General features: G+C 40.2%; 1 protein-coding gene across 1 annotated transcript; it reads left to right on the top strand.

The window, feature by feature from the left end:
* Window positions 1-30,869: 30,869 nt before the first annotated feature.
* On the top strand, window positions 30,870-32,330 carry LOC148033359 (uncharacterized). Its single transcript, XM_087681272.1, has 3 exons — window positions 30,870-31,209; window positions 31,329-31,798; window positions 31,931-32,330. The coding sequence occupies exons 1-3, from the start codon at window positions 31,017-31,019 to the stop codon at window positions 31,991-31,993; spliced, it is 726 nt and encodes a 241-aa protein (XP_087537398.1). The 5' UTR covers window positions 30,870-31,016; the 3' UTR covers window positions 31,994-32,330.
* The last annotated feature ends 39,759 nt before the right edge of the window (window positions 32,331-72,089 follow it).

Genomic DNA, 72,089 nt, shown 5'->3' with positions numbered 1-72,089 from the left:
TCTCAGATTGTAGGAGCTATACTTGATCATTTTCAAAAAATTTTACACATCTAGGAAGCTTACTTCATGGGCTATCAAAGCCCTATGGAAATCGTCTAGATCGTGGACAGCACAACGCAGGCAGAGGATGCGAACAGCCACGGCACAGTTTGGGGCAACGACGTCGAATTTGTGCAATGCCAGGGCTGTAGATCACCAATGTGGTTGTTTGTTGTGCCATGAGGGAGCGCACTGAGTGAAGGAAGATATGTCTAGAAGAAAGTTCCTGAAGATATGCTCTACAGAGAGAGATATGAAGGCTCCATGGAGGGTATGTCCTGCAGGTCACAGTTGAAGACTATGGCAGTGACTGGGAATTTTCACAATGCTGAGCTTCAGATAGCCAAATGTCCTGGATTGATGTGATATAGGAAGCTTTGTGAGTTGGGAATACTTTTCCAGAAGGAAGCTCCAAGAGATTTGACCTGTGGAGTGAGATATAAGCAGCTCAATCTGACAGGGTGCTGCTGGCTATGGCTGCCATGGAAGCTTCAATGAGGGTAGAGTTGGGAGATGAAGTCATGGGATGGAACTAAGCTGACCAGAGATTATCATGAGCTGAGAGAGAGCAGAGGAGAGCTAAGCCGAGCTGAGCCATGCCCGACTGTGCTCTGATACCATGTGAGAAATGTGGGATCTAGAGCATGGCAGTGAGTTATGGTAGATGAAAGGAGAAGTGTGGACTCATGATGAAGAAGATAAAGACACTGTTTGTTACACAAGTGAATTAGGTTCCAAGATTGAGACTTGGACTCATAAACACAATCTTGTGTATGTGGACAATGACATTGACACTTCACTGAAAAGAAAAGAGTACTATCATTGCATTAAGAAAAGGAAGCAAGTACAATGCTCTATAGGAAAGTAGGAAACTGCAGTAGGCACCATTGTGCATATGGGATAGGTTAGCCTGCATGTCCTTGGCCCTGAAGCTCCATACAAAGAGGCTGTTTAGTGAGTGTGATTGCTGAATCTCAACATGAAATAGGGGCAAGTAAAAAGAAAAAGTGTCAAGTTCAAAGGGACAAACATGATTGTAAGGTTAACTTTCAATTTGGGTGAACGTAGGATGCATTCACATGGAAGAATAACAATATAAGGAAAAGGATTAAAGGGCCTAGGAAAGACCTTGGGGACAAGGTAGAATAGGATGGTTGGGTGGGGAAGGGACCTCAACAGGGAATAAATAAAAATGATATCATTGAAAGATCATATAGTGGGGTGTTTATGAATATATGCAAACAAGACATGCAAGGATGCCTCCCCATACTTAAAACCTTAATGAATTGGTTTGTCTAATCAACATGGGCCTAAGACTTTGACCATGACCTAAATCCTTTAGTGCAATACATGTTGTTTCTTTTCTCCAATTTTGACGACTGTCTCCATTGTTGCTCTTGCCCAATGCGTACAGGAGTAGTGACTACTTCGAATGAACCGAGCCTCTTTTTCCTCATGCATGTGCAGTAGACGGCCTTCTTTTTGAGAGATGGGCTGCCCAACTGGTTTGGACCAACCAACCATTACATTTTCAGATTTCCACTTCTTTAATTTTTGCATTCATGTTTTCTTTATCTTCTGCATCAATTGTTGCAATTAATTCCTTAACTGCTTCAAGTTGAATTCCTTGTGAAGTCAGCTTCTCTTCATCTTGCAACAAAAACTCGAAGAACTTGCAAAAAAGCATGCACTGTTTCTTCATCACCAACATATTGTCTTTTCCTTTTTATTACATTAATAATTACATCATGGAATTAAAATTTGGCAATTCCAAGAATTTTGCCTAAGGTGAATTCAATTTTGCTTCCTAGAATTCGTTCTTCTAGGACTCATTTGAGATCGGTGCAGATTCTATGTTAGACTACAATTTGTAGCATGGCTACTTGCCTTTCTTCTTTTCTTCGGTCTTCTTTGTTTGTGGCACATCTTCCATCTCTTGATCTGGGGTTATATTTTTAGCAAGTTTTGGTTGTTTAGGTGTTCTTCTAGTTGCCCGTTTTGGAGGGCCAGAAGAGGAAGGCCCTGGTTCATCTTCTCTTCTTCTCTTTTCTTCAATCAAGACTTCTTTATGATTGACATCACCCAAATGTGCAAAGGCAGAAAAATAATCTACCGGTTCTTTTCAACCAGTTATTCCTCAAATATACAGACTGGCATTAGCCAAATCTTCTTTGGCTGCTTTATCACGTTCCATTTGATCTAGTGCTTACATCCATACTTTAGATTGCACATTAGCTTTACATGCTTTCAAACTTGATTTAATTGGCTCAATTTGCAACCCATAGGTAGCTGCATCAATTGTTGCATAGGCATTCTTTACAGCTAAATCTTCTAATCTTTTCTTCATTCCACCATTGCCAAAATTTGGCTCCAGTGGAAGACCAATTTCAGCCGCATGAATTTTCCCGTCTTTCCAAAAGGCGAGCTTCTGTGCTTCAACCTCATGGAAGGCAGAACACTCCCTCTTGTCATGTTGTTGGCTATCATACCAAATACAACACCTCTTAAAGCCTTCTCTCATGGGTCTTTGAGTTGATGCTCGTCCTCGCTCTTCGACTTTGACATCCAGCTTCTCTACTTTGAAACTAATTTCTGTAAGATTCAGATGAAGGTCACACATGCTTTTAATGAGTTCATCCATTACATCATTTTTAGAAGGAACAGAAGAAGAAAGAGTTGGTTGATTAGTCAAAGGAATAGGGAATTTTGAAGGTGGAACAAGCTCCATCAATGGAGTTGTTGAAGTTGAAGTAGATCCCAATCTTAGTCGCATCTGCTCTCTTCGAGCAATCATGTTAACTGCATCAGTAACATCTGTCCATGTAGTCTTGACTCCTGATTTGGAGGTAGCATCTTATAGGCGATCAGCAAGCTTCTCTTGCATAATGGGATCTGCAGCCTTAAGGAATAATTCAATCTTCTGACCTTCCATACTTTGTTGGTCTTCAGCATCAAGTTGTCCAAATTTACTTTCAAACTCATGGTATAGAGCTGTTGCAGCTAAAGCTTTGTTGGGTTTTTCAACCCATTCAGTGAAACTTTTCTTCATCATTAGGCCAGAGTCTTCTAAGAAGAATTCTTTGCGTAGGGCTTTTTTGAATGCAGCCCAATCCGTATCTTGTTGAAAAAGACCATGGATTCTTTCTTGAAGACCATGCTTGGCTAGTCTGGAAAAATAACGGCTCTATGCATGTTGTGGTACACTAAAGAATAGCATTTTTTCAACATATAAGCGAATAAAAACAGAGATATTTTGACCATTAAATTGTTTTAAATTACGTCCAACTTCCTCTAGGGCCTTGATAGCTGTGGAATCAATATTCTCTTTGTCTTGCCTTTGTTGTTGTTGTTGTAACATTTGGATTTGTTGTTGCTGAGTCTGTTGCACTATGCGCACCAATTGTTGTAGAGTATCTCCTGAAGAATCCCCCATCTTAGAGTTCTCTTACATCGGCCTTCACATCGGGTTCACCAATGTCGCAGCGCGTAGGGTTGAAGATCACCACAGGGGTTTGGCAAGAGAAGAATGTATGGGGGTTCAAGAGCTTTGACTTCGAAGATGGTAGAGATAAGAGAAGGGTTGAAGGTTTCAAGCCAAGTTCTTGAAGATAAGAGACAACAGAGTGTAGGTAGATTCAAGGAGAGGAGTAGACAGAAGAGAAGGGGTTCGAAGAGATTGAAGATGTAGAAGAATACTCCCAAAAAGAATTAGAAAATATAGAAGAATACTAACAAAGATGAAGCCTGTCAGTTTCTTTCAGCATTATGAGAAAATATAACTCTAATAGACAAAAATGTGTACAAAATAATACCTTCCTCTATGCTACTCAGATCGCCAATCTGATGCTTCCAATGGCTCCAAAAGGGGGGTTAAATACCTGGACATCTACCTGGCCAGAATCCTTCGAGATCACTCCTTCTTCATCTCCCACTTTCGGAGTGTTGTTTACTACCTGAAAACAGCGATCACACGTCGCGCGATTTCGCTAATCTCTTTTTTTTACACAAAATCCTCTCAAATTGGCTGAAATCTACATGCTTTCTTTTACATATCCTCCTAATCTAGAAGTTATCTATAGTTTTATGGATTTTTTACAAGAGACAATATCTAGAATATCAAAAATTGACTAAAAACTTGTCTAAAAAAATCTAATATTTTGAACCATGGACACTAATACTAATGCCTAAAGTGGCATTGGCTCTCTAAATCTAAAAGGAAGCCACACTCTAGATTTTTTTTACACAGTGTGCGCGTAGCGGCACGACACCGGTCATCATCAATGGTTGGATAAAAATTTTTATTATTCTTTTATTTTTCTCTCCTTTCTTTCCTTCTCTCCTCCGTTTTTTTTCTTTTATTTACCCTTTCCCGATTCCACCTTTTCTCAAGGAGCAGAGGGCAACATGACAAGGACCAAAGTCCCTTTCTCTCATGACCTATTTTTCTTTTCTTCTCTTTTTTCTCTTTTTTTCCCCCCTTTTTTGCAAGTAAATGAAAGAACACCACAGATCAGAACCAACCTCTCCACATTAGTTGGATTGAATAGGAGGGTAATTGAACAAAGGCAATAGGTGGAGACAAGGGGCTAAAAGAAGGATGCCACTTTGTCAGGGTAAGAATGATAACTATTAACAATGGCATGAAAAATAGTAAGTGTTGAGAAATAAGGCAGAGCCTAAGCCTTATCCTATGGTAGTATTAAGTGTGTGTGAGGCTATGTAAAGTGTCCTAAAGGTCAAAGTGTCTATCACTTTGTAAGATACTTGGAAAACTGGATGGTTGAGAATGAGAAGAATGAAGAAGGAGAGAATGAAGAAAGCTTGAGCCTCCATATCCATGTCTCAACCACCTTCCATTGTGCATGCCCATTGAATCTATCATCAACTTTTAGTTGGTATCAAAGCTGGAGCATGGGAGTGAAAAATTGGAGCGAGGAGCACACCGATTTGAGGTCTACATCCACTTGAATGCTTACTATCCTCCATTAAAATCAGGCACAAATTCCTATCTAAATCACCTACAATAAGTTTATGGATTGGAAGTGGCGAATTGGGTGAGAGTGATGGCAAACATAGAAGAGACAATGAAAAGTCAAAATCTATGGTTGATCACCAAAAGTTGTTGTCTTAGTTACATGTGCTCTTGCAAGATCACCGAGATTGGAGGAGTTGGATCAATCATAGTGCTGGCACCAAGATTATTATTATTATCACCCTTGACCTTATTTGGATCATCATGTATGTGGTTTAATACTAGGAGCTGGTAGTAGCCATCTAGACAAAGTACTTGAAGGCAGCAAAAGTGAGCTTGAACAGAAGGCACATAAGCAGGAACATGTTGTTGTTATACAGCTAGGAGACAGTGAGGAGAGAACACATTATGTTTTTCTACAAAATTGGGTACTACTCGTTCAGGCTTGGAAGGGTGACAGATACATCCACAAACTAGAGGATGTTATGAATGAGCTCTACAACAAAAAAGGGGAGAATAATTTTTCCAAGGAGACTGATGGCACTCCTAGCTCCTCCTTGTAGCTCTCCTAGATATACGGGGCATCTTATGCAAAACATGGTTGAGGAGTAGGAGCTCCTTGAGGGAGTAATGTCATAGGAGTTGGAGCAGCCAGAAGAAAGAGATTGCACAATATCAAAGACTCGGAGACATCCACAAGCTTCTAATAAGACTTCTTTTGTGCATCATCACAGTGTGAGCATTTGATGACCGAGCACCACCAGTGCCCAACCCAGAAATACCAGACATGACTAGAGGGCCTGCAACAGCAGAGGTTGTTTTTGGTCAAGACGAATGCCACAAGGACATGCTGCGGGGTGATGCAGGAAATCGGCACCATGAATGGTTGTCTATAGCTTCTTTTTTATTTAAAATTATAAGGCTTAATAGCCTTATTAGTAAGGCTTAAAACCCTTTCAACTAAGTTGTGTTCACATTAGAATTTGGAAAACTAGTTATCTTGAGGAGCTACTTTCATACTGGAGAGTCCATGAACTAGTTATTCTCTGAACTAGTTCACAATTAGAGATTTTCACACTGTTGTAGCTGTTTTGGAGGCTTAGAAGGTTGGTTTCATGCCATTTTTGGGTGCCATTTTGGAGGCCAAAATTTTTCCCAAAAAAATTGAATTTTTTTTGTAGCTTCAACCTAACTGGGACTTCATTATTTGCACAAAAAAATGGAGAAAAATAGCAAGGACATTGGTTGATTTCAAGCCCGCATTTTGATGTTTTTTGGGTCATATGAGCACTGTTTGAGCTCCGTTTGGATGTTCTTGCTAGAGAGCCAATGTATGATGTATGCACATTGTATGAATGTATGTGATAATATTTGAGCTCATGTGCAGCAACCATTCTCTTGGAAGGGAATCTACATGTATTTTTGACCTATTTTTTGTGCTTTTTTGTCTCAGGTTGAAAATTTGAGGCAGTGGACTAGTTCATGTTGCTGAGTGCTTGATTGGGGCAGTACATATTGCTGGTTTTTTTGAAATTGCAGCTATCAAAATGTCAAACATAGCTCAAATTACTCAGATTGTTAGAGATAGACTGACCAAGGACAACTATAGTATTTGGTCATACAGGATGGAGAACTTTCTTAGAGGGAGAGGTCTTTGGGACCTCATTATAGGTGGTGATGATGCATGTCTAGAGCTTTCTGAGGAGTCCACAAAATAGCAAAAGAAGGCATACAATGATTGGACAAGAAAGAACATGAAAGTTTTGCATTGGATTTCTATATGCATATCAGAGACATTGATTCCTCATATCAAGAAGGCAAATACTTGTAATTAAGAATTGGATATTATTGAGAAAATGTATGGGACATGTACGGAGGTAAGGAAGATACAACTTAAGAAAATATTGCATGGAGCATGGAGAGGAAACCATGCCATTAGTGACTATGTTGCAAAGATCAAACAAGTTGCAAAAGATCTACATCTATAAATGCACTATTGGATGATGATGACTTGTTGGTTTCAGTCACCCTTAATGGACTTGGCCCAACATATAAATTATTGGATACCTCTATTTCATTTAGAGGAGGCTCTATGCCTGACTTTGAAGAATTGATTGCTTTGCTACTCACAAAAGAAATAATGTTGGGTTTGAATACATTAGCATTAGCACGAATGCAAGTGGAGATAGTGTCTTCTATCATCAGAGAGGGCGTGGCAGCCCATCTAGAGCTAGAGGCTCATCTTATGGCCGTGGTGGTGATAGCTTTTGCACGTGGTCAAGGTATCTTTGGTTTTTCATGCCTAGAGATAGGAGGAGAGCTTATTCTAGAGGTAGAGGACGGGTCCACTCCTCCACATAGAGATGGTGCATGTAATTATTGTGGCCAATATGGACATTTTGAAAGAGAATGTTATCACAAGAAAAATGCTATGCCTAGGGGTCAAGGAAGGACCCAATATAACCACTATACAGGTGGCTATGGCGGTGTAGGTTATGGACCTAGAGGTGGCTCTTCTAGAGGCCATTTATTTGCCATGGAACATGTACTAGGGAGCATGATACACCCTCCTAGTGAAGATGATTGATTTTTGGACTCAAGGGCTACAAACCACATGAGTCATCATGTTGAGTGGTTTGACACAAAGCAACAAATGTAGAGTGAGGAATATGTGGCTACTAGGGATGATGCTTTGCATAAAATTACTCATTTTGGTAGTGTGCCTTGTCACTAGAGATGGACTTGAAAATAAGCTTGGGAATGTACTTTATGTACCTACAATCACTAAGAACTTAGCATCAGTTGGTCAAATGGTAGACCAAGGATTGCAGGTGAGATTCAATAGATATGGATGTTTCATTGGGGAATTTCAAAATGGAGGGCCTGGCAAATTGATTGCCAAAGGGAAGAAGAAAGGCAAGTTATTTGCCTTGGATGCAGGTACTCCCGTCATTCAGAATTCTATGTATGTTGAAAGTGGCATGGTCAAGATAAGGATGTTGAATTATGGCACAGGAGAATGGGACATGTAAACCTACAAAGATTAAAACAAATGCAAATTAGACACGTGGTTTCGTGGTTTGCCTCATTTTGGTTATGTTAATTATGATAATGTATGTGAGGCTTGTCAGTTTGGCAAACAAACTAGATTACCTTTTGCAAAGAGGGGGAGAATCAATAGTTGTCCTTTGGAAATAGTGCATTCTAATATTTGGGGTCCATGTCAAAATGTCTCCTTGAGTGGGAGATGCAGGTTTTATATCACTTTTATTGATGATTTTAGTAGAATGACTTGGGTGTATTTCATGCAACATAAAAGTGAAGCACTTGAAACATTTTGGAGTTTAAAGCTATGCCTAAAAATAGTTTGGTTGTCACATAAAGTGCTTGAGGTTTGATAATGGAGGAGAGTACATCTCACATGAGTTTTCATATTTTTTGAGAGATCATGGAATCAAAAGACAGGTGACATGCAGGTACACACCTTAGTAGAATGGTGTGGTAGAAAGGAAGAACTATATCATTGTAGAGATTGCTAGGGCAATGATGAACCAAATGAATATCCCATTGACATATTGAGCAAAGGCAGTGCATACTGCACTACATATCATGAACATGACACCTACAGCATTGACTCATCATGTATCACCATATGAAAATATGTATGGCAGGACACCCATTGTTGCTAGTAGTGGTAGCTATAGTCCATGGAGTGGCAGGTTGAGGAGCTCACAAAAGAGTGAGAAATTGCAAAAGGCAAGAGGCCTATGGCTGAAATTTCAGAGGATGAATCTATGGCTAATGAGTATGGCATTCCTCATGTAAAAATACCAGGTACTAGAAGTGCTGGAAAATATATGCCACCACATGCAAGAGCAGTTGAGACACCATGTAGTAGTGCACCTCAGTTGAGGAGATAAGAAAGGGTTAGATATCCGGTTGATAGATTGACATATAATGGTTTCATGAAGATTCATTACGCTTGCATATTTTCTTATGTATAACATGTGGAAACAACTTGCTTTGAGGAAGCAGTGGAAAGCAAAGAATGGAGACAAGCTATGGATGAGGAGATGGATGCATTGAAGAAAAACAAGACTTGGAATTTAGTGCAGTTACCTCATGGAAAAGAATCAATTGGTTGTAAATGGGTGTACAAAGTCAAGTGAAAATTAGATGGTTCTCTAGAAAGGTATAAAGCAAGGCTGGTTGCAAATGGCTATGCACAAACATATGGATTGGATTATGAGGAGACATTCAGTCCAAATGCAAAGATGACTACAATGAGATTAGTGATTGCTTTGGCTTCTACATATGGCTAGAAATTGTATCAAATAGATGTGAAAAATGCATTCTTGAATGGGAATGCAGAAGAGGAAGTGTCCGTGGATGATCCTAAAGGGTATGTGAATCCTAAATACCCACATTATGTATGCAAGTTGAACAATGCATTGTATGAACTAAAGCAAGCACCAAGAGCTTGTTGTGAGAGGATTAGCATATTCTTGTGCAGCATGGGATTTCAACATAGTATGGTTGATTACTCACTCTATGTGAGACATACAAAGGATGGCATGGTTGTGGTTGTCATCTATGTTGATGACCTCATTATTATAGGTACACTTGAGAAGGAGATTGCTGAAGTTAAGCATGGTATTTATAAAGATTTTGACATAAAGGATCTTGGTTTGTTGAGATACTTTTTGGGCATTGAGGTCATTGATACACCTCATGGTATTTGGTTGGTACAAAGACAATATTCTTTGGAGATGTTGGAGAAGTATGGCATGACAAGATGTAAGCCAGTGGATACTCCTTTGGATCAAAAGCTTAAAATGATTGATGATGGACATTATGTGTGGAAGATGTCACTATGTTTAGAAAGATGGTTGGTAGTCTTATTTACTTAACCATTACAAGACTAGATTTGAGTTATGTTGTTGGATTGATGAGCCAATTTATGCAAAGACCATATAAATCACATTTGGATGCAGTGAGGAGAGTTCTAAGGTATGTGAAGAAAATAGTTGTATATGGCTTATTCTATAAGAAGGGAATAAAGCCTACCTTGTTTGGGTATACTAGTGCAGACTAGGTAGGTAATCTTATGGATAGGAGATCTACCAATGGTTATGCATTTTCATTTGGATCAGCCATGGTAAGTTGGAGTAGCAAAAATCAACCTACATTTGCTTTATCAAAAAGTACAAAAGCTAAGTATCAAGAGATTGCATTGGCAACATGTGAGCAAACATGACTGAGATTGGTTTTATGTGACATGGGGATTGAAATTGATGGTGGAGTCATTATGTATTGTGACAACATTAGTAGTATTATATTGGCAAAGAACCCAATCTACTATGCTAGGACAAAACACATAGAAGTGCACTATCACTTCATTAGAGAGAAGGTCATTGATGGAGAGGTTGACTTGGTCCATGTCAAAACAAATGACCAAGTTCCTAATATCTTTACCAAAGCATTAGGTAAAGGTAATTTTGAGTATTTCAAGAGTGCACTTGGAGTATTACTTTTGCAAGCTCATTCTAAGCTTGAGGAGGAGTGTTGAGAAATAAGGCATAACCTAAGCCTTATTTTATGGTTGTATTAAGTGTGTGAGAGGCAGTGTAAAGTTTTCTAAAGGTTAAAGTATCTATCACTTTGTAAGATACTTAGAAAAGTGGAAAGTTGAGAATGAGAAGAATGAAGAAAGCTTAAGCCTCCATATCCATGTCTCAACCACCTTCTGTCATGCATCCCCATTGAATCTATCATACACTTGCAATAAGGAGCGATGCCCAAGAGGGAGAGGGACTATCATCTTGATTTGTCAAGATCCCCAGGGAGGATAATACTTCTTCAAGATGCAACCATTAATTAGGAAGGGATCATCAAAGACATCAATGGCTTGCACTTGGACAAAGGCATTAGATTTAACAACAAGAACCTTGTAGGGGTCCATCCAATGTGCTTGATGAAGCTTCCTTGAATTATACGCAAGAATTAGGCCACATTCCTTGAATTCTTGTGCTTGATGAAGCTGTCATGGTAAGCCTTTCATTGAGCGTGTGTGGCTTCCATACATTATAAGGCCATCCATCATACTTCGTCCAAACATTCCAAGTGTAGGAGGCAATGCTACAAGGACTCATTATCTCCCAAGCTCTCAATGATAGCCACTCACAAAGGAGGTAGTTCTAACTTGACAAGGAAGACAAATTTTGTGCCATACACTAGTTGGAAAGGTGTCTTTCTTATAGTAGCCTTATGAGAGATTCTATATGCCCAAAGGTTCTCTATAAGTCAACCGTCCTGCCAATCATGGCGATGTGCAACAATTGTCCTTATCAATATCAAGAAAATGATGTGATTCGTAACTTTGACTTGGCCATTGTCTTTGGGGTATTAGGTTTTGGAATGCGGCCATCATCACTCTTTGAAAGGTAGCAAGGGAATTACAAAGCCCAATGACATCACTTTGTAAGCATAGGTTCCCCATTCTATTGTGAAGGTTGTTTGGATTGATCCTCTTCTACTATCTGGACTTGGTTATATCCATTGAATCCATCCAAGAGAGAGTAGAGCTCATGTCCAGTCACTGTGTCTAATAGTTGCTCTATGACAAGGATAGAGAAATTATCATTCTTTGTCTTGGAGTTCAACTTGCAAAATTCTAACTAGTATTACCAAGCATTGACCATTAGATAGATTGAGTCCGAATACTACTCTACCATCTATTTATCAAATGGTGATACCCCTAGCCAATTAAACTAACCTTCCCACCACCAATGGATTTATGCAATTAGATGGTACTGTTGAAAAACTTGTTAGGATATACAAAATGATTGACCTAGGAATTGCCAAAGAGTAATTAGTCATATTTGTCTCCCATTAGAAGACCATGTGGGAGGAGCAAGGACACATTTTCTGCAAGAGTATGATCATCCAACATGAAATACTAAAAATGCATCCCAAAAAGAGCAGCAAAGCAATGCAACTCATGCCCAATTGGGTGCTAGTCATGAAAACCTAGAAGTTCATCCAAAGTGATCTAGTTCCAATAGAAGCAATAATGCTTCAAAACCTAGTATAACCATCTCCTCAATATTATTTTATAATGGAATTCAACTTATGAGTAATGTGAAGCAACACCATGTTGTCAAAACCCTAAATCATGACCCCACTCATTGTAGTAGCATTTCACTTAGGGAAATTTTAATCACTCACAACCTGAACCACGCCTTGAAACTAGAGGAACACCCCCTCATAGACAATATCATTCTTGAAGATAGATTACATGTTGTAAGCTAACTCAAGGGCCCATCCCTATTGGCCAATATTGTCACCTATCTTTGCAAGCTACCTTACATGCCCTTTCACTTGGATTCACTATAGTACAACCCCAACTTCTATGAGTGGTGGCTCCCTAAAAATGCAATGATCCCAAGCTATACATAAGTAAACACGTTTTTCCTTGTACATATGCAATAATACCTCGCTTCTCTTAATAGACATACTTGAAGATTCCACACCCCCAAATTCCAACTAGGAAATTTTTCCACTACTATCATGTGGGGAGGGGGGAAGAGTGAAAATTTTTAAAATGAAAAAATTGTTGAAAATAACCAAATGACCATTGAAAATTTTGAATGGAAGCATTTAAGACTAGCCAAACTTGACCTTGCTAAGTGTTTTGAGTGCTAAGTTGTTTTTCACTTTTAATGTCAAATGTTACCAATTAGGAAAAAAATCCTTCACCTTGCATTGCCTTCACGTGTGCAAATGATAGAGTAATCATCGACTAAATGCTCAAAAGATAAAAGGAGGGTGGATTAGTTATCCACCCAAGGCATAGTGGTATTAGGGAAGCCAAGAACTATGATTAAATCGTATTCGTCATAAAGTGACAATGACCTTTTGACCTACAACCCAAAATTCATAGTGTAGGGGATCTAAAGTATTGACTAATAAGTGGTCTAGATAAGGCAATATATAGCATCCCAAGGACCAAGGACTAGATTAAGGAATGTAGGCTAGAAATTTTTGTCAAATCCATGACCTTCAAGGTGTAATTGTAGGGTTGCACAACCTTCATCAAATAATGCATGCCAAATATTAGAATTTCTACCATGCATATAATTGATGAGGGGAATTTCAAGACTCATTGAAGTCAATATCACCCCCAAATTGGTGGAGCAAGCCTTGGGCCGGAGGTAGAATGAGAAATATGACAAATCCAAGAAGGAAATAGCTGGGGGGGAATAATAAGGATTTAAATAGTGATAGATTGATCTTCAACACTACCATAGATGAACACCCTAGGGGGTCACAACTCACATATTTTACACTATATTCACTTATATCTAGCCTAGTGCCTCAACCAACATGATCCCCAAAGGTCTAATGGAAGACTTAATGACAAGAGCCGTCACTAAACAAAATTTGAAGTCTTGAGTCAATAGTTGAATAAATCATTAAGGCCCAAGGTATGAACTTTCACACCATATTCACTAATGTCTAATCCAATTCCTCAACCATCATGGTCCCTCAAAAGTCTAATGGAATACCTAATTACAAGATCCATCACTAAAAAATTTTTGAAAGACTTTTGTCTTGAGTTGATAATTGAACAAATCATTAAGGCCCAAGGTATGCTGAGGTGGCTAAAAAATGTATCCATCACAAAAGCAAGAATAATAGTGTTGCTTCCACCCTCACCAAACTTATAATGACCACTATTGATGCCCAATTAGGTGCAAGAATTAATCCTATTAACTCGACCACAATTCTGTCCCAACAAATTGGTGGGGGCAACATGAAGGACTAAAGTGTCAAAGGAGACTAAGGAAATGAACATGAGGAAAGCTCAAATCAAGCTACTTCTAATGAAAAGGATAAGATGATAAAAGAAATATGGATGAAAATGTTGATATAAATCCCAATGATATAGAGGATATAAAGAGAAAAGGATCCACAAGAAGAAGAGATCTTGAAAATTCAAAGAAGACCTTAATTGGCTGCTGAAGAATTCCTCAAACAACTACAAAGAGAATAAGAGAAGCATAAGAAGGGGGATCTACTTCAAGGCATACAAGAGTCCTTTCTAGAGGACATGCAAAGGAGGGAAGATGAGTTCATGGGGAGAGTAGGGTCAGAATTGGAAAAAAGCATAATAGAAAGCTCAAGTAAGGGCAAGGAGAAGTAGTGTTGCAAAACATGGTTTGAGCAAAAAGAAGAGAATTGAATATGGGGGAAAGAAGAAGAAGAAGTAGGAAACCATGATAGTATAGACATCTTGCTTTCTTGATAGTTGAGCAATGTATATTTTTTTATACCTTTGTTGGGACACACTTCACCTCTTTGCTTACAGGATACAACACTTTGATATACATTGTTCGTGCTTTTAGCACCATCTCTAGTGCCGTACTTTCTAAAACCCCCCTTTGGAGATAGCTTACCCTCTAGATAATTGCATCTAAGGATGTAGGTTCCACCATTAATGCCAGTAATACCTTTTTCTTATGTAGTGTCAAAAAAAGAGTATAGAGAATTTACAAAAGACTTATTCATGCACCATTTACTAAAACTTTTTACATGTTTGGGGGTTGTTTTAGAGTTAATTAGTCTGTAATGTATTTTTAGCTCAAGCCACACGTTCAGTAGGGTGAGATACCCTATCAGAAGATTTGGTTTTGAGGGTTATACATCTCACCATCAGGCTTATATAGTAAAAGTAGTTAGGATATTGAGGCCACTTGTTTTAAGAAAGTTGTTGGTCATGCACATTGGGATGCAGCACTGGATCAAGAGATAGCTATGTTAGAGGCCAACAAGACTATAGGAAGCTAGGCGACAGTAGAGAAAGGTAAAGATAATGCTAACTAGGATTGCACTATAGTAAACGCAAGCTACAGTATACACTGTGGACAATAAGGCAGCAATGGTGGACAGGGGCTAGGAGTTAGTGATGATGTGGCAATAGTTGCAATAGGTTAGATAGCCATTGGAGGGAGAGCTGATGGTTGAAACCTACAAGACAAGGAATTGGATGAATGGTGGGCAACCTATCTATTTATAGATGCAAAAGGATCCTCCCAAACTAGACTTCTACTTATGAGATACAAGAACTAGAGAAAGTAGATTCACAAGGGCTAGCTAAGAAAGCAACAAAAGATCAATAAACTACCATAGCTACCCATTCCAAGAAAGTAGATTCACAAGGGCCAGCTAAGAAAGCAACAAAAGATCAATGACTTCCCTTTGAGAGTGTTGTCAAAAATGCAACTCAAATTTCTAAGTCCAAGACTACTTCAAATTAGTCTAAGGATCCAAGCATACATCTAATCAATCTAAGGATCCAAGTGCACAATCATCTTTGATTGCCATGATTGACCCATCCACTAATTTGAGTAAGATGAATGAAATGCAAGATTTTCTCTTTTCTATTTCTAGACTTTGATCTTTCTATATTCCTAGCAAAATGATGAGTAGATAGTCCTAGGAGTCTATAGTTATCATTTCCAATTATGAGGTGGAACCCACATAATCATAGCCCTTGGCTACGAGCAAACCTGTCACTCCTGTTGAGGAACATGCCTCTCATGCTTCTAACTCACAAAAGGATGCAAACACTAGCACAAAGAGCACAATGAATCCACTAATTCAAAAGTCCTATTTTTCTCAGCCAGAAGCTCTAGAGCATTTGAAAAATAAGCCCATCAAGCAATCTTCAAGAAGAAGTTAGAAAAGATGGGGCAATAATAAGATCAATCAAAGGCCAATGTCCCAAGGAACTAGACATAACACTAACTTCACTTGCTCATATTAACATTGCAGCCCTTCTGAAGAACATAAGAAGCTCTTAGAATTATCCTTGACATGGGCAAAGCAAGAATCTATCTACTTGCATTATCCAATAATCATAGGAGGTATCATGAAGCCCATGTCTAAAGCTAAACAAAAGAAGCTTTGCTTATTTTCCTGATTCTACATTAGGCATCGTGAAACCAACAAAGATTGAAGCATTGGAAGGAGAAGGACAAAGCATGTTTGAATGGAAATAGTAATGTAGCTACTAGTTAGTAGCTAGAATTGGTTGCCAACAAATGATGATAGCTAAGCAAAGAAGGGTGCTTTGAACTTCCATGCATGATCCTACACATGTAGCGCCTACTACTTTGAGAGTGCTTGTAATCATATGAGTTTTTAAGCTCCTTAAATCAGTCCAAGGCCACCCTCTATTGGATAAAATCCCAACTTCTTTGATGGGTTTATTCCAAGGTTAAGTGACATTGAAACAAATCTTCCATTTGCTTCTATCACCACGAAGAATGAATGTTCATCAAATGGCATAGTAGAGTGATATACATAAAACTTCAACTAACAATGACACACTAGCAGAAAGTAATACACTCGAGATTCCAAATCCTAAGCCAAAAGCTATTGAAGGCTATACTAGCTTGACCCACTAGTTAGTCCATGCTTAGCCGGTTGAACCCTAGAATTCTCTTAATGAGATTTTCCAAACTCACCTTATGCTTTTCCAACAATGAGGAGATTCTAGTCACTTCTAAGTGGCATCACACTTGGGAAGAGAGTGAATATCTCTTCCACAAAAGCCTCTTGGTTTAGGTCGAGCATGCTAAGACTCTCCCTTAGAAGCAATTGGAGTTATGTCGACTTATCCATTCTTATGGTTTTGTGACCAAAATCAAAGACTAATTAGTACTTGATCAACTTAAGTAGAATTTCCATTCCTCAAGCTCATTTTTATAGAAGAGGTTTTCTCAACAACTTAGGGTTGCTTACAATGGTAATTGCTTGTAACATACCCAATTTTTATAGTTAAGTATATACAAATCTGCTTTGTTTTTTACCCTTGCTCACTTATCTATGAGTTGGTATGTTTGTTTTTACTCATGCACCTACAATAGCTCGAATTATGCTAAACATTATTCAACTAGCCCAAATTAATTTTTCATGATTTAAATATTTTTAATTCACTAATTCCTTATTCTCAGCTTCTTACAATCCATCCCTTCCCAAAAGTTTTTGTCCTCAAAAACAAACCTGAAAGACTAGAAAAGGATAGATGAAACAGAGTACTACTCTGATACAAGGGCTACAAAAAATAGGAAAAGCACTAGTTTGTACTAAGTAATAGAGAGGATCGTAAGTGGGAAATGAAGGTGCAAAATCCTGCTCAAAACCTCCTGGATCAAAAGGTATTCCATCATAATGATTGTCCAAGAGAATAGAATGCCTCTCAACCACATACTCCAATCCACCCGGATCAAATGGATACGATGAAGTATCCCCATAATCAAATCCATGATCACATCCATAATCCCCTAGATCATAGGGAAGCACAATGCCATCTTCATATTCATGTATGCCCAAATCATATATTATATCATCATAACCATGATCAAGGTACTCATTATCAAATGCGTTCAATGGCTGTTGTAGACCTTGATTAAGTGTAAACTGATGCCCAAAAATATCATCATGAGATTTCTCTAAGAGTCTAAAACCTTCAACATGACCATCTACATCTGCAAGTGTTTCATGTGATTCATCAACAAAGATGCCATCAGCTTGTACATCTTGCTCATCTGCAAGTGCCTCATATAATTCATCAACGAAGATACCATCAGCTTGTACATCTTGCTCTTCATTGTTCACTTCTTGTACATCTTCTTGGACTCATACATCTTCTTGGTCTTCTTCTTGCTCATCCTCTTGTTGATCATGTTGTTCATTACCCAAATGTTGTTGTTGAAGAGATGGATGCTCATAAGCATAAGCATATTGACCATAGTAACCATTCTGCTGCCAAGGTTCAATGGAATGATACTCTGCATTATGATATGGTACATCATATTTATAAGCATTAACATGATGTCCAGATGTACTTGCATACTGCTCATATTCATTTGCATATTGTTGCTGTTCATATTCATAAGATGCATGTGGATCATAGTGTGTACCATCAGCATATACATGCTGTCCATAAGCATAAGCATTTGAGCCAAGTGTACCATCAGCATATTGATGCTAGCCATGAGCATAAGCATTTGATTTAGGACTTGCTATTTTTCCCATATATGCCTTTATAAGAGCAATACACTATTCAGTCGAAGCTACAAGTTTGTCAACATTAGCTTGTGTTTGAAGCCAACGTTGTTCACTAAAGCTGGAACTATTGTTCTCAGCTGCCATTGCAGTCAAGTTGAAGAAATATGTTGTTCCTTGAAAAATAGAGGTCCAAATAAGGTGTATGATAGCTTGACTCGAAGGTTAGATATCTAGTATCAAGTGGAAATCCTGGTTTGAATTTAGGAGTAGCAATACCCCCCTCTGTTTAAGAATTTCTAAAACTGTCCACAGTAAACTGCTAGTGAACTGCCGGTACCAAATAGGCTCTAGCTCGAGAAATATGTGTCCAAATGAGACGTTTGATGGCTCCACTCGAAGCTTATGATGTCTAGTATTACTTCCAATTGTTCCTTTATCGTTAGAATGGTGCTACTAATTTCTGTAGCAACTTTTCCAAATCTTTCCATGTTTGGACTGCACCCTGTTTTAGCCCTGTTCCAAGTGTTTTGAGTACTTCTTATCCAACTTGAGTCGATACCCAATGCCTATACACTCAAATGAGTAGGAAACAACATTCCATGAATATGGCATTACAAGATTGCATCCCCAAATCCTATATATCCTCAGATGGTGGTTGGTTCATGGATGTTTTCCATGTTACAGATCAACTTGGACACAAACTTACAAATGAAAGTTTAATTGAGTATATGCAACAAGCTTTGGGAGCAAAAATAACTGTTGCAAGTTCAGAGGTAAGAATATGTTTGGGACATACTGTGGGTGTTCAATCAATTGCTGAACACACATCCATAAAGTTGACTGGCACTGATTGACCAGGACTGTTGTCAAATATCTCTGTTGTTCTCACAAGCCTCAAGTGCAACATTGTTGCTGCTGAAGTTTGGACTCACAATGCAAGGGTAGCATGTGTAGTGTATGTAACTGACGAAGTTACTGGATCTCAAGAGCCATTGTCCCTGCGGTAGCTGTAGCAACAGCCAAGACTCAATGTTTTTTTTTTTTTGAAAGTAGATATTAGAGAATCCACTTAGCTCTTCTGAAATATCCAACTTGCTTCCAACATCTGGGGTAAATGATTTGTAATGCTTGGAAAACTCAATATAACTGTCCTTATGACATCAACTGCTCCAAGTGCACAAAGTATAAGAAATACATCTCTTCATTTTATCGATGTGAAGCGTGTTACATCTCCCATTCTTTGACCATTTCTGAGTTGTTGATGAGACTCCTAATGCCTTTATAAGGGACACTATAGAAGATCCAGAAGAGAAGCTCGGGGCTGATATAGTACAGAAGGCCCTTTTAGCTCTGTCAGCATTGATCGCTAACCATGCAGGAATAGAAGGCACTGCGGAACAAGATGGACAAGGATGTGGAGGAGGTCTCAGAGTTTAGGGAGGCAGCTCAAAGACTACTCCACGTCGATGGCTCTCTTCTGCCTTGGATATCAAGCTTGTGCTATCCAAAGACCTGAGAAAAAGATATGTATCTGTAAACCTGGAGCATTGCACAAAAATAGGAAGGAACTCCCATTCCACACTGAATCTGGTTCTTTAATCACATAAAAACAATGGCATGGTTGCAAAGGCTGAAACAGGGCCACTACAATGCTATAGCTCCTTTAACCCACCGAATCCATTCGATCAGACCCACGCAACCAACTATGATGAATCAAGAGAAGTATCCAGTTGCTTTTGTAAAACAGAAAATCTACCTCTCAGCTCAATGTTATTCTCTAGCTGAGGTTGATCAGCACCAATCCTCCATATCAAGGGCAAGTGCCTCATTCACTTGCAAAGAACAGCACTAGATTGTTGAAGCTGCAAGTTCTACCAATGATATAGAGGTATATGTCACAAGAGCTTTAAGACACCCATAAGCCATCAGGCTCTAATGGTTGTGCTGCAGTAACTGGGGCTTCATCGTCAGCCACAGTGTAGGTCTGAAGGATGATGAACATCTGGAGCCATCATGCAGCCCACCTAGTGGCTATTTTGAAGGCATATGCTCTTTATGATCCGGAAACAGATTACTATCAAGGAATGAGTGACCTTCTCTCCCTTTTTGTAGCTCTCCTAGATGAAGATTATGAGGCTTTTTGGTGCTTTGCACAGTTTATGAACACTGCTCGTTGTATAGTCATCTTGAGAACATACATGCCGAAGATTGTAACTTTGTCTACCGGATGGTGGTTGTGCTTCTAAGAAGGGAGGCTGCAGCTATCGTCCGCCACCTCCTTGAAGATCCTCAAACTCTTCAGCAGGCCATGGAGTCAGAGATTCGTCATTCCTTGGCAGCAGCTCAAAGTCGCAACAATGGTAGACGATTAAGCCTGGGACCGTCGACTGCTGTAGCAGTTGCTCCACGATGCTTTCTAATGCCCATCCATGTCCATACATACACGCACGGCACACAATCGACTTGCTCTTCCTTTTCGATACAAAAGACAGGTCCTCTGCTAAGAGTGACGTTCTTCTTGGAAGAGCCTCCTCACTTCCACACAGAATGCCTGCTTTTCCTCAAGTTGAAGCAGAAGATATAGAATTGTCAAAGCTCTCTTTACTTTCACAGCAATGGTTTGGTAAAAATGGTCTTATGCAACCAGTCCCTGAGCCACAGCTCAAATCCATGGGTTCTCTGCCAAATTTTGTGGATCTCCTTCAAGTTTCTCTGTCACTGCAGCAAACATATCTCCCAGCCATTGATATTTGCCTGGGTGAAGGCCGGTTTCGAGAAAGGATCTGTTGAATTAGCGAAGGTCCTCACATGCGTCCTGCACAAAAGCTTGCAGGAAATTGAGGCCACCATTACCCTGCTCACTAACCTGGGCCTCTCTCGTGATCAGGCGTATAGCCTTCATTACCTTGCTCACTAACCTGGGCCTCTCTTGTGATCAGGCGTATAGCCTTTTAAGGCACCAGCCTTCTGTTCTGCAGAGCCCTGAGGAGCTCTCCGCAAAGGTAGACTGAGGAGCTCTCCACAAAGGTAGACTACATTCTCAACAAGGCGGACTTTTCAGTGGAAGATTTCCTGAAGCGTGCAGCCATCATGGTCTACAACCTTGAATTGCAAATCAAGCCTCATCACATGATGCACAATTGGCTGAAATCCCAGGGTTTACTTAAATAGAAGTTCCAATTGAACTACTTTGTGAACAGGCCAGACGGATGGTGCTCAAGAAGGGCCCTTAGAAGAGGAGGAAGGTGTGTGATCAAGAAATTTAGAGACAGAAATGGTTACAGACATAGAGAGGTTGAGGAGAAGAATGTGAAGGCAGTCTCTTCTAAAGATTTGAAGGAAGAAAACTCTGACAAATTGAAGATGGACTCCACTGACGATTGGGAGAAAAAGATGGTCTCTTCTGATAAATTGGATGAGAAGGTGAACTCTTCTGATGATGACTTGATAGACAGAATGCTGCGGAGACACGCTGGTGCCCCAGATCAAGTCCACCGGCGAGCTCTCGAAGATCTGCTTGCGACCGGTCTGGAGGATTGCAAGTCCGAAGGCTTGGTCCTGTGAGAACTTCAAGTCCACAGGCGAGCTCTCGAAGATCTGCTTGCGACCGGTCTGGAGGATTGCAAGTCCGAAGGCTTGGTCCTGTGAGAACTTGGCCAACAAGATCCCAAACAGCAGATTAGGGAAGATTTCATCCCACGTCTCCTAGTGGAAGCCCCGAACCTTTCTGGCAAAAGCTTTGTGCTACTGTGCTGCTTGGGGTCCCTGGTGCTCATGATCCTCTCCGCCATCCTCTCGACCTGGAACAGCAGAGCCTTCTGATGCATGATGGCCTGCTCCGAATGGCAGTACATGACGCCATTGTATCGGAAAGGAGAAAGCGTCACTCTGCTCACCCCTCGCTTCTACACTACCGATTTCGAGGATATGGAGTGCATGTTCAACACGACCATCAACAAGAACTTGAGGCAGGAGGAGTTCGATGCTTGGTCGAAGGCTTAAGAAAACCAATGCTACTGTTGCTGAGATCTTCACTTTAATGTCTCGAAACGAGGCTCGACATGCCGGTTTTCTTACCTATCTGAAAAGATTGGCTACTTGAGGTACATCACCATATACAGGCATCTTAAAGAGCACCCAGAGTACCAGCTGTACCCCATCTTCAAGTATTTCGAGAACTGGTGCCAGGATGAGAACAGGCATGGAGACTTCTTTTCAGCTTTATCGAAGGCACAGCTACAGTTCCATTAATGCTCCTGCATGCAGTCCTTGTGGTCTGGAGGTGTAAACTCCCAAGAAAGCTGCCATTAATGCTTTTGCATGCAGTCCTTGTGGTCCAGAGATGCTTTGGAAACTCCCCTACTGCTCCCGTACTTGTGTACCTTCAATTTTGCATAAAATTTGGTGACGTCCAACCATTTAAGCCCTTATCCGCCATATCTAACCTTGGATATCTCCAGATGTAGTCATTTGCTAACTGTACTTGTCCTATAGCACTCCACTAGTCACTATCTTGTACCATTTTTGTCTGAAATTGGTTTTGAAATAGGAAAATAGGAGTGAAAATGGAATAAAATAATGGATCAAAGATTGAAGCTCTGATACCACTTGTCAGAGAGAGAACCAGGGAGAGAGAAAGAGGAGAGAGAAATACTGTAGAGGAGAGAGAAAGACTGCATAGTGAGAGAGAATAAGAGTGACGAGGAGAGAGAAAGACTAGATTAGGAGAAAGAAAGACAGGAAAGATGAAGAAGCCATGGAAGCTTAGAGCAAGAAGGGAGAGAAAGATTGTAAATGTATTGATTTGTCAAAAGATATGAAAAATTACAACTTATCTCCTTATATACCAATGTCAGTGTGACATGGCATATTATCAACAATTCTTACATTAATTCCTTATTCTCAGCTTCTTACACCCTGACCCTTTTCTTTTATAAACAAAACCTAAAGTAAAACATTTCGCACTAAAATGATTGTTTTTTTTCCTCTTAAAAACTAATAAAGAAAAAAAACCCCTTTTAGTAATAAAGAGAAAAGATTTCCCCATTTCTAAACTTCATATAAAGATAAAATTCCCCCACCCCCTCGGTGCCCCCCTAGAAAGTATTTAAAGGAGAAACCCCCTTCACAATTTCATCTCACAACAATGAGGAGGCTACTTGATATATTTATCTATTTATGTATGTATGTATTTATTTATGTATGTATGTAAAATAAATAAATCTACGAGAGGTGAGGAAGTTATAAAAGAGGGAGATAGTAGTGGTTCGCTCCTTCTTATCTTCATTTTTTCCATCCACTATGCCCCTACGCAAGCATATAGATGTGGTGGAACCATCGACTAATCAAGATACTGAAAATATGATTGTAAATACAACCAAGGTATACTATTTTATTTTCATAAATAGTTTGTGTTATTTAATTTTTATTCATATGAGTTTTCTAATTAAACATTCAACCCTTCTTATCCTTCTTTAGATTTCTTAACTTCTTAATTTAGAAATATAGCCAAAATTATGCTAACTTTTTTAAGAAATTTAGAATTTATAATTAAATGTATATTTAATTGATTTAGAAATTATACTTAATTTTGTAATAATAAAAATAACTTTAAAATCAATTATATTATTATGACCTATCACTTGTATGAATATAAGGGGATAATCTTTAAAAAGTTGTGAACACTCTAAGGATCGTTTAATGTCTAAGAAAAAATGAATTCGATACTTAGACTTGTAGAAAAATATGTAAACCTTCTCTTGTATTTTGATATTCTGTGCAGGAGGGATTTGCTTGATGTTTCCCCCTGGTATACCAAGTAGGCTTGCAATGCAGCCTACCCTTACAGGAGCGCGTTTTTTGGTTGATGGACTGGATCTTTGTTTTGCCCCACTACCAGTTCTTTCATGTTTACTAGTGGATGCAATACATGGGTTGGTATAGAACTTCTACCAACTATTACTGTGTGCATGTGAATTGTATCAGCAACCTTGAGTATGAGGAAGATCCATTGGATCAAGAGGCTCAACATTGTTTGACTCTTTATTTTTTACCCTTATCCTTTGAATCCTATAAAGTATCATGAGGGTGAGGCTATGACATGAGCCTAGTGGATTTACAGTAGTATTATCTTGGTCATTCAACCCAATCGAGTTGTATTTACTCATAGATCTTGTGCTTTTGTATATCAAATGGAGGGATTTCCCAATCTCCCTATTGATTATTTAGCCTTAGATATCATGAGTGATCCACCCAAATACAAAACTATTTCCTTTGAGTTCCATGTTTGATTTTGTATGTCTTATAGCTTCTAAGTAAATTCATTGTATATAAATAATGGAATAATGCAATTGGCTTTCTCTTTTTATGTATAAGTATTTTGTCTTAAAAGTTTTGAATTTAAATCGACCTATTTTATCATATATAGATCCAAAGTGAACCACGGTATAATTACGTCATCTTTTGTACTATATACGAGTATGCCTTGCACTCGCTAGATTATTCTCAACAAGAAGACTTCATGAACAACTTCGAAAGTCTTTATTCTCCTCCCAGATATTATGTAGTAAGGTGATGGACTCGAGATAGTGTCTATTGCTTCATCGATGCCAAGAGGCTAGCCTACTATAAAACAAATCTTAAAAGAATTCAATGGATGGAGTAACTCAAACTTGTCAAGATATTCTTATTCAAAGAACCAAGAGTCAAAACCATCATAATTGTAAACTATCAAAGCATCTTTCAAGATCAATACATTCATGATCAAGTGACTAATATCCTAACCCCTGATAAGATGACTCACTTAGATAGGCAAAAAGAGAATGATTAGTTTTTCAATGGACTTTCTAAACAACTAAATTGTTATCAACTTCTTAAAGTTCATGAGAAATCCCTTATATATAAGGAAATACCTATCGCCAAGTTCTATGACTAAAGCCTTACACAATGTATTTAAAAATCTATTTGTAAAGCCTACATGATGTACATATTGTTGCAATAAAACTTATGCTCTTGATGGTGTAAATAAAATCATTTAAAATTCAATCAAATCTTTGAGGTACTCCTATCTTATTCCTATGCATGGTAGAGAGTTGAATGCTCCAAATGGTTGATTCTATGGTCTCAACAATAGAACCAAAATGTCGGCCTACAACCTCACTTGATAGTTGGGACACGTGCGAAACTCCTCTTGTTTCAACAGTTCTACCATCTGAGACATACCAACTCTCACCTAGTCTCAACTCTCTCATCCAATGGCTACTCTTACAGGTAGCAAAAGCAACCAATGGGACTAAGTTTATAGTATACACACATATAGCTCTCTCATCGTTGTAGTTCTTAGCAAACCAAGGTGGTCTCACGATCCGAGTGGCACCTCCTTCTTCTACAAGCTCTTGAATCGAATGTGTAGTCTACCACTCACCTCTTACAACCATCAAGCAAAGTGTGCTAAGGTAAAACAAGGTGGATGATTATTGAATGCTTCACAACCCATCTCTCACACTCCACCTTGCAGCCCTCTCTCCCTCACTCTCCCTCACTCTCTTCCTCTCTCACACACACTCTCTCTCAATGGCACAAATAAGAGTGTCAAGCAATAGAATGTAGGTAGGTAGAAAAGAACTCACTTAGAAGTTGGTACACACTTGAATGATCTCTTTCATTAACTTGTTGGATTTTATACATAGGTTTAGAGGACCCTCGCCATATTGCCCCTTGGGCACCTAGACATTCTATTTTCCATCAAACTTGACCTTGCATTTACAAATAGATGTTAAAGCCTCTCTCAATGGCACAAATAAGAGTGTCAAAAAATAGAATGTAGGTAGGTAGAAAAGAACCCACTTAGAAGTTGGTACACACTCGAATGATCTCTTTCATTAACTTTTTGGATTTTATACATAGGTTTAGAGGACCCTAGCCCTTTTACCCCTTGGGCACCTAGACATTCTATTTTCCATCAAACTTGACCTTACATTTACAAGTAGATGTTAAAGCTAAGTGGAATGCGACTTTGCAAAGATTATTACAACTTGCATAGGAGTGAGCTCGACAATTGAACTACATTAGTTACTTCTTGATTACCAAAGCACACACTATTGTAAAATTTATTATTGCCTTGCTTTCTTTCCCATTGCGCATGTTGCTTGATGGAGGCAACAAAGGTTGATCATTTTCAAGAATATGTAAGGTATTATTTCAATGCTTTTTTTAGAAAATTTTCAAAATATCAAAGATTCGATATATGTTTTGAAAAAGAGCATTCACCCAAAAGTTGTTAGTATGTTAATGAACCTTGTTTTAAGGGCAAATCATGCAAGTTTTATTGCATTGTGGACATATGCAAGCAATTTTCTGGCATTCAAATGAAGTTTGGTTCCACATCCAAAAATATTTCGAGTTCAATGATGGATAGAGAATGGATTGCATTGTGGACATATGTAAGCAATTTTGTGGCATTCAAATCGAGTCTAGTTCCAGATCCAAATATATTTCAAGTTCAAATATGGATAAAGAATGGGATAAATCTTATTACACAAATGAGATACTTCATGTTATGTGATATTTGGATCTTCTTTTGTGTTCTCTTCACTTTGTTGTGGATTATATTATGATCTTATACATTGAAGTTGTTTTCTATAGAAAAGGGTTTTATCTTGTCTTAGCCCACCATAGTTTTCTTTGAGTGGTTACTTAGGGCCTAAATGTATCAGCCTTATGTCTTATACAACTCATAAGAATAAGGGCTTAGCATTTACTATTTAAAACATGCTTTATTTCCACTCTTTTTTTGGGGTGATGTATATGAAGCAATTTTTTTGCATCATTTAGCAAATAATGCGGGGTGGGCGAGATGGCCATGATCTATTGTTAGGTAGGGTAGCATTGTGCTCTTATGGCTCCTTAATCTTTGCTAGCCAACTAGCATGGTGGACTATTGGGAGGGCTTTCTTATGTAGCTAATGCTTGCTTGGCTTCTTCCAATGCACAAGCTCACTGCTCCTTTTGATTCTTTGCTTGCTCCCATTCACTTAGTGCTTGTAAAAGTTTCCTAGATATACTTTCTAGCGTGCTTTTCAATTGCCCCACCCTCCACCTTCGATTGGCAAAGGTAGGTTGAACCATATGTGTAGCATCCACAGCCCTATATTGTCATAGTCTTTGAAGTCTAATCCTCTATGTTTTTTCATATGCTATAAGGTCGTTAAGTTAACAGGAAAGTAAGTCATTTTCATTCCTTAGGTACCAATTCAAGACACCCTCAATCTCTATAAAGTCATGTTGTCTTTGCTTTGGATAGCCTAGTAATTCTCCTAAGGATTTATGTATTCTAGAGTTTCCAACAAGCAACCCAATCAGCCATTGTTGATATTGATGGGCTACAAGGAGGCAACATTTTATTGGTTTGCATGGGGGTAAGCATTGTAGTGGAGCAATATAGTAGGAAGTTGTGAGGCTACTACCTAGGAGGCTCTACCCCCCTCTTCTCCTTCCTCTACTATTGTTGTTGCTACTTAAGTATAGCACAACAAACTTGCAAAAGGGTGGGCTATGTGGTATTGTTGTGGCTTGATAACAATCAAAGCTCTACTTTTGACTTAGAATATCCTAGTTTACATCTATAAACCACTTGTGCATGGTTGCCTTTCATCACATTATGTACATTGAAGGCCCCTATGGAGAAGAACAACACCTCCTCATATATTGGAGGCCCTTACGGAGAAGAACAACACTTCCTTTACTCCAAAATTATGACCCCCCCTCTCAACCTTTTTTATGAAGTCTTGCATGGGCCAACACACATCCACTAGCTTGCATTGCAATCATCCCTCCCCACATGTTCTTGTAGCCTCATGAACCCTATGTCACTTAACATTCGAATCCTTCAAAGAAGTTGAAGATAAGGTTGCTTCATCTTCTACTTCTTGGATTGATCCACTAGTAGGGCTCAAGTAGCACTAATAGGATGGTCAATATGATAGTGTACATGCCTTCTATCACTTTCCTTACTTCAAGAACCTACATTGGAACTCCTATTCTAATGGCATTTATATTTTAACTATGATCGTGATATCTTCAAGAAACATATGCCCTATACTTTTGTATTTCAAGTCCAAACCCTACCCTACACTTTAGATTCTATAACCCATAGAGATATGAACTCTTGCATATCATATATTAGAGAATAATCCAAACACAATGACCCAAACAACATAGACAAGAAAGACCAAGACCTATAAAATTTACACATGAGAACTCTATTGGGCATTAGATGGACTAGTTAGCTAAATGATATGTTTGTTTGGATCATGCATGCCTCTTGGTGTGGCTATTGATTGTAATTGTCTCATATATGAACATTCATATTGGATGTATCATAATATGCTAATCAAGTAATGCATTATTCTATTCCTTTATATCTCTAAGCAATTGCATCTATGTTTTTCCTTTTTGATTTCCTTTCTATTCTTAAGATGGATTGTGCACAATGTGCTAAATCACATTGCACTTTGTGTCGGGTATAGATGTTGAGTTTTGTGGCATTTGGGTGAGATGTTTATACCTAATTACAAAAAACATTTTTACACAAGGTTTTCATGGATTCTTTACTTAGATATGGTGATTCTCACCATGAAAAAACAAGCTTAAAACCAAAATACTTGGCATTGAAACTTGAAACTTGAATCATGTCCACCATTGCAACCATTGCACAAACCTCTACTTGAAAATTTTCCATCATTGGAACTCGTTGGTTTTGTTCTCAATTCACTATGTTGATAGAACAAGGCAAGTCATCGAGTGAATATGGATGACTCGTAAAACATCCTCAAGATAGAACAACAACAAACATGGAAAGAAGAGATACCCACAAGAGAACATGAGAGAGACAACCAAACCTACATGATCTCCATTTAAGAAAAGCTACATTAAATAAGACAAGAAATCACCTTATCTCTCCTCAACTGTCTCCATATGAAAATGCACAATTACAACTTCCACAAAAGGTTTATATAAGAATGTGACATGTCACACCTTAGGATAATGTGAATATGACTCTAGCCTCATAAAGGTATGTGCACATACTAAGCTACAAAGCAAACCATGCTCGTGATTTACAAGCATTAACAATTAGGACAATGAGTACAATGGACACAAGGCTCTTCAAGGAGTTGTATTGTTTGGACATAGATGAGTGCAATGAGAATAAGGCTCTTTTTATGTGGGGTAAGTGGCAAGGATCATGTAATTCAAGTGCCCATCATTTTCCCTCATTTTCTAAGACCCCCCCTCAAATGGTGAGCCCCTAGACTAATTGTCATTCTCCTCTCTTCATGAAAAAATGGCATAAGGAACTTTAATTTAAGCAAACTATTGAGTTATACTTTGGGGCTTATATTTGGGGAAGATTATGAGAGTATAGATGTACAATGGGAAAGAACATCCACTCATGGGAACAAGATATCTACTAAGGCAATATTTGTCGCTTGGTCTAATTATCTTTGAGGTTTTTTCCTTCGGTTATTTTGACAAGATTTGTCCATTTTCTAGTATTCTTACATGTAGACCAACCAATGCCATCACAAATTCTACATGCGTATCCATAGATGATGTTCTAATGTGAGTAGAAATTGTACAACAAATTTTACAAGATGCATGCTCTTTTGTGATAGAGCTCCAAAGAGTGACTTGGATGATCATGCTAGCTTATGTTGATAGTGGGTGCAAAGACAAAAACTAGATACACATAGGTCTTGATTATTGGTGGACCCATGGTATCATACCTCTTAAGTGAAGAGAGAACCCTGGATGATGAGTGGAGAGAGAAAAGGTCCATTGCTGCTTGCCATTGCACGGCAATCAATTTTAGCCATGCCAAAGTAACTTGTTCCACTTAATGTAAGTACCCTCAACATTTTAAGTGTACTTTGTATACATAGCAAGTATATATTTTTGAAAGGGCAAAAGTTGAGAAACAACATGATAGATCTAATGACTTAATAACTGTGGTGACTTGTGCAAGTTGATTGACTTGGTGTGTGACCCAACTCTTAGCTATTTCTTGGAAGTGAAAGAACTAGAAAAAGAAATAGTTGTGAAATGATCTTGAATCACTAGATAATAGAGTATAAAATAAAGAAATTACTTGGAAAATGTGCATAGCAGTTTAACTAAATCTCTACTTTCCATCCTACCAAGCATAGAAGAAAGTTTCCAAAAAGACTTTGCTCTCAATATTATTGAATGCTAAGAGATGTTGGGCTCAATCCCTTCAAAAGTTATCTTGCTCCTTGCCTCATAGATGGATTGAAGTGTTATGACACGAATTACTTCCAACCCCTCTTTCTTTACTTCCTCTTCCATGATACCAAGGAAGCAATTCTTTTTTGTAATGCATGCTATTTTTGGCTTCTCAGAATGTCACTCGAAATCCCGATGTGGGCTACCATTTGGAAGATGACAAGTGTCATGGAGGTGTGTTGTAAGTTGACCAAGAGAAACACACACACCCATCTCAACCAATTGAGCTACAGCTCGTTGAGGGATGCAAAATTGCTCATTCCTAAGATGGCACCTCTAGTGCCTAAGCACGTTAAAATACTTCTCCATACGGAGCTCCAATGCATCCATCCACATCGTGCTGAAATGCACATGAATTTCTATCCTATGGTTTTGAGAAAATGAATTACCATTTTATTTTGCGAGAAAGCGAAATACTATTTTTCTAAAATGGGGGGGGGGGGGGGCGGGGACAAATTTGTGAAGAGGGACTCGAGCCATTTGTTGTTTTATTATGCTCATGTTCTTTGGCCTGCAAGTCTGAGGAGGAGGAAGGAAGGAGATCCATCAAGACGAGGGAGAAAGAACGAAATAAAGGAAGGAGAACGAGAGGAAAAGGGAGGTGAAGGAGCCTTCGTCGCATACCGCCATGGCCGAGCCCGGATCTTCCACCGCTGCCAGCTCCTCCTCCTCCTCCTCGGACGCCGCTCCTCCTTCTCCTCCTGCTCCTCCTCCTCCTCCTCAGAATGAGTGGGAGGTGCTCACCATGTCCATGTCCTCTTCCGCATTCGCAGGCTCCAACGCAGCAAACACTTCTCCTTCCGTTTCTCCAACCTTGCCTGGTAAGTCCTTCTTGCATCCCTATGTCTCGTTTCCAGGAAATTTCCTGACACTTTTTCGCAATATATTGCCAACACATTCAGACAAGAAATCGCCGTGCTTATTTTTTATCATCTTGCAGACACTGATCCGGTTGATGACAAGCAAGCGGAGCCTTTCACAGAAGGCTGGAAACCTAACATTCGGATTCCGTCTCTCATGGTTGCAAGCCACGAGAATATCCATGAACTCGATCCTTTCTCTGTGAACTATCAGGTGGAAAGCCATTATGCAACGCAAGATATGCCGTCTCACAATGATGATGCATCTGCTGCTGAGAAGCAGTTCACTTCGTGTGAAGAAAAGATTGGAGAGCAGCTGCTGCCGATGGCAGATGTAGGTGACGCTGATCCTGCTGATCTTGTTAAGAAAGTAAAGAAGCGTCAGATTGACAAGGCACGCACAAAGCAAGGAATCTCCAGGAAGTCTAAAGCTGTATGGTCTATCACTGTAGCTGCTACGGTTGTTGGCATAGCTGTTCTCTTGCGTCAGCTGCACCATGAAAGACAGCAAAATGTGCAACTTCGGCTTGAGCTTTCTTCCAAGCAAGAGGTACGTGTCATTATGTTGTGTCAGGCTTTACACGATGCAAGTCAGGGTGAATGATACTTATTTGTAGTGCATTTGTTGGCAAGGTTTTACCGATTTCCTCTAACAGCTCTGTTTTCTTTGCCTTTGATGTAGGAACTGAACAAACTCATGTCTGGAATGGGGCGTGTACAGAAAGTCCTGTTTGGCAGTGCCTAGATTGATTTAGAGTGAGGTTTTTTCTTGAACTTTCTTATAGATCTTTCCGCAGTGCATAACCGCAAGGGCTGCTTATGGCAAGAAGATATTATCTTCTTGCCAGTACTTTCAGTTCAACATGCCTGGCACTAGTAAATTGCTGACACCTTGTAAGTAGCTGTGAATAAGGGATCTCTTAAGTCTATTTTATATTCTGAAACAGCTAACTAGCACAGGATAACTCTAAAGCTTAGCAACATGCTTTATGAAGATTTACCAAACGTCGAGTGGATGGCTATGCCGTGTATGTTTGTATATAGTACATGCAAAGTTTAAACAATTATTCTTATGAGTATAACCTAGCTCTCTCAGATGGTAAGGCGTATTGATTCTGTTTCAGATCAAGATGCTTTCAAACAACAGTTATGTCCATGGATGTTTTATGGTTTTGTTTGGTGATGCTTCACAATGTGATGAAGGTTTTGAAATGAATGGCCTTGATGCTCTGTTCTGGATCTCCTATCAGCAAGGTGCACCCTAATAATCCTTTGCATTTCTGGATTTTCAAGATGTCAGTTGGATCTCTTGGCACATGCACTTTGGATTCAAGTGTCCACTTGTGCAGTGATTCTCGAATAACCTGAACAAGTTAACTCAGTAGTTGGTCTTGTATATTGGGATACTGTCAAACCAAATCTGTCTGAGGGACTTCTTCTGAAGCAAATCAGTTTAGAACAGTGCATACTTGGCCAGTAAATGATGAAATGGAGAGCATTTTGTCTGTGCAAGGATAAATGGGAATGCCAATAACATCTGTTCAATCTTGGATCTTGGAAATGACTGAAATGAGATTTAGGGACTGCGTAAGATTTGTGTTGCAGGGTTACAGTGTTATTCGGCTGAAATGGTATTGGGAAGTTGATGCCTTCTTAGAGGACTTTCAAGAAAGTGTGTCATCTGCCTTGGATTTGTGTTTCAGGGTTGTACTTCCCTTGGTTCAAAGTGAACGTTTTTAGGAAGTTGATACCTTTTAAGATGACTTTCAAAAAAGTGTGAAGTGGTGGACAATGCCAATAGTACAGTATATAGTAGTTTCAGATACAGCTTCTTCTATCAAGACCATAGAGGTCATGTTCAACTTTCACTGTAGAATTAGCCCCATTCTCAGGCCAACTGTATGGCTAAATGCTTGATGAGGTGGAGATGGCTCTCTGAGAGAGGACTTTTGTAGTGTATCTGATCAATACTCATATATTATGCTCTAAAAGATGGCATATTCCTGAAATAATTGGAAGGAGATAAATTATCCTTCAGGTTCATGACTGCAGGGCTGCAATGTCCTTGGCCTGCAATTGTTTTTGGGTTGTTGATGCCCTAGGGAGATTCAACTCAATCATGGGATCCCAATGAGACAAGTAAATGCATGGTGTGTTGTATAGTGCCTCCGAGACATGCCCAATTCCTTCTCTTAGGACCACAGTGTCGCATGTAAACGACACTACAGAATTAACTTCTTTCTCGTGCCTAACTTGAGGGCCACAAGTCTGGTTAGGCGGAGGTGGCTGCATAGAGAACTTGTTTAGTGTATCTAATCCTGAGCAGGAGGGTGCATTAGGGTGCGCTCCATTTCTTCTCTCGAGATTGTAGTGTCATACATAAACTACACCATAGAATTAACTTTGTTCTCATGCTCATGCCAAGTACATGGCTACAAGCTTGGTAAGCTGGAGGTGGCTGCATAGAAAGCTTGCTCAGTGTATCCATCTAATTGTAAGCTGGAGGGTGCATTAGTTTGATATCAATACACTGGGGGGCTGTGCAAGGATTTATACTAAAACTGCTCTTATGAAGCTTGTTAAGCTAAAGCACAAACTATCTCATGAAGCTACTTAGCTGCCATGGTATAGAGGCTCTTGTGACTTGTGAATTTGCATCTCGTATCAATTGTTGCAATCCTTTTAGCTAATTGGGATCTATCCAATTATGCATGTATATGCAAAGACTATGTTTATACAGCTAGTGACTGTCTATACGTTTAGAGATGTTTTAGTGAATACGTTTGTGGTCTGTGGTTGTGCTAGTGATTATGGAATTGTATGGGCTTTGTGAATTCTCTGTAGCTCATAGACCTTAGCATTGAGGTAAAGGAAGTTAAGTTACATGTGCTTTGGTGTCTATCGATTGTGTAAATCTGAGCTGCATGTTATGCATTGTCAGGCTTTCCCATGCCATCACTCTAAACGTGTATTGCATATTATGCATTGTCAGACTTTTCCCATGCCATCACTCTAAACTTGTAACCCTCTCCCCATACTCCCCGCCCCTCTTCTAGTGCAAATAGCTCACAACACCTTGAGCTTAGTGCCAATTCAACCTAGATTGCATGTGCATGAGCATGAATATGCAAATATTTATGGCTTTTAATCTCCTTTTTTCTCAAATTATTTGTACTCCAATATGTTCCCTCGTGTGCAAAGATAGCAAGGAGGGTGTTGAAATTCAGCTTTGACTCTATACTTGGACATCTAGCTTTGGGAGAACATGGTACATCTTGCACAAGTATATTAAAGTGATTGTAAGGTCAAGGGCATTTGATTAGACCTTTGAAGGAAATTTACTTTGTGGGTGCAGTACTTGTCCTTTTGTGTGTGTAGGTCCCCTTTAGCTGGCTCACTCTCGTCTGACCTTGCTCCTCAAGCTTTGGTTTGTTAAGCTTCCTCTTGTATACCTATCTCATAATACCTTGAGCTTAGTGCCAATGTAACTTAGGTTGATTGTATGGATGCATTAGCATATGGAGCTTTGTGAATAAGCATATATGCAGGTCTTTATTCTCTCCTCTCCTTAAATTGTTGCTCTTCCAATGTGTTCGGTTGTGTGCCAAGACAACAAGGGAAAACAGTTCAGCTGTCTCAAAACTTGTCATCCATGTGGTACATTTAACATTGTTATATTTGAAGTAATATTGTAAGGTCATTGATTAAACCTATGAAGGAATTTAATGTGTGAGCATTGTTTTGATGGAAATCCTTATATTGCTGTATGGGTTGGGGTTGTGAGATTGATACCAGTGCATTTAAAACGTGTGGCAGGAAGTAAAGCAAGTTGTGGAATCTAGAATAAGACATTTAGTAGCATGAGTTTATCAGGGTTTTGACTTGTGCAGTAGTTTGTTGAAGAAGATGGGGTTGTAGCCATGTGATGGCCAATATGCTTCACATGATCCACAACCACTTAGATGGTGAAGAAGTTGACAACGAAAGGCCAAACAAAAACTCAATAGTGGAACTGAGAGAATCAAAAATTTTAGGAGGCAAAACATTAGAATATTGTGAGACTAGGTGGTTTTATCTTAGTGCCTTTAGGTGTGATACTTGGTACATTGTTATGAATAGCTTTGAACACCCTAAAGATGTCAACATGTTTTTAACTCATACTTCCCATGCTTCCTATTTACTTGCATACTTATGATTGCTGGTGCAACAATATTATCAAACTCGTTTGTTGCTTAGATTTTTGATACCAGAATTTTTCTTTTGTAAGAAGAGGTTGAAGCATTCTCAAAAAATAAATAAGATTAGATTAAAGACCAAAGTTTTTCAAAATAGAGAGGGTACTCTTACAGGATAAAGACCAAAGCTATGCAAATACTCCATGATATTTATTCACTTGTCATCTCAACTAGAATAATGGATAAAGTTTGATGAGTTTTAAAGTGAATGTTTACATAGGTTTAGTTATACATTGTCTCCCATTAGTTAATGTGGTTTTTTTTGAAGTTATATTTTGATTGAGATGAGACTAAACAAATTTCTATTACAATTTCAATTGTAAGTTAGATCACGAACACCATAAGATATTTCCCTCCCATGATTATATTGGAAGTAAATCGTAGTATACTTGTTATTAAGGATTAAATGGAGGATTTGTAATTTTTCTAGATGTATGACTTGCATGTGAGTAGAGAGTGCATTACTTAAATGATTGATAATTACTTATTAAAATGCTATTAGCTTTGGTGTACAATTTTAATGTTGTCCATTAAGATGAATTATCTTACAATTTGTATATTGGGCCAAGTTTAGGAACCTTTGCCAATGAAAGCTATTGCATTTGTAAAGAGTACTTGTGGTTATAGTCCTATTATGATACTTTTAAAGCATTGTTTGAACTGCTAGCCTTGAATGGCATTTTTCTAGCTTAACATGAAGATTGGGATAGCTCTAGGTATATCTAAATTGACTTTCTTTGAACTTCATCGCATGGAATGCAAAGGAACAAACAAGCATCAAATTGAGTTTCATTCTATATGGGATATCGTTGTTGGTAGCTAAATGCTTTTTATAATCAAAGTCTTAAAGTGAATTTAGCCTTATAGTTGTGATTTGTGGTCATCAATGTGATATGGGTCTAGTGTTAGTGAAAACAATACAATATCTAGACTTCTCTAGCCATGGATGTTGATAATTTCTAGTAGATAGGGCAAAAGAAAAGCTCCTCAAATTTATTTTACTTGAGTGTTGCAAGTCCTTATTAATTGCAAGCATACTAAACATTGTTCTCATGCTTTCATATTTTGGCAAAGAACATTGTTTTTAGTATAAAGGTCGATTCACGGGGCTATGTTGATCAATAGTAGATGTAAGCATGTGTAAATGTACCAAAAATTTGTAATTTGTATCTCCTTATATGAGTTGAATTAGAACTCAAGATTTCAAGTTACATTAGTTGATGGATAGATCTAGTGTGAGTGGATTTTTTAATTTGTTGAACACTAATCAAAAGCAAATGTTCAAAACTGGTTGATTTTGAATAGAGTCTCTCTCTCTCTCTCTCTCTCTCTCTCTCTCTCTCTCTCTCTCCACAAGACCTATGGTGTATATGTCCAACACGTGCTTACCACATGCACATATATATATATATGTAATACATAAATTGTGTATATAGATAGTTATGTACATGTATGGGCGTGTGCACACATACACATGTATGTATGTATGTATATGTTGACTTATTTCTAACTTACATTTTTATATTTTGTAGAATTTTTATGGTGAGATAAAATATAAAACAAAGGCATTGTTTCAATATAATTTGTTTAATTAGTTTAGTACTTGTCCCACTTAATGGAATAATCTATGTTATGTTTGTGTGGTTGTCGCCACACTAAGTTTTGTAATAGTAGATAGCATGATCTTTTGACCATAAAAATATCACCTTCCATTTTTTGTATTGTGTCCTACATGGAAGCTTATCTTTATTTATGTCACTATGGAAGCCATGGGATCAAGGTGCCCTTCATGCTTTATCAATACCATTACCATATGCAATACCTTTAACATCAAGAATGGGGTGTTGTATATTCAAAAAGGTTTGCGAGTAAGAGGTGGGGTACCTGAACTACTTGCTCAGGTTACTTATGTATGTTTTCTTCATGGAAAACTACATCATGACCGAACTGATAATCCTATGAGCCTATGGACCCCATAGGCGATAGCCCATCTCACCTACATCCCGAGCGATAGCCAAGAAATATGCATTTCATGGGCTTAGAATCCATCTTATTGTGTTTGTCCTTGGGAACATGATAAAATGCTTTACAACCAAAGATGTGCAAATGAGAATATGACGGAGGCTTCCTAGTCCATACCTCCTCTGCAACCTAGCAAACAATAGTAATGCAAGGGGATGTGTTAATTGCTTGTACAACATTAGTAATTGCCTCAACCCAAAAGGGTTGGGTAAGCTTGCATGGTTGACTACGAACTCTCTCCTGAATTGTCTTATCCATGCATTTGGCAATACCATTCTAGGAAGGGGTGTAAGGGGCAATCAACTAATAATTAATATCTTGCTCATCATAAAATTGTTCAAAATCTTTCGGGATATATTCGCCCCCATTATTTGACCTTAGGTCTTTTGGCTTATGCCTAGATTGGTTCTCAACAACAGCAAGCCAATGTTGAAAGCTAAATAAGACATCCAATTTTTACTTAATAGAGTAAGCCCAAACCTTATGTGAGTAATCATCAATAAATGTGAAAGTACTTTGCACCACCTTGCAACTGATAAGGCATGGGACCACAGATATTTGAATGAACAAAAGCTAAAGACTCACCCATGTGCTTCATGCCAAACTTATTATGATTGTGTACTACGGGTCTACTTGATATATAAATAATGATCACAAGACTTAGAATACTTGTAGTCTAGGGATAAAAGATACTGCAAACTAGTAAGCATTTTCATTTCTTTCAAAGACATGTGATCAAGGTGATGATGCCAAAGAGATACATGTTGAACAACAACCATTCACTCCCAAAACATAGTCAACTGACCCAGATACAAGCAAGGGATAGAGGGTACTAGACTTAGCACCATGTGCAATAACAAGATTTCCACGTGTAACTTTCCATGAGGAATCACCAAAAGAGATAAAATAATCTACATCATCCAAGGTGCTAGCAGAGATAAGGCTCTTTGTGAGAGCTAGTACATGATGTACATCATGAAGAGTGAACATGTTGCCTATATCACCAATATCTCCAATGCCAAGTCATTACCCAAACCGACAGATCCAATCATATTGTGATAGGAGTGAAACCACTCTCTATGAGTAGTTACATGAAAGGAAGCCCTTGAATCTATCGACCAACATTGAGTATATCATGCTGACAAAGCATCAATCAATTGAAGCATCCACAAGAAAGAAGCTACCAATATGAGATCATTAGACACATAAGGCTACACCACATTAATCTCCTCAATCTTGATGCTAGACTTGCTAAGCACAATGTTGTAGTCATTATTCTTCTCCTACACTTTCTCTTTATCATTTTCCTTGCGCATGTCTTCACGCATTTTATGGCACTGTGGTTGAATCTGACCTACTTTCCCACCATAATGACCAGTAAGACGTAACTTACGGCCATGGGACTTACTTATGAGACCCATGAGACTGTCCATGTGTTCTACACTAAGACCTTTGAGAGCCTTTTCCAGACCCTTGCCATCCTGTCGGCCTCTCACAATCAATGCATGTGATATACGAAAAGCATCCACATTCTTTTTGTTCGCCTCTTTTGTCAAGAGGATACTCTCAACATCATGTAATTTTAGCCCATCCTTTGAAGTGTTAACACATAGAGCCATACGAAAAGTGTCCCGTGACTTAGGTAGTATACCAAGCATGAATAAAGGATGCAAGGTATCCTTGAACTCAAACTCCTTGCGAAGCTAGATGGCTAATGATGGAATAAAACTCATTCAAATGTGCAGACATAGAAGTCCCTTTCTTCATGCAAAGGTCCATCAATTGTTTTAGCCAATACATTTGAGATGCAAGACTCTGCTTGTCATAAAGATTCTTAATTTGTATCCAAAACTGATATGCAATCTAATTTTTGGACACCATTGTAGTATAGCCACTTAGAGAGTAATAAAATGATTATGGACTTGCATAGCTCATCTAGCTCAACCCAGTCCTCACCATTAATGTTTTCGCGTTTGCCACCCTCATTTTTTAGTGGTCTAACCTGTAATTTCTTCAATAAAACATTTCATATCTTTGTCTTCCAATAGCTATAGTTTGTTTCATCCAGTTTTTCAATATTAAAGATAGCACTATCATGAGAACCACCATCCATAATGAGACCAAGAAATTGCACAAAAGGGCAAACAAACTGTTCTAATTTCTTGCAAATCAGTCCCAAAACCACTGCCAAATCAAGCTGTAAATAAGAAAGACTACCAAGGGAATGAGCTGTTTACAAATTGCAATCAAGAAACTATCAGGAACAAGTGATTGCCCTCATAAAGAATGCATAGATAAAAAATGACAGGCTAATGTAATAAATTATAGAAATAAGTCAACAACCCACTGTGAGCATCAAGATGAAAAAGCCAGGAACAACTAACACTGAAGACAAGCACAACTGCATTGTGCCAATAATCATACATGCAATAGGCATAGATATCATGCACATGGTAGGTCTCAAGGGTAAATGAAGAGAACTGCTAGATCCATAACCCATTGAGCAAAGCTCAACACATAAACCAAAAACATATAAATACCACTAACAATACACTAACAGACATAAGTGCTCGGTCCAAGTCTAGAGATCAAATCATCCCACAATAGGATAACTACATCTAATACAAGAGAGCATGTACATGCCACAATGAGTCCCATTATCTCATTGTAATACACTCAAGCTCAACCTACAAATATCAAATGCTCTATGTAATATCCAAGTGTCACGTAGTGGCTCTCATTGGAACAAAGGTTGAATGCCATACAAGTATAAGAAGCTCAAAACATCATGTGTGTGGTATCTAGACATCCAAGATCCATATGATAGACATGTGAAAGCATGGGACCCAAATAGTCTGCAAAGCTCTTACTGTGGCATCCAAGTAGCATCTATAACAGTGAATGACAACCAATGTCAATAAAACCAAGCTCCAATATCAACTCAATAGCATGTTATGAGCACAACCAAGCATGTAACATCAATGGTATACGTCAATGCAGCATCAAAACGACTCGGGAAGAATCCAATGGCAAAAGGCATACAAGATCACTTATAGAAGTGTTGCCCTGTTATTCCAACAATGAAACAACATCTATGCACTAATCTAGATGAGATTAATGTGGCCCACAGAGCATCTCTAAGTAATAATCGAACATCTACCAGTGTGCCAACATCAAATGAGCATCGGTAGGCATCAATACAAGCTCCAAAACACTGATAAGTGTGCTGTCCCAAATAGATTACAGCACATGGCTATTGTATACACCAATGAACTAAAGCTTAAGAGCTCAAATTCAATGCAAACAATGGTAAAAGTTCGTGACCCAATGCCCAAGAGTAATAACCAAGTGTTAGAATCATTCACACGTTGCAAATGATGAGTAAGAGCTACAAATTTTAATTAGGGACATTAAGACAATATCAAGTGCAAACAATGTAGACTTGGGCTAAGGGATTGTTGAACCAACTGAGCCAAATGCTTACTTTGACAATGAGCAATTTCTTCTCAAGAAGTCTTGGAATAAGCTCCTTCAAGCTGAAATCTAATGGATGTGTGGTTGAAGAGGCACAAGTGCTGCAAGCTCATAGGTCAACAACTGAAAAAAAACGTGTTTACTTGCTACCCTCAATGCTGTGACAAATGAGTTGCAACCAAGCTCCAATGGGTGCCAAATAACCGACACTTGAATCCTCAATAGGTCCTAAAGAGTCTCGAGCAATGGAAGATCAATACGAACCTCTAAGTTTGAAGCCAATGGAGAAACCCTACTCTGTAGGTATTTGAATGGAAGCATGAAGCAATGCCAATTTGGGTCCAAGCTCTCAGTGAAGATGGTTGTAATACCAGTTGAAGGGAGTAAGCCCTAAGTGGAAGCACATGAGCGAAAGCAAGAGCTATGGTCGGAGAGAGAGAGAGAGAGAGAGAGAGAGAGAGAGAGAGAGAGAGAGAGAGAGAGAGAGAGAGAGAGAGAGAGAGAGAGAGAGAGAGAGAGAGAGAGAGAGAGAGAGAGAGAGAGAGAGAGAGAGAGAGAGAGAGAAGATGTGGAAACTCTCAGTGAAGAGTTCGCCAGCTATAGTGTATAGATGTGCAAGTACTAGCAGTGTAACTAATAAATACATGGGTGGCTAGGCACATGTGCCTTTACCCCCAACAGTCACCTCAATATCTTTGCTTATGATACTCTTTCTCTATTCTTCTTGGAACCTACAATCAAAACATTGTTTTAGTTGATAAATAAGAAAATTTTCAATTACAAATTCATATAAAAGGAAAATATTCCATATTAACTAAAAATTTTCATGACACTTATAAACTTGACTTGACATTATGCTCATTTGTTTAATAGCCAGAAACTCTTATTTCCAAGAGAGTAACAAGTTCATGTAAATTATCTTTTAAATATTGGTCAATGACTATGTTATTTTCATTTATATGATGCCATTATCTATAATAGAAAGCTAGAATAGAATTTTAAGTGGACATCATGTACTTGCAAATGATTATTTGTTTATAACATTGTTTTCACACCTACTAGAATCGGCTTGATCAAAGAAGTCGTGTTTATGAAGAACTTGCAAATGAACATGATCGTACTTTCTCTTTCATTTTCCACTTAAAATGTAGACATGAAGTGGCATGAAGTTGTCAATTTTACTAATGGCTCAAAAGCATTGAGCACACATTGTTGTATTTCCTAATATAATTTCAATGTAAAATGCTCACTTGTTTCTAAAGTAGAAATTGGCTTTAGTGATACAAGAACAAGGAAGAAAAATGGCTTTACGAAGCCATATATCATCAACAAAGGGTACCCTACATAACATGTCATGAAAGAAAATGTCTAAACGTTTGCAATCTTACATTCTATTAGAGCTCACCTTTACATGCATGTCACACATTAAACACTCCAATTATGCTTTTCATATATGCATGTAGTGTATTGAACACTCCCGTGATGCTTTTAATATATGATTGTAGTGCATTGAACACTCCCACGATGCTTGCATATACATGCATGCTACAAGTCAACAAGATTAGAAGGATACATGCTTATAAACTAGACATGTCATATCAATAACACCTTTAGAGATTAAGTTAACAACTTACAACAAAGGTTGAAAACAAAGATGGACTTAAAATTTAGCCTTTGTTTTAGAATGTGACTTAAAGACTAAAATTGCATTTTATTCTATCAAACCTTTTATTTTTCTAATTGTGAATAAACCTTTGACATTTTCTTCTTTCTTGCTTTAAACACCACCCTCATCACTTAGTTGTTTTCCATACCCAATTGCTATCCTACCACCTTGACCTCCTCCAACTATAAGCATATAGCTTGACATTTCCAACATCAAATCTATTGTGTTTTGTTGTTGTTCTAACTACATTGGTTGGCATCATCATTTCAACTATTTGTTGAGTGTGTTCTCATCAACTCTTGCCATTACCTGCTTCTAGGATAATCCAAATAATTGTGTTTTTTTTCTCCAAAGGCCATGTTTGCTACTAGCCACTTCTCTAGGAATATTATAGATACAATTTTTGCTTCTCTAGCTATGGTAGCATCCTTTGGAATCCAAGCTTTAGACGTGTGCTTCTTTGGCATTGTTTGGAGGTTGTCTCCATCAACTTCCTCCTATCAATCCACTCTTAAAGAGATGACATCCAAGCTTTGGAGCTATGCTTGTTTAACAATATCTAGAGACTATCTCCATCCTTCAATTATCCCACTCTTAGAGAGAAAAGTGGTTGGTGCTTTTCTCCACTCTTTGAACACATGTTATCTTGAAGATCAACTCAACTCTCTCTCCAAGAAGAGAAGCTCTTGAAAGCCTATAAAAGAGGAGGCTCTCCTTGGGTGTAGGAGAGAGGTGGAAGGAAGCATCATTTTGCATGTATCCAAGAGGAGAAGAGAAGGTGCAAGTGCTGCGGAAGCTCTGCTGAAATCAAGTGCCAAGAGGAGAGCCCTACACATATTGTGTAGGAGAGAATGAGACTCAAGAAGGATCAAAAGGTGTCAACTTCCAAGTTGTTCAAGTGTTAGCCGATTTTATACTGTGCAAGGAACCGTGATCTTGTTTCCAAGATCTACAAGTAAGAACTGGCTTATGTCTAACGGAGGAGCTTGCTCCTTGTCAATAATATAACTCCACAAGGGGGGGGACAAGCCCATCTTCTAGTCCCTAGTGTGTTGCCAATTTCTCTATCTCTCTCTCTACATCTTTCTTTTCTCTCATCTATTCTCCCTCTGTGCCAACATAATATTCACCATATATATTTTAAGAATATAAGAAAGTCGAGTGTGTATCTAAGAATCTATAACAATGGTATTAGAGCAGGTCTCTTTGCTTTTCTCAAAGTAAAGGCGATTCTTGCAAGAAGAAGGTAAAGATGGCAATTGATGAAGCACTTACAAGTGAGTAATTACAGGCTCAATTGACAGAGTATCGTAGCTTGTTGGATATTCTCGAAGTACGTCAATTGATTATGAAGGACCGAATCCTCCAAAAGATGGTGATACTAGAGGAAACACCATTGCACCAATTGATGGTGAAGATGCAAAGCATCCAATTGATGAGAAGCTTCCTAGAAGGAAAAAGGATTCTCATGTCAAGAAGAGTAAAAAGACCTCACCTCAAGTGAGGTGGATAAGGAGGGAGTCATCCCCCTCAGCAACCAGCTACTTCCGTGATTACTCAAGTTCATCGTCCTCCTCCTCCTCATCTTCTAGTTTCTACTCTCTTGGTTCTAAGTCTCGTGCAATCCGCAAATGGACAAAGAGGGAACATAAGAGGAGAAAGCTTAAGAAGACTAAGACTTTTAAGTCTGGGGATAAGGACATAAAGTTTGACTCTTACTCCGGTAAGAGAGATCCTGCTAAGGCTTTAGCCTTTGTCAGGAAATTTGAAGTTGCTCTTTTCTAATGGTAATTTCTCAGAAAAGTCCAAGCTAAGGCATGTAGGCATGCACTTGAAAGACACCGCTAGCAATTGGTGGTTGACTCTCATTTTGGAGGGAAGAAAACCTACGACTTGGGAAAAGTTCAAGAAGAAGTTTTATGCTCAATTCTTGCCTCTTGATTTTGAGAATGATGCCAAGAAGGAGTGGGATTGGCTAGGCCAGAAAGAGAATGAAAAGGCCACTAGTTATGTGGACAAGTTTTGGTCTACTCTTATCAAGGTTACTCCTTTCATGGAGATCAGCGATGAAGAGAAGAAAAGGAGGTTTGAAGCTGGCCTACTTCCTCATTTACACAGAACCATGAAAGTGTATCCACATGAAACCTTATCTTGCATGATGGAGTCTGCCATCATATTTGAAAGTCTGCATACACCTGGTACATCTCGAAAGTTGGAGATGAGTTCTTATAGAGCTAGACAAGAGTAGCTCTATGATCAATCGAGAGATAGGACTAATCGAAGAAGACCTACCTTTACCCATGATCAATTTCAAAGCCAGAGAGTAACAAGAAGAAGCGCAATTATCTCTCACCCTCTGAGATACAAAAGTACAAAGAGTAAGGAAGGTGCTTTCTTTGTGGTGAGTTAGGGCATATGAAGCCTGTTGTCCTCACAAAAGGAAGGAAGCAAATGTGGTTAAAGATCCTCCTTTGCCATTTTCAAATTCTATTCCAGATGTGCAAGCTAACACTCATTCGAATGAGAAGAAAAGACAACTCTTAAAGGGTTGGGGGACACTCAACAATCAATGAGTTTTGATACTCTTTGATCCAGGGTCCACAGATAATTTTGTGTCCGCAGATATTGTTGAAAGGCTACAAATTTCACTGGATTGATTGGGAACACCAATTGGATCAGGTTTGGCATTTGAAGGACTTACAATCAATTCTACTCCTATTCAAGGGAAGTTGAATCTTAGAATTGGGGATTACTGTGGCCAAGAATTTTTTCTACTTGCACCCATAGGTAACTGTGATGTTATCTTAGGCATGCCTTGGCATTACAAGATTAGACCTCTTCCCGATTTTGTTAAGAAGACTCTTGCATTTCAATTCAAGGGTCGGAACATAGTATGCATTGCTGATGCTGGATATTGGCATGTGCCAATGGTTAGTCATGTTAGCATTTCTAAAGAAATGAAGAAAGCTATTTCTGCGTACATGATTTTTGTGAGAGAGTCAAAACAAACTAATGATTCAAGGGAAATTGGTGCCTCTAATGAACACACAATACCAACTAATGCTTCTAAGTCTCAGGCTTTAAAAGAACCCTTCTCTTTAATTGATCAAGCTAGACATGATTTTGTTAAACAATATGAAGATTGTTGTGGTGATTCACTCCCAGGAGAGTTATCTCCTAAGCGCTCGGAAGATCACACAATTGATCTTATCCCAGGTAGTTCACCACCTAATCAACTGCCTTATCGAGTAAGTGCAAGTCAGTAACAGGAGATCCTAACACAAGTAAACGAATTGTTGGAAAAAGAGTTAGTTCAACCTAGCTCTTCTCCATACTGCTCTCTAGTCTTACTTGTTCAAAAGAAAGATGGTTCTTTCCGTATGTGCATAGACCACAGATCTTTGAACAAGATCAGAATCAAGAATCGTTTTCCTATCCCAAGGATAGATGATATCTTGGATAAGTTGCAAGGGGCTAGTATCTTTAGTCACATTGATCTCAAGAGCGGCTATCACCAGATACGGATAGCATCTGAAGATGTTCATAAGATAGCTTTTCGTACGACATTTGGACTATATAAGTTCTTAGTCATGCTATTTGGTTTGACTAATGCACCCACCACATTTAATCAAATTTTGGAGAGAATTTTTAGATCTCACTCAAAGTTCGTAGGTGTCTTATTTGATGACATTCTAATATTTTCACGGTTTGAAGAAGAGCATAGAAAACATATATCTATTGTTTTTCAAGAGCTTCGCAAGCATAGACTACAGGTCAATGCTAAGAAGAGTGAATTTTTCCTTTCGAAAATTCATTACTTAGTCCATATTGTTTCTCACAATTTGGTAAGAATGGATCGTGAGAAGATTCGAGCCATTGTTGAATGGCCTACACCTACTTCTGTACATGAAGTTAGAAGTTTCTTGGGCCTATGTTCATACTATAGGAGGTTCATACAAGGTTTTGCGTATGTTGCATCTCCTCTACATGACCTTACTAAGAAGCGAATGGATTTTTGCTGGGGATCAAGGCAACTACAAGCCTATGAAAGAATTAAGTTTCTTGTGACTTAAGAACTAGTTCTCATAGTTTTGGATCTTCAAAAACCTTTTGAAGTTCACTGTGATGCTTCTGGGGATCGCATTGGAGCTGTGCTTAACCAAGAGCATCATGCAGTAGCATTTGAGACTCGACGCCTCAAGGACCATGAGCTACATGCTCAAGTATATGAGAAAGAGCTTATGGCTGTGGTACATGCTCTTCAAGTATGGAAACACTATTTACTTGGTGCAGATTTTGTTATTAAAATAGATCATCAAAGTCTAAGATACTTCCTCACTCAGAAGAAGCTCTCAGAGAAACAGATGCGTTGGGCAAATTTCTTATCTATGTTTCATTTTCAAATCCTTCACACATCTGGAACTAAGAATGTGGTAGTAGATGCTCTATCATCGCGATCTTGAGTGAATGCAATTACAACTGTTTACCATAACGAGTTCATGGATTTACCCAAAATGTATGCAACTGATTCTGACTTCTCAACCTTATGGGATTAGCTTAACTCAGGTCAGTCGATTACACCTTACTCGATTCGAGATGGTTATTTGTATCATCATCAAGCAAATTTGTGTAGCATTACCATTGGGACACAATGTAATGGATGAAGCACATGCATCTCCATATGCTGGACATATGGGTATTCTACCCACTACTCAAGCCTTGGAAAGATATTTCTTTTGGCCCACTCTTAGAGCTGACATTGAAAGATATGTCAGTCATTACCTATTCCCAATGAGCCTTGGGAAAGTATAGCCATGGAGTTTATCATGGAGCTTCCTCGCACACAAGCAGGCAAGGATGCAATCTGGACTATCATTGATAGATTCAGTAAGCAAGCTCACTTTATACCTGTGAGAAAGACAATCAAAGCTGATCATATAGCTAAGCTATTCATTGCTCATATTTTTAAGCATCATGGCATGGCTAAGTCCATTATAAGTGATCGAGATCCTCGCATGACCAACCTCTTTTGGCAAGCTCTCTTTGAGAACCTCGGAACAAAGTTAAAGTTTTCATCCTCTTATCATCCTCAAACGGATGGGCAGAGTGAAAGTGCTAATTCTACTGTTTTGGACCTCTTAAAATCCTATGTCTCTGATAATCAAAGAGAATGGGAAAATTATTTGCCTTTAGTAGAGTTTGCATACAATAATACAGTGCACTCTAGTACTGGTAAGGCACCCTTTGAGATCATCTATGGTAAGCCTCATTTACCACCCATTCTTCTTACGAAGGATAAGATCTTTGCAGCATATGAGTTTGTTAGAGACATTGATACAACTTTCACTAAAGTAAAAGCTGCTATCCAAAGGACACAAGAGAAGCATAAACGCGAAGCAGATAAGCATCGTCGTAAGTTAGATCTCAAGTTGGGATAGTATGTTCTTCTTAAGTTTGAGAAGGATCGCTTGAAGAAGTAAAAAGGTCAAAAGGGTAAAGTGGTTAAGCCTTCTAATCGCTATTATGGCCCTTTCAAAATCACAAATAAGACAAATGATGTGACTTTTTGTTTGGATCTGCCAAGTCATTGGAACATTCATAATGCTTTCCATATAATTTTGCTACGTCCCTATATTGGAGAACCTCCAATGGAACCATTCAAGGAAGATTTACCTGACATAGAAGAAATAGAAGAGTTCCTTGTGCCTGAAAGAATTTTACACCATCAGGACAATACTCTAAGGTCAGGTAAGGCATTACAGAAGTATCTGGTTAAGTTTAAGAATTATCCCCCATTGGACGCTTAGTTTATGACTGAGAGACAACTACAAGACTTTCCAGATCTTCTTAAGGACTATGTATTCCCTCTACAGTTGAGGTCAACTGTTTAGAACCCAGACGGATGTCACTAAATTGATTACTTATTAGGCATTCTCTATTTAATAAATTAATATCAATAAATTAATGACTCACTTTTATTTAAGTGTTGATGATGATCTAGCATGGCCACGAGACCATTTAGAGACTAGTATTCCTAGTGCATCACTTAATGGGGTGATTAGAGCACTGTGATGGGGATATTTGGCACATGCAGTACAAGTTATGAAGGGGAAAAGAAGTGTATGCTAAGTGTAAGAGTGTACACAAGAACCAAGGAGTTACACATAAATGAAGATGGATTGAGTTTTATGAAGAGGAAGTGCATTAGCATTGTGTATATGTATTTATGTGTGCATCTAGGGATGCCTGGGAATGTTTACTTGTGTGTAATGAGCATTGCATTCATTTGAGGTCATCCTCTCCCCTAGAAGTCAAGGTTTAAGGTCATTTCTTTTGATTAAGAAAGACAAGAGAGGGAATTCTCTCACCAAGAAAGACGAGACGTGATCCGCTGGAAATGAGGAGAGAAATGATTTTCTCTTTCTAAGGTCTAAAATGACACAAGCTTTTGTGTGGAATTCAATCTTAAGGTTGAGGCCCAAGGCAATCTAATGAACTCTCCTTATCTATGATTCAAGGTGGTTGCATGGACCACAAGTTAAGAGTACAATTTAAAAAGCTATTTTTTGAAAAATCCATTTTTAAAATATCTTGCAATAGAAAAAAAATCTCTAAAAAGGGGCCACGTGGGTTATTGGAAACAATAAGATTTACAACTTTCGTGTTGGACATTTTTTCATCCAAACAACTCACAAAGAGATATCTCAAAATTAGTAGTGCAGAGTGGAACAACCACATCTTGCATGAAGATCAACTCAACTCTCTCACCAAGAAGAGAAGCTCTTGAAAGCCTATAAAAGAGGAGGCTCTCCTTGGGTGTAGGGGAGAGGTGGAAGAAAGCATCACTTTGCATGTATCCAAGAGGAGAAGAGAAGGTGCAAGTGCTGCGGAAGCCCTACTGAAATCAAGTGCTGCGAAAGCCCTGTTGAAATCAAGTTCCAAGAGGAGAAGAGAAGGTACAAATGCTACGGAAGCTCAACTGAAATCAAGTTCCAAGAGGAGAAGAGAAGGTGCAAGTGCTGTGGAAGCTCTGCTAAAATCAAAGCGCCAAGAGGAGAGCCCTACACATATTGTGTCAGAGAGAAGGAGACTTAAGAAGGATCAAAAGGTGCCAACTTCCAAGTTGTGCAAGTGTTAACCAGTTGTATACTGTGCAAGGAACTGTGATCTTGTTTCCAAGATCTATCGGTAAGAACTGGCTTATATGTAACGAAGGAGCTTGCTCCTTGTCAATAATATAACTCCATAAGGGGGGGAGTGGTCTGTCAAGATTGTGGGAGAGAAGGAAGGAGTCTCACTTGTAGCTTTCCTGCTTGCACAATGAGGGAATACACACAAAGGTGGAGGCTGAAAACAATTTTCCTCTTCTTAGTTGTGTAAGCCAAAAGAACTCAAGTACATAGAAATAGCAGAACCCTATATATGGGTCTCAAACCAAACTCAACTAACTAAGGTGGCATACTAACTGAGCCACGAACTAGAGTAGATAAGGATAGCTGTCATCTAGCTATTATTCATGGGCGGTGTACCAACCGCATCTGCAACAACTGACAAGTTGGTGACATAAATGCACAATGGTCACCTTGGCATATCACAAGTGGAGCTCGATATCTCAACATGGTCCATCTTCCAATCCCTAGTGTGTTGCCAATTTCTCTACCTCTCTCTCTACATCTTTCTTTTCTCTCATCTATTCTCCCTATGTGCCAACATAATATTCACCATATATATTTTAAGAATATAAGAAAGTCGAGTATGTATCCCAGATTCTAGGACACCATACATGCCCCAAGCCTACTTATAAGGCTAGATTGGTAGCTAAGGGTTCTAAGCAAGAATATGGTATTGACTTTGATGAAGTCTTTTCTTTTGTGGTCAAGATGATGACCCTATGCTTGGTACTAGCATTGATTGCTCAACTGGACCTTTATCAGAAGGATGTAAAGATGGTTTTTCTACATGGGGACTTGCATGCTGAGATTTATATGTAGCATCCTAAGGGATTTGAGGAAAAAGGTATGAAACACCTAGTGTGCAAGTTGAGCAAGAGCCTTTATGGCCTTAAGTAGGAACCCAGGGAATGGTACCACAAGTTTGATGCTTTTATGCATTCATAGGGATATAGATGTAGTGCTATGGATCTGTGTTTATACACAAAGAAGGCTCATGATGGCAACCTTATGATTTTGGTACTCTATGTGGATGATATGCTTATTGTTGGGAGAGCTCATGATGACCTGGATGCCTTGAAAGCTCAACTTAAGAAGAGCTTTGAGATAAAGGACATGGAACAAGCCTTGCATATTCTTGGGATGCGCATCACGCCCAATATCTCTAAGGGGTTCCTTTATTTATCATAGAAGAAGTATATCCAGAAAATACTTGAGTGATTTCATATGCAGGATAGTAAGCCTATTGGTTATGCTCTACCTTCCCATGTGAAGGTAGTTAGGCCGATTGTCGAGAGTTAGATAAGTAGAGGGACGAGATGGACAAGATTCCTTATGTATTAGCAGTGGGCAATTTGATGTATGCCATGATAGTCACTTGACTTGACATAACATTTGCAATGGGAGTTGTTGCAAGCTATATGACTAGATGGCATTGGGATGTTGTGGAGGGTATTATGAGGTACTTGAAGGGCACAAAAGATATGTATATATGTTATGGTGGCCAAGATACAAGAGTCATGGGGTATGTTGACTTTGATTATGCAGAACATGTAGATAGTAGGAAGTCCATCTCTTGCTATGTCTTCACTTTTGCTATAGGTGTTATTTCTTGGATGTCCAGGGTGTAGAAATGCACGGTCCTCTCTATTACCAAGGCTGAGTATATTACAGCCATTGAGGCTTGCAAGGAGGCTCTATGATTAGGCCATTTGGTGATAGACCTTGGCATGAATGATGTAATCCCTATATTGTATTTGAATTATATGAGTGCTATTCAATTGGCCAAGAATTCAGTCTTCCATGCAAAGATGAAGCACGTAGAGGTGCATTACCACTTCATTTGATAGGTCATTGAGGACAAGTCTCTTGACCTTGTCAAGATCTTAATTAACTAGAATATTATAGATTTGTTGACAAAAAGTCTCTCAACAGAGCATTTTTCCTTGCTTAGGAGATTGATGGGTGTTGGATGAGATGGTGTCTATTCCTCATCCTATTGTAATGTATATACATGTTGTAATTTTTCTTTTTTCTTTTCACTTCTCACTCAAGGCACATTCACCTTTAAGTGGGAGGTTGCTGGAGGTAAAGGTGCATGCCTAGCCACAAGTGCATCAGCTATAGTGACAGTACATGCACACCTATATACTACACGTGGCAGGTGCCCATCACCATAACTTCATTCTTTATTCTTTTAGTGACATTTGAATAAGGGAAGGCTAGTCACACATTGTGACTATTGAAGTTCCCACATCTGGTCTTGCTCTCTCTCTGTCTCTCTCTCTCTCTCTCTCTCTCTCTCTCTCCTTCCACCATGTGCTTCCACTTAGGTTTTACTCCCTTTAATGATAAATGAGTTTATTTAATATGCAAAGTAACCAACTATAGATACGTTGCTTATAATGTATGTCTCAAACCCAAGATTGCTGAATCTAGATGGACACAAGGATATTAGTCATGGTCTCTTGAATGCTCACCATTTTTTCTCACAACTTCTCACATTATGAAAGCATGCTCATTACACAAATTTCTTGAGCCTAGCCTAATAAAGAATCTAATCTACAGTTGAGCGTAGGTCTCAAATTAAAGAAAGATAGATAGGGATGAGATTCATCGAGTTAAAGTCCCAATGAGCTTCAAAGTTCCTGTTGATTCTAATAGTTGCATCTTCTCATAGTTTTGTGCTCCTTCATCCCCATAATCTCCATGCACAAGATATTTAACTTCACCTCTAGTTCCTCCAAGCCACAAAGGACTCTCTCTTTCTCTTTTTCATCTCTATCAAAACACCTCTCTCTCTCTCTCTCTCTCTCTCTCTCTCTCTCTCTCTCTCTCTCTCTCTCTCTCTCTCTCTCTCTTCCCACATAGATCGTGATGGAGCAAGAGAAGGCAAGATAAAGAAGCACAAACCTAGATAGAGAAAAAAGCTACCCTCCTTCTCTCAATAGACACTAGTGATGAAGCCACTCTCTTTCCATAGGATTTGGATGCATAGGAGAAGGTATAGAGAAGATATTGTTAAGTAGTGACCAAGGAGATAAACTACGTTTGGTTTTGTGCAACCACCGTAATGTTTCCTTTTGATTTTTCCCACCTTATATATGAGTAGGATTTTTTTTTTGTGTGGGCAAGGCCACACAACTCTTGGAAATCCTGGTTAGATACCTTGCAAGCAATGATATACCATGATCATGCACATGAAAAATAAGTGAATTCAATAAAAAAACATAGCAAATACTTAGAGATCCAAAAATCACATATCCTCATCATGACATGCATAATATTCATGCATCTTACATATCCCATTCAAGCACGTACATTTGATAATGCTAGATAGTAGGATGGGTTTAGTTTTAGAGTCTTCTTAGCTTTTTAAAGAAATGAAGAAACATGTACTTAATCAAATGCAAAAATCCAAGAATCGACCTACTCTAATCTAGACTATCACTCATGGATCCATCCTTTCTACTCAATATGCCAATGACATTTTTTGCTACAAATACTTTATTGGAAGACCTCTTGTCTTACTTGCATCTATAGCCAATGCCTCTCATTGACAATGAGAATACATAGATTAGATGAGAGCCCATCAAGTCTTGGTAGTAGAGTCCAAATGTAGATTGCAAACCCACGATTACAAAACCTAGATGGACACAAGCATATTAGTCATACTCTCTTGAACACTCTCCATTCTCTCTCATGGTTTCTCACACCATGAAATTATCCTCACCATGCTAATGTCTCAAGCCTACTCTAACTTAGAGAGAAGACATGATTTGCACTAAAATAAGCAAAAACCTAAAAATAAGGCTATCAACTCAGATTAATTTGAAACCAATTCTTTGACAAAGATTCACCATGCCACCATATCATTGTATAGCATATGCCCTAAAACACAATGCGAACAAATGTATTGACCTGAGATTGAGTATCACTCTTGAAACCTCCATAATTCTTATACAATCTTTTAGAGTTTTAGTTATTAGCCCTCAATAGCAACAACTAAGGTAATATGATGGTAATTTAACAATGTCATATTTTGATAAGTATATATCTTTTTGAAATATTAACAATTGTTTTCTCACAATGTGCTAACCCTTTTTGTGATCGGCTACAATAAAAACTAAAAAAGCAAGTCATGCTAAGAATAGCCTAAGAAAAATCAAAGAAGTACATGAATTCCAAAAGTGCATAGGGACACTCTTGAAATGAAAAGCAACTCTTGTTGAGTGTTGAAATGACTTGTTTTTTGGATGATTTTTGTTGTTTTTGAGAGCTGAATGGTTGATTTTATGGGATGATTGGTTGATTTGGAAGTGGTTTGAGAGTGTTTTGGATGATATTGATTGTGTTTTGGAAGTTCATGATGATTGTTGGTGGTTTTGTGATGTTCTGATAAGGTTCTGATTGGTTCTGTATACCTTCTGTTTTGTTCTGTTTTGGTCTGTTTTGTTCTGATTGTCTTCTGTAAGGAGGGATGGAGTATTGATTGATGAAGAATGAGATATTGTGAAAGTTTATTGAATGGTTTGTGAGAGTTTTAAATGGTTTGAGAGTGAGTTATGTGGTTTTGATGACCTTCTGTAACCTTCTGTAGGTCTTCTGTAGAGCTTCTGCTTCTGTTCTGTTTCTGTTCTGCTTCTGTATTGTAGCTGTTCTGGTACTGTTCTGTAGACTGTTCTGTAAGTGTTCTGTGGAATGTATGTGTGACTTTGGAAAAGTTTTCTAGCCTTGGAAAGAGGTGAATACAAGTGCAAAAGAGCTGAAAGAAGTGGAAGAAGTAGCTGCTGAAGACTCAAGAGAAGACTAGAGTAAAGTGACAGTAGTGAGCTGTGAAGAGACACTGTAGTGGCTCTGGTGACCCTTCATATCAGACATACCTCTTGGGAGGGGTATCCACGACCTAAGAGTGATAATTGAGAGTAATTTTTGAGAGATTGTAGTGAGAATATGATGTATTATTGATGGAGTGAGATAGAGAGAGTCAGAGATAGCCAATTTTACTCAAACAGAGTGATTGTATATGAGAGATTGAGAGAGAAGACTATGAAGATATTGAAGATAAATACTATGTGATGTTTTTCCATTCAAAGATGGTGTACTTCTTTGCTTTCTTTGTTCCATTGATGGATTTTATGAGGATGTTGAAGAATATGGTTGATTCTATTAAAAACCGTGGGAGATTTACATGATGCTGCATGAAGATTTGTTGTGCCTGGTGTTCTTTTCTTCATTGTGATAATATAAAACATGATAAACAAGCTTGTTGATGTTACAAGATAGATTTTATTGCAAGAGAATTCCCTTTTCCTTGGTGTTCCTCTCGGGGCTCCATGTTTTTGGTGCGCAGCTGGGGAAACTTGCCATCAACAAGCACCAAAAGAGGCTGAAAATGAAGGAAATGGCATTGTCAAGAATAGAAGAATTCAATGGATGTTTGTAAAGTTCCTTCTTCCATTGAAGAGTTGGAATTCCTCATAATCAAAGCCACTTTCCACAAGAAGTTCATCCCACAATGGCGGAAACACATCACCATTATGATGCATGCTCTATGTAGTGGACAGTTTCCTCTTCCTATTGAAGCAGCAGAAACTTGCATCTTGGTGGCAAACTGTTTGGGAACAAACTGAAGAGCAGAAACAGAGAGAATGAACATCCATGGAAGATTTGGCATTCATTGAAAAGTTTCCAGACAACATCAAGTGGGAGATTGTGAAGAAGCTTTAGGAGTCTTGGTCTGTAGAGGTTCACAGGGACAAGAAGGAAAAGAGTTGGAATTTGTTCGTGGATGCTCAACAGCAAGATACATGGGATGCTTGGTGTACTGATAATCTTCTGTTTGTTCAATTAGCAACCCACTGGAAGTTGGTAGACAGAGTGCTTTTCACAACATACACTGTTGAAACCATCAGAAGCTGGCATTACTATGATGATGGCACCACCACAATGCTCAGACGTATGCATTTTGACACCTTCAGAACCGAATACCTTCCTCTGTGTAGTGGCATGAAAGCAGAATTCAGGGACGTTGAAAAGAAAGAAGTAGAAGAAATGTTGGCAAGAGAGTCCTCGAGAGACTGAAGTCTTCTGTTAACCCTCTGTGGAGCACTAACAACATAGTGGAGCCAACCCCCTGATGAATGACGCAATAAAAAGGCAAGCGTTAGAACGAGTCCAGAGGTACGTGAGAAGAGAGAAAGCAAAAATCAAGGCTGAGAACGAGCTCGCAGCAGAAGCCGCCTTTGACGCCCTTGCGGAACTCTTTACAGAAGTCCCAATGGCACATCAAGCCCTTCCTCCTCCTGCTGGAGGTCCACTTCCAAGCCAGATCCGTCCTGGAAATATTGATGACAGACCAGCGAATGTAGTCCCATTGCCAGTTTTTAAGGGAGAGTACAATGAAGACCCCGATCTTCATGTAGCAGAGTTTATGGTAGCATGTGTGGCTAACAATGCCAGAACCCCTGAGCATTGGTTAGCAATATTCCCCGCCACTTTCAAGGGCACGGCGTTTCAGTGGTATGAGAGACAAGCAGCAGGAACTTTTGGCACATGGGACGACCTGAAGTTGGCCTTCCTCACTAAATTCAGGCGTGAAGGTTTTGAAGAGCGGATGAGAGAGGAATTTATGAACCTAAGTCAGTCCTCTGGAGAAAGAGTAGAAGCTTATGTCTCACGAATGGAATCCATCCTGAAGAGATGGACTAACCATAATCTAGATGATGGCATTCAAAAGGGGGTATTTCTCAGAGGATTACAACCAGAAGTCCGTAAGTTTGTGGAGCTACAAAGACCAGCCACCCTGCAAGCTGCAACAGAAGGTGCAAGACTGTACGATGAAGTGGAAGCTAGATTAGCGATGAATACAGGAAGAGGAGTCCTACCTCCTCTGATGCCAGGAATGATGTATCCACCAAATGCAGTTCCAGGGACTGTTCCCTATCCCTACCAACAGATGCCCCCGGTATCACAGTACAGTGCACCAAATCCACAGTGGCCACAATCCATGCCTCAAATGATGGTTCAACCACAACAACCATGGTCTCAACCAATTTCCTCAATGCCAAATCAACAGCAACAGTGGAACCCTACCAACTAGAGTCAACAGCCAACAGTTCAAACAGGAGCACTGAATCAGAACCAGAACAGAGACCCCTCTGTACCAGCCCAACCAGTTTATGCAGTGATTACAGAAACTCCTCAAAACCCTCTTGCCAGTGCCTCAGGAGGAGAAAGCTTGAAGGATTATTTATCCAACTCAGTTGCAAACATAAAAAAGGAGTTGATGGATGTGATTACAGAGCAACTACAGACGTTGAAAGTGAATACCGCTAGCATATCCAACGTTGCAGGAGCAGGAAGAGATGTGATGCGGTCAAATACTTGGTGTGGTAAGTGTCATCAAGCAGGCCATTTAGCCACTGAATGTACACGAAAACCAACCATCCCTGGAGCCTTCTGTTCCTACTGTTTGCGGAAGAATCATACAGAGGACATTTGCTCCCTGAAGGAGATGCATGATAGGAGAAGAAAGGAAGAAGACGCAAGATTTAACTTGCTGGAATCCAAAATGACAACACAAGATATTGGACCCAAGCCTAGAGATTTTGGTCCTAATTTCGGACCCAGAAGATTTCCCTCTCAAAGTTACAGAGGAAGACAGTCTGGCGGTGGTCAGAGATCAGAAGTGGAGTGTTACAGATGCGGAGAAAAGGGACACATCTCACCAAATTGTCCAAATCCTCGAAGGTCAGTGGATTACAAGCCCTTATGCAGTCGATGCAAAGGAGAAGGCCACACTGCAAAAGACTGTCCAAGCCCAGCCCCAGTGAAAAACAATGCTACTGATAGTCCGTCAAAGGCTCAAGAGCCTACCTCCAATTTGGTGGAATTGGAAGTTGCTGCCATCACGAGTGCAAAGCAGAAGGACCCACCTATCCAGAAAGAAAATAACCCTCCTGCCAGAACAGTGAAGTTCAATCTTCCACTAGAAGAACAGAACAGAACAGAGCCTAACAGTGCCGTGTAGAGCCCTACAGTGCCACAGAGAGTTACAGAGACAGTTACAGAGATAGGACCAGAGGTCCAGGATACAGAAGAGGAGGAGGTGCCACAAGTGGCAGAAGAAGTTCCTGTAATTCCTCTGATGGAAGAAAGAGGGAAAATGAAAATGGGTGTTGCCCCATTCCCTAATCGGTTAGAGAAGCCAGTGGATCCTATTAAGGAATACGATCTAGTTAGAGATCTAGATACCTTTAAACCAAACCTCACATTCCGACAATTATTGATATTGTCCCCCAGTTGCCGGAAAAGGTTCAAAAGTATACTGACAAAAAGACGTGGTTTAAGGATTGCTCCCCCAACAGCAACAAAGTCCAACAAGGCTCCAGAGCCTGTAAAAGAAGTGGACGTGGCTAATGCTTTTCTAGATTCGGGTACTCCAGAGACTGGTGTGTGGATAGAAGGCTGCTTCATTGCAAATGCACTGATTGATGGAGGTTCATCAGTGAACATTATGACGGATGTGACAATGAAGGATCTAGGCCTACAAGGTGTGCAACCCACCCAATGGCTCATCAGACTGGCGGATCAGAGTAGAATAAAGCCTTTGGGCATTCTCCCATATGTGAAGACTACAGTGGCTGGCTAACCTATCTGGTGGTGAAGACAAACTCTTATGGTACATCCTATCCTCTGTTACTGGGTAGACCATGGCTTTTTGAAGCCCGAGCAAGGACGGATTGGTTTAACGGAACTTTGACCTTGGGTAGAGGACCCAACAAAGTGGTGCTGAAACTGTATGGTTCTCAAAAAGGACATGGATCCACCTCCTTGGAATTATCTTCTGATTCCCCTAATGAGGCTACAGATGGAACATCAGCAGACGAAGATGCTGTCAAACAGATCCTTCCCAAGAAAACAGTGGCACATTCTTTAACAGTGGATACTGTAAGCCGACTTCCAAAAGATGCAAAGTCATTATCAATGGGCGAATACTTCCTGCCTGAACCAGAAATGACTTCGGAAATCACTTCTGACAGTGAGATAGAAGCATGGATGTACTGCTCTCCCTGTTATATGGCCACAGTAGAGCCAGAGACAGAGGTAGAAGAGGAGACAGAGAATCTATTCTTCTGTTACAGAGCTCCTACAGAAACAGAAGCAGAAGCAGAAACAGAAGCAGAAGCAGAAGCAGAGACAGAGACAGGAGAGGATGGATATGATATGGACGAAGAAGATTATGAACGTGAGCCAGAAGAATCTATCCCACTTGAAGAGGATACATTTGAAGAAGAAGTTCCAGAAGTATCAGAAGCCGATGAGCTCATGCTATGGGACAGCATGGTGATGGTACCATTTGGTCTAGTAAATGGATCTTCTCATATGCAAAACCATTATAAGAAATGGATTAAGAAGAGCAAGCCGTCTTTTAAGTGTGGCTCCTGCCGTCCTACCCCATCCTTGCCAAAGGAAGATGATGATGATGCACCGTGCCAATAAGCACCAGTCCCACCAACCCAACAAGCATCAGAGGATCCCTGTTATGTGACGTTCCTGGATGTATCATCTTCAGAAGAGGAGTCTTCAAGCCAAGACGTAATTAATCTTGAAACCAAACCCGAAACAGCTCTTATCCCATTCCAACGTCTTAAGGAGCAACCTAAGTCTCCACCAAAAGAAGAAGTTGGTTCTAGTGGGACATCAGAAGAGGACACCACTCCCTTGAAGGAGTCGGATCTGTATCCAGAAGCAGTCCGCGGGACCTTCATTCGTGAAGTAGAAGGTGAAAGGCAGTTAACCTTTGTGGATTCAGAAGGCACTGAACGCCACTTGAAGGTGGGTAGCAGTCTCCCAGAAGAGGAGTTGTCAACCTTGTACAATTTGTTGAAAGAAAATTTGGACGTGTTTGCATGGTCTTACAAAGACCTAAAGGGGATTGATCCCACAATATGTCAACATCATATTGACTTGGAGCCTGATGCCAAGCCAGTACGGCAACGACAGAGGCGAATGAACCCGAATTATTCCACATTGGTGAAAGCGGAGCTGCTGAAGCTTCTGGAAGCCGAGTTCATCTATCCAGTGGCAAATAGTGAATGGGTTTCACCCATCGTGGTTGTATCCAAGAAGAATGGCAAATTGCGAATATGTGTGGATTTTCGAAAGCTTAATTCCAAGACAAAGAAGGATCACTTTCCTATCCCTTTCACAGACCAACTGTTGGACACAGTGGCAGGACATGAGCTTTATTCCCTTCTGGATGGATTCAGCGGATACAACCAAGTCCAAATTGCAGAAGAAGACCAATCCAAAACAACCTTCACCACAGAATGGGGGACCTACGCTTACCGAGTGATGCCATTTGGGCTCTGCAATGCCCCTGCTACTTTCCAACGAGTTATGATGGCCGCATTTCAAAATCATCTTCACGACTTCATTGAGGTATATTTAGATGACTTCTGTGTCTATAGTTTGATCAGTGAACACTGGGAACACCTGGAGCAATGCTTTGACCGATGCCGGGAGTATGGGATTTCCCTCAACCCCGACAAATGCATCTTTGGGGTCTCTTCTGGAGTTCTGTTGGGCCACATTGTCTCTGCACAAGGGATATCAACAGACCCAGCAAAGATCGAAAAGATCGCAGCTCTGACAGTACCCACCAACCTCAAACAGTTGAGGGGATTCCTAGGCCATGTGGGTTACTACAGAAGGTTCATAGCCCATTTTGGAACAAAGGCAACTTCCTTGCACAAGCTTCTGAGGAAAGATGCAGAGTTTACTTGGACGGAAGAATGTGACAAAGCCTTTCACACTCTGAAGCAGTGTCTGATAGAGGCACCCATTCTGCAACCTCCTGATTGGACGAAAGAGTTCCATGTACACACTGATGCATCAATTGAAGGCTTAGGTGCTGTCCTCTGCCAAAAGGGCTCCTCGAAGTTGGATCAACCGATCTATTATGCAAGCCGAAAAGTCACTGATAGGGAACGGAACTATACAGTGACAGAGCTGGAGTGCTTGGCAATGGTGTTTGCCCTGGAGAAGTTTTGCCATTACCTCCTATCTACCCACTTTAAATTTTATGTGGATCATGAGGCCCTGTCCTTCCTGATGAACAAAGCAGATGTGAAATGACGAATGATGAGATGGCTCCTTTTATTCCAGGAGTTCGACTTTGAGGTGATTACTAAGCCTAGTCGTTCCCATGTTTTGGCTGATCATCTGTCGCGTATCCCACAAACTGCAGACGAGGAGCAAGATGATCCAGACCTTCCTGATGCTTCCTTATTCTTAGTAGAAACTGTTACTCCTTGGTATGCAGACATTGCCAATCTGCTGGCAACCCAACAGTACCCTCCTGGTATTTCTAGTCGGGAAAGGAAGAAGCTTATGCTAGAATCAGCCCCCTACACCCTGCTAGGCGGTGCACTGTACAAGAAAGGCAAAGATGAAATGCTCAGAAGATGTGTTGCAGGAGACGAGATTGGGATTGTTCTGAAGGCTTGCCACGACGAGCCATGTGGAGGTCACTTTGCAGGAGAAGCTACAGCCAGGAAGGCTCTGCTAGCAGGATATTGGTGGCTTGCAATTCACAAAGATTCCTATGATTATTGTAAAAGATGTGATGCTTGTCAAAGAATGGGGAAACCCACCAAGACAAGTGCCATGCCATTGCAACCTATCCTTCCGTTGAAGCCGTTTGAGAAGTGGGGCATTGACTTCGTAGGTCCAATTGATCCTCCTACTAGAAGGAAACAGAACCGATACATCCTCGTATGTACGGATTATGTCACAAAGTGGTGTGAAGCTAAAGCCCTAAAGCGGGACGATGGTAACAGCGTGGCCCTGTTCATGTACGAGAATATCATCACCCGTTTTGGCAGTCCCTTAGAGCTAGTAAGTGATAGAGGCACTCATTTCCTCAACAAAGTCATGGAAGAGTTGACAGAGTTGTATAAGATCCGCCATCGCAAGTCCACTCCTTATTACCCCAGAGCCAACAGCCAAGTTGAAGTCACCAATCGCATCCTCTGCTCGATTCTGACAAGAACAATTGCTGCACATCGTCGTGATTGGGACGATCGACTTACAGAGGCCCTCTGGGCGTACAGAACCTCCCATAAAGCAGCAACGGGACAGACACCTTTCCAGTTGGTGTATGGTACAGAAGCTGTTTTTCCTGTTGAACTGGAACTACCCTCTTTGAGAGTGGCTATCAAAGAGCGTTTGGGGGATGATGATTCACTGCAACGTCGTCTCCTGCACTTGGAATGTTTGGACGAAATTCGTCGGATGGCTCTACAGTGCATGGAAGCCACGCAAGCTCGACGTAAGGCTTACCATGACAGCTTCATCAAGCACAAAGAGTTCAAAGAAGGTGATTTGGTCCTAGCCTATGATTCACGCTTTGGCAAGTTTCCTGGCAAGCTCCAGCAGCGGTGGATGGGCCCCTATAAGGTACTTGCCGTCAACTCGAATGGTTCTATTCAAGTGCAGACCGTTGATGCCTCTGATGATCCCTTTCTGATCAATGGATATCGCCTAAAGAAGTACTTCCCTCCTTGGGGATCTTGACAATTACGGATACTTGATCCTTTCCCTCGTTGGCGCAGCACTGTACTTCTTATGATGCTACTTCTGATAGCCGTTCTTCAATCACTCCTGCTGAAGTGGATGCAACCCTCTGTTCCCTCAAACCCCCCTTCCAGCCTTGATCTCTTATCCTCTATTTTCCACCAGCGACAGTGGCGAGGTGGGTTCTGACACATGGTCTTTCTACCATTCCCTTGTTCAATTTGAAAGAAAGAAGGAAAAAGAAAAAAAAAGAAAAAAAAAACATATCGGTCATGGGAGAAAAGGACTTAGGTCCCTGTCATGCCAACCTATTCTTCGAGAAAAGGTGGAAACACCCTCAGGAATAGGGGAAAACAAGAAAAAAAAAACAAAGAAGAAGAAGAAGAAAAAAAAAACAAAACAAAACAAATCTGTTATGAGAGAAAAGGAAGAAATTCCCTGTCATAGCGGGCCTCGTTCCAAGAAAAGGTGGTAAACACCCTTGGGCGAGAAGCTGGCTGTGGAAAAGGTGGTAACACCCAGCAGTCCAGAAAGTGGATTCATTACTTGATATTCCCAGGATCCAATTCCGAAGCTGCCTCCCTTGGTACGCTGTGTCCTGGGTCTCTTTGCAAAGTGACTACCTGTCCTCCAGCCGACGACATGTTCCTATCCAACACAATGTTCGATTTGATGGCTACCTCCCTGGGTACGCCTCTTCAACAACTAATGACGCGATCTTCATCGACAACCCCTTGAGTGATGTGAGCTTTCATCCTGACCGGATGGGGAAGTGAGTATGGGTTGCCCTCTGTAACTATCAACAACGAGTGAGACAGAGGGTGGGGCGAGAGACCAGTCTTTTCCCTTCAAATCAAATGAGAGGTGAGAAGTGTGAATGAAGTGTTGCACGCACGGGATAGGCCTCTCAATGCACAAAGCACAATTTGTTTCTGTGCACTGCACCATAAGGCTCCCTTGCCTTCCTTCTCGCACCGTATGCCGGCACAGGGCGGGATGCACTGTTGCACCATCAACTGCGCACAAGGCATACACCCTTTGCACAAGTGATTGAGAGGATTACATCAATGGGTTTCAGGAAAAGGCTGCCCTTCTGTATTTATCAACAGAGCGTGAGACAGAGGGTGGGTTGAGTTTGACTGGAGTTTCTTCAATCAATTACCGAGAGGTGAGATTGAGGGACATTACGACACTTGGAGTCAGGTATGTTCCCGTTTCCCTATGCACCCACGGGATGGGTCTTTACCGTCAACACAAGACACATCACCCTGTTTTGTACACTGCACCGTAAGGCTCCCTTGCCTTCCTCCTTGCACTTATGCCAAATGGGTTGGATGCACTAATACACCATCAACTGTGCACCCTGGCATACTCCTTCTGCACCATTCCCCCCTTGTCGATTCCTCAACCGGGCATGAGATATGGGGTTCCATCATTCTTCCTTGAGTGATATTAGTCATGGGGCGAGTGACTGATCTTTCATTTCAATTGAGTGACTGTGAGTTGAGTGCAATATCCCTCCTCATCGATGAATTTCCTGCGATTCCTTCTATCAGCTACCTCCCTGGGTGCTGCGGCGTGGTCCCTGCCATGACGAACGTGTGCCGAGAAGATGCCTTGGTCCCTCGAGCGCCGACAACAACACTGGATGTGCCGTCGACACTCAACCTTGATTCTTGACGAAACGGGCCAAGTTTTTCTAACCCTACACTTTGGTTTCTTCGTGCCGGTCATGTTTTAAGTGTGGGGAAGTTAGTGGATGGTCTGTGGCATGGTCCTAGGTCCCTGTTGCTCGGTTAACCCTATCCGTTAAGGTCTTAAGTGTGGGGACGCGTCCCTGCGCGTCTACATTGCCTACTCATTTGCATATGCCTTATCTTGCTCATGCATGTATGCCATGACTTGCTTTTACCCTAATGGGATCCCTTCCCACCCGCCCGGTTATGTTCCACCCACCCTTGGGGCTGTTCCCTTGCAGTTTTCCTTCATTCCCTGATTTTGAGGTCCTGCTATGTGAATGCCTCTTACGTTCACCAAAATCCAAATCCAACCTTATAGCCTTGTTCCTCCCTTTGAATTGATCATTTTTCCTTTTTACCTACCCCTGTTCCGGTGCACGGTTTTTGAGTTATTAATTTTTGAAGCATTTTACACAATTTAGCCGGTTTTCCATGAGAACGCGCTTTTCTTGCTTCGAAACCGTGATCTGACGTCATAGCCCTGACCAAGGATTTTCCCCTGACATTTTTCCTTTTTATTCCGCATCATTCCGATACACGGTTTGTCCGTTATTAATTTTCTGGGTTTTTCGCGCCTTTTTCGTGTGTATCTTTGACATTTTTCCATGTGAACCTGCCCTATTTGCATCGGAATTCCAATTTGATTTGACAGTCGTGTCCCCCATGCCTTCCCCTACCTTTTTCCTTTTTTCTCCACCCTTTTTCGACGTTCGTATTTTTACTTATTAATTTTTAAATGAGTTTTCGGGAGTATTTTTGGAGTTTTTCACATGTGGACCCCTCCTATTCCCATTGGAACTGCGGTTTCACATGATAACCCTATGCCACTCCTTCCTGCGGACATTTTTCCTTCTTACTGCATGTCATTCCGGTAAACGGTTCATCCGATATTAATTTCCGATTCCATTTTCGGGTTTGTTTTTTGGGTTTTTCCCATGTGAACGCGTCTTATCTCAGTCGGAATTATGTTTTGACGTAATAAGATTGTCGGGCACATCTTTTTGCACAGTTTTCCTTTTTTCCACACCTCATTCCGATGCCCGGATCTTTCGATATTAATTTTTAAATTGTGTTTTTGGTTCGTTTTTTGTGTTTTTTGCACGTGACCGCCCTTTACCCCTCCCGGAACCCCCGTCCCGTATTTTTCCTGTTTCCCCCCTGTCGTCCTGCCCACTTTTCGTTTTTACGTTATTTCGTTTTGATATCCGGATTGGGAGTTATTAATTTTTCTTTATTTTTCTATTTTTTCTTGCGCTCGTTTTGCGCGTGAACGCGCCCTTTTTCGATTTAACGCGTCTCCACGCGCCCCAGTCGTGTCCGTGAAACCCGTACTGTCTTCCCCGCGCCATTTCAATCCCGTCACGGCAAATTTTTTTACCCCGCCCCGCGCACGAGCGCGGGACGGGGGTACGCGCCTTTGTCCCCATCCCATGGCCCCCCCAATGGGCGCCCCCCCCCCCCCCCCCCCTTGCCCACCCCATGGCCCCCCCAACTGCCCACCCCTTCCCCCCAACCGTCCTCTTCTCTCTCTTCTCCCGTTCTCTTCTCTCTCTCTCTCTCTCTCTGGGCGTTCTTTCTCTCTCTCTTCTTGCCTCTTCTCCCTGCCCCCCGCAGTGCTTCTCCTTTCTCCCCCCACTCCCTCCTCCTCCTGCATTCCCCCCTCCTCCTACTCCTCCTTCCCCTTCTTTTCCCTCCATTGCTTCCACCTCCCTCTCCTCTTCTCCCTGCCTCCATCGCCTCTCCCTTCCTTCTCTCTCCTCTCCCTCTCCTCCTTCTTCTCCCCCCAGTGCTGCCTACTCCCAGCGCTTTCCCCCACCCCTTCACTCCTCCTCCCTTCTTCTCCTCCCCCGCCCCCCAGCGCTGCCTACTCCCAGCGCTTTCCCCCACCCCTTCACTCCTCCTCCCTTCTTCTCCTCCCCCGCCCCCCAGCGCTGCCGCCCCCCAGCGCTGCCTACTCCCAGCGCTTTCCCCCACCCCTTCACTCCTCCTCCCTTCTTCTCCTCCCCCGCCCCCCAGCGCTTTCCCCCCACCCCTTCACTCCTTCGCCTCCAGCGCCCCCCCAGCGCTCCCAGCCTTCTTCCTCCGCCCTCCCCGCCAGCGTTTCTCCCCTCCGCGCGCCGCCCTCGTTGCCCCTCGGACAGCCGCCTGCCGACTCCGCCTTCGCCGCCGTTGTCGAAGTCGCCGCCCCGCTGGACCCGGGTCGCCCGCGCCTCGCCGGATCACCACAGCCGCCACCTCCACCTCCATCGCTCCACCGCCTCCTCCCCCTCTGTCACCTCCTCCCACCCTTTCACCTGCCTAAGGTTAGATACTAACCTTAGTTTGGTTACTCACTAACCTTAGTTTAATTAATCACTAACCTAGTTAGATTAACCACTAACCTAACCACTAACCCCCCCACCCATTGACCCTAGTTACTTTCACCCCCTCACCCTAACTTAACTATAGTTAGGTTAGTGTTACCCTAACTATAGTTAACCTCGACTAACCTAATCCTAACCTAACTTAATTAACTAACCCCAACTTAGTTAATTTAACTTAGTTAACTAACCTAACTTAGTTGTTTCAACTAGCCTAGTTGACTAGACTTAGGTGGACTAACCTGACTTATCCTACTAACCCGACTTAATTGACTTATGCCTAATTGACTTATGTGATTAATGTGATTTAGGTGACTTAATTAATCACTACATATATTTTTCCATAAAAAAATTTTAGAAAAATTTCTAAAAATTCATTGTGCTTTTTGCCAATTTTTGGAACTTTGTCTGCTAGGAATTGCCTTCCCTATAATTTCTGAAAAATCCATATTTCCTAAATTTACCCCTAAATTGCCAATAAAGATAGAAAAATCATTTAATAAGTTGTAAAAAATTCTAAAAACCTTCTAAACAATTTCCCTCACCTCCCTTGCTCATTTTCCATTTATTCAAAAATCAAAAATTACAACTAAAAATAAAATAAAATAAATAAAAATAACAAACCCACATAAACCAAATTAACACATCTGCTAAGGTGTTGTCATTGTTGTTTCACCAGTGTTCTTTGCTTTTCCTTTACTGTAACTCTTCCGTGCGCATTCCTGCATTACATACACACCCCTTCCAGGTATTTATTTTACGTGCTTTATTTATTTTTCCCCTTAATCACAATTAATTGTTAAAATAAACCCTTTCATTCACCCACAGTTTCCACGCGCATTCGCGCTAAACACACATATTTTTTTTAATTAAAATAAACCAACCGTTCACTTAGCACGCGCTACGTGCGCTACAGATGCACTTTAAATTTTTTAATTAAAATAAACCAGCCGTCACATGAGCACGCGCTGGCAAAAAAGCGCTCCACATCATCTTAAATTATAATCAATAAATTGCATTTAGAGACCCAGTCGGGAATCGAAGTCCGGGAATCGCATAACTGCACCGTTTAACCTAATAATTGGTAATTAAATTTATAATAAGGAACCACCGTTTTCTTATTAAGGTTTATCACCTAATAAAAATTCACCCATTTTTAATAATTGATTAAAATCAACCCTTCATTAAATTAACTCCCCCCTCACTGCACTTAATCCCCTTTTCAATGAACCGTTTCGAGGGATGGGTATGCGCAGTCATTAGTGTTATTTTCCATGGTCCAGTCTTGGTTTATCATAGATGTCGTATTGATATGTGTCGGATATGGTATGGTTTTGGTTTCCTGTCTTAGTTACGGTTACGGGTACGGTATGCAGTTTTTTTTTCTTTTATTGCCTGATACGGGGTTCAGGGTGTTTGTCTGATGCATCGCATGAAGCTTTCGGTCGCATTTGTCTCAAGGTCATGTCAAATTTTTTCTAGAATGTGGTTTGCTTGGGGTTAGTAGGTCGGGTCACGTTTTGATTGGTAATTCTCTTATCCTTGGTTTTTTGTCTGTTGCTTTGCAGGCATTCTCCTTGATTGTCTGTGTTTGTGGTGTGTGTGTAACCATCTGAATGGCGCCTTCTCATGCTCCTCCCCCTATCCAGTACGTCCCATTAGTTAGTAGGGATTACTCGTCCCTACTTACTTTTGAGCCCCTCACGAAGGCAGGACTTGTTGCTTTTGTGGCCACTCCTTTTCCATTACTTCCAGAGGATCCGTCCTTATGTGATGAGTTCTTGGCCTCTTACAGCAAGAAGACAGGAGTAGTCCAAGGCATGTCTATGACTTTGACGTCTCGAGGCTTAGGGACGGCTCTGTCCTTACCCTTCAAAGGAGAACCTTTTGTGACCACTCGTCAGCTCTTCTCTAATGAAGAGATTCTCAAACTGTTGCAGAAGCAGACAAGGGAAGTCCTTGATGTTAAGAAAGTGATAAACTCTTCAGGAGTTTCGTTTTCTATGATTACTGATCCCGTATGGAAGACCATGTGCCAGTTCCTTCAGGACAGGTTCATGCTTGCCAAAACGCCATCCCACTATTTGTCCAAAGAGCTTTTCACAGCTTCCAGGATGGTGCTAAAAGGAGTTGCTATTGATTGGAGCACATACCTCCTTACTAAAATGGATCAGCATTTTGTTAAAGTCACGAGGGGTAATGTTACCAATGTTACCTATGGATCATATTTGTCTGCCTTCTTGACCTATTCAGGTTTACAGAAGACTGTGCCTCCACCTCCTCCATCAGATCCAGTACCTCCTCCTCCACCTTCAGAAGAGTCAGCACCTATTGACATTGAAGATGATGATTCTCCGCCTCCCCTGGTCATACAGCGCAAACGCTTGAAGCCGGTAGCGGACAAAGCCCCTGCTGTACTTCCCTCAGTGTCTATCCCTGCTACTTCTGGCAGTGAACTCCCTGGGTATCTCACTTGCAATAATCTGTTCCGAGCACATAGAGAAGGATCCTTGGAGATCTCAGTTCCCTCCCTGAACAATCTCGTCTCAGGAGATGCCATTCCTTTCCTCTGCAAGGATATTCAAAGTTCCATTGAGTTGTCAGTGACAGCCTGTGTTCAGCAGCTGTACGCATCTTTCTATGAAGAGCTCATGCAGTCCAAAGACCAGTTGCATAAGGCAACATCTGAGTTAGCATCTGCTAAGGATACCCTAGCAGATCTATTTAAGCAAATGGAACAGCAAACCCAACTGGTTGCCACTCAAAGCGATGAGATTTCTTCATTGAAGACCTAGTTATTCGAGGCTCAGTCACAGGTTACTAGCCTTTCAGCGGAGAAGGAGAGGATGTCCAGTGAAGCGAACGAATTCCAAGTTCTTTTAGATGACAAGCTTTCAGCTTTACAGATGGCTAATGACACAGTGGCCAACCAAGCCTCCCAAATCCGGCAGTTGCAAGATCAGCTTGCAAAGTCCCGCTCTGTTCCTCCAAGCCCTCCTGTTCCATTAATTCCTTCTCTTTCACAACAGGACTTGGCTGCCTTACAGAGACAGGCTACTTTGTGCCCTCTATTCCAAGACAAAGTGGAAAGATTGCAGTCCAGAATGGACTTGTTATGGTCTACTTTTGAGCAGTTTCAGGACTGTGTCTTACCAGACCATTCTTTCTTTGTCCACTACCACTTGCAGAAGTTGGTCTTCTATATGAAGCTTTCCACGATGGATTTACCTTTTCCAGAGGATGGCTGGAGTGGGGTTTGGTCTGCTGAGTTGTTGACAGAGGTAGTCAGAATGGTCTTTGAAGATTCTGTCACGCTAGACACCATGTTGATGTCATACATGTATCTCCGAGGAGATTTGTTAATTCCAGATGAGATAGATATGGCATGGTATGTGGATGATGTGGTCTTACAGGCTGTTCTATATGTCAATCATTTGGAGTTGCGCATAGCTGATATGTTTCAGAGTTATTCCTCCAACGTGGCTGATTGTCAGGATAATTCGTGGCATCCCATGATTGATTCGGTGGTCCTCAATCAAAGACAAAACACAGCTCCTACCTTTGTACAGAGTACTAACCAACTGAGGATGGATCTCTTAACCTATCTTTCCAAACATAATCCGTTTGATGCTACTTTCTTTGATGCCTATCATAGACGATCTCTCTTAGGACCTTCTGTTCCTACCCTCCTCTATTATCAACAATTGGCTCACCGCTATGCTATATATATTTCCCTTTGTCAAACTAATTCCACAGTAATTTTACCACTTCTTTTCCAACCTTCATCTTTTGCTCAAATTCCAATTTTCACTTACTGTTCCTTTATTGAGGATAGGGTATTTTCCCCTTCTCCACCCTGTCCTTCACCCCTCATTAATGTACCCTCTACATTTCCTATTTATCAGTTAACACCATTCCTTAGTGATTCCTTACAAATTTCTGCCACTCCTTCTTTAACATTTTCTTCCTTTTATGATTTTTCCTATCCTTCCCTACATCCACTTTCCCTTATTCCATTACCCTCTCCTAACACTTCCATATCTCAACCACCTCAGTTGGTTAGTGACTGTGACGGTTTTGATACTCAGATTTCCAGAAGAAGGGGATGGAGTTCGGATGATTGCCTTACAGGACCGCAGATTAATTGGCCAGTTATTCCAGGGGAATGGACAGCTTCAAGTCAAGCTTATCAAAACTATGTTCATTTTGCCCAACAGTATTCCCAGTCTGCAGATCCCTCAGTGAGATTAACTGCTCACTTTGCTTGGTACCTGGCGTATATGCATAGGCACTCTCATACTGATTCAAAGCCTATTCCAAAGTTGTGCATGAATGTCAATGTTAGCATTGATTCTCAACAGCTGGAGATACTGTATTTTCATGCCCTCTGTTTGCCTAGTAGATACTTGGTCCTGTTGGAAAGGATGTGCTGTCTCCAATTTTTCCAAAATCCTCCTAAAAACTTTGTAGATGAATCCTTATCTATGGATCGATTCCGACAGCATCAATCTTTTAAGCGGGATCATCTTCATTGATGCCTTTCCAATGTATGGTGGAAGCTTTTAATGAACAACTCTCTTTTTGAAGAAGTCATTCAGATGGTTGTGTTGTGTATTAGTGTTTGTGTTGTGAGTTCATGTATGCCAAACGAACGTGGTGGTTTCCTATTGGATTTTGTGTACGAGCTATATTTTGGAGATTTGTAGAGATGGGGTCGTGGTTGGAGAGTTGAAGCTGATGCTGAAGAAGAAGAAGCAAACTCTTATATCCTTTACAAATTTGTGCTGATTTTTAGTTTGATAAGAGGTGTTAATTTCAATAGAGTTTTCATTTCTTTGTATTTTTATATCAGAAACAGGTTATAAGTTGGGGTCGTGGTGGATGGATTCTTTTTGAAAAGATATTGAAGATCAAAGTTGAGCTTTTTCTATGAACTTGTATTCCCTTTTTCCTGGGTCGCGAGGACGCTTCCTTATTAAGTGTGGGGATATGTTGAGTGTTGAAATGACTTGTTTTTTGGATGATTTTTGTTGTTTTTAAGAGCTGAATGGTTGATTTTATGGGATGATTGGTTGATTTGGAAGTGGTTTGAGAGTGTTTTGGATGATATTGATTGCGTTTTGGAAGTTCATGATGATTGTTGGTGGTTTTGTGATGTTCTGATAAGGTTCTGATTGGTTTTGTATACCTTCTGTTTTGTTCTATTTTGGTCTGTTTTGTTCTGATTGTCTTCTGTAAGGAGGGATGGAGTATTGATTGATGAAGAATGAGATATTGTGAAAGTTTATTGAATGGTTTGTGAGAGTTTGAAATGGTTTGAGAGTGAGTTATGTGGTTTTGATGACCTTCTGTAACCTTCTGTAGGTCTTCTGTAGAGCTTCTGCTTCTGTTCTGTTTCTGTTCTGCTTCTGTACTGTAGCTGTTCTGGTACTGTTCTGTAGACTGTTCTGTGGAATGTATGTGTGACTTTGGAAAAGTTTTCTAGCCTTGGAAAGAGGTGAATACAAGTGCAAAAGAGCTGAAAGAAGTGGAAGAAGTAGCTGCTGAAGACTCAAGAGAAGACTAGAGTGAAGTGACAGTAGTGAGCTGTGAAG

Source organism: Lygodium microphyllum, chromosome 7 (genome assembly GCF_053477565.2).
Source record: "Lygodium microphyllum isolate KBCC chromosome 7, Lygodium_microphyllum_v1.1.10, whole genome shotgun sequence".
Taxonomy (NCBI): Eukaryota; Viridiplantae; Streptophyta; class Polypodiopsida; order Schizaeales; family Lygodiaceae; genus Lygodium; species Lygodium microphyllum.
The sequence above is the reverse complement of the archived record's forward strand: the minus strand, read 5'-3'. Positions and strand labels throughout refer to the sequence as shown.

Excerpts from the sequence above, each read along its gene's own strand:
- LOC148033359 (XM_087681272.1), top strand. The coding sequence starts at position 31,017 with ATGGCCGAGCCCGGATCTTCCACCGCTGCCAGCTCCTCCTCCTCCTCC. Across the intron at positions 31,210-31,328 it reads CGTTTCTCCAACCTTGCCTG|ACACTGATCCGGTTGATGAC; the intron begins GTAAGTCCTTCT and ends ATCATCTTGCAG. Across the intron at positions 31,799-31,930 it reads AGCTTTCTTCCAAGCAAGAG|GAACTGAACAAACTCATGTC; the intron begins GTACGTGTCATT and ends CCTTTGATGTAG.